General features: G+C 54.8%; 5 protein-coding genes across 5 annotated transcripts; 3 read left to right on the top strand and 2 right to left on the bottom strand.

Moving 5' to 3' along the window:
• Window positions 1-8,322: 8,322 nt before the first annotated feature.
• Window positions 8,323-14,706, top strand: LOC309411234 (protein DGCR6; the record flags this gene model as incomplete). Its single annotated transcript, XM_082007795.1, has 5 exons — window positions 8,323-8,450; window positions 8,545-8,705; window positions 9,139-9,239; window positions 12,622-12,762; window positions 14,623-14,706. 5 exons carry the CDS (start codon window positions 8,323-8,325, stop codon window positions 14,704-14,706), a joined length of 615 nt encoding a protein of 204 aa, XP_081863921.1.
• A 5,857-nt stretch (window positions 14,707-20,563) lies between these two features.
• SLC7A4 (solute carrier family 7 member 4) lies at window positions 20,564-24,116 on the top strand. Its single transcript, XM_082007511.1, has 4 exons — window positions 20,564-21,635; window positions 21,745-22,421; window positions 23,232-23,340; window positions 23,858-24,116. Exons 1-4 carry the CDS (start codon window positions 20,654-20,656, stop codon window positions 24,049-24,051), a joined length of 1,962 nt encoding a protein of 653 aa, XP_081863637.1. The 5' UTR covers window positions 20,564-20,653; the 3' UTR covers window positions 24,052-24,116.
• An 8,125-nt stretch (window positions 24,117-32,241) lies between these two features.
• On the bottom strand, window positions 32,242-40,476 carry LRRC74B (leucine rich repeat containing 74B; the record flags this gene model as incomplete). Its single annotated transcript, XM_082007763.1, has 9 exons — window positions 32,242-32,415; window positions 33,394-33,489; window positions 33,974-34,052; window positions 34,736-34,851; window positions 35,457-35,566; window positions 36,700-36,906; window positions 38,566-38,698; window positions 40,028-40,170; window positions 40,419-40,476. 9 exons carry the CDS (start codon window positions 40,474-40,476, stop codon window positions 32,242-32,244), a joined length of 1,116 nt encoding a protein of 371 aa, XP_081863889.1.
• A 387-nt stretch (window positions 40,477-40,863) lies between these two features.
• Window positions 40,864-51,209, top strand: P2RX6 (purinergic receptor P2X 6; the record flags this gene model as incomplete). The annotated part of the gene is given in 14 exon segments (XM_082007476.1): window positions 40,864-41,135; window positions 41,258-41,408; window positions 41,620-41,691; window positions 45,818-45,893; window positions 46,610-46,703; window positions 46,991-47,071; window positions 47,863-48,004; window positions 48,196-48,305; window positions 48,822-48,915; window positions 49,912-49,939; window positions 49,942-49,983; window positions 49,986-50,059; window positions 50,846-50,923; window positions 51,171-51,209. Coding segments are annotated over 14 exon segments (1,218 nt in total). The 5' UTR covers window positions 40,864-40,998.
• Window positions 51,210-51,500: 291 nt separating this feature from the next.
• LOC309411208 (transmembrane protein 17B-like) lies at window positions 51,501-53,737 on the bottom strand (the record flags this gene model as incomplete). The annotated part of the gene is made up of 5 exons (XM_082007764.1): window positions 51,501-51,554; window positions 52,082-52,336; window positions 52,738-52,905; window positions 53,191-53,294; window positions 53,620-53,737. The coding sequence occupies 5 exons, from the start codon at window positions 53,735-53,737 to the stop codon at window positions 51,501-51,503; spliced, it is 699 nt and encodes a 232-aa protein (XP_081863890.1).
• Between the last annotated feature and the right edge of the window lie 3,965 nt (window positions 53,738-57,702).

Genomic DNA, 57,702 nt, shown 5'->3' on the forward strand with positions numbered 1-57,702 from the left:
CTAAGCATGTCGCATGGCCTCCCATGACCAAGAAGAAGCAGTGGATGAGGCTGGCAGGAGATGCTATGATGGAGCAGGACCAGCCCAGCGGCCACCAGCCCTCCTCTCTACCAGGACCTTGGCCAGGGGAAGCAGAGGAGCACGGTGGCACTTGTGGCCCATCCTCTCCTCCACCAACACTAACACTGGTCATCTTCACAGTTTCCCAGCCTGAAGAAGGAGCCATTGCATTGGACAACGGCGCATTTCTTTTGGCTTGGCCAGCGAGCAGTGATAAAAGCGAACCCATTGCCAGCAGTTGATTTCCTATTTCAGGCCCTACCAAAAATAAACTCGGAAGGGAAACTCCAATGAGAATGAAACACGTGTGAGACAACGGGCTCCTGAAATTATATAGGAAATTTCTCTCTCAGCACTCACTGAGCGGGGGGACGACGGTGCCAGGCGTATTTCATGCTGGAGGGGGAGCTTGGGGAGCCCCATCAGCTCCACCAGTGGTAGAGTACAAGCCAGGGCAAACTGGTAGGGGTATAAATATATATTCAGCCTACACTGCAGGTAGTGACTTCGTGTGGGTACATGCTACGCAGGGGGAAATTCCTCCTTTACCCCCAGAAGTGGATGTAATGGTCCCTGGTTGCCTTCCCGAGGACCCTCGGCTCCAGGGATGGCCGGGCTGGGGGCACTGGAATGTACCCCAGCCTCACACAGCCAGCATCCGGCTGGCACTGAGCTCCCCGCAGCTGGGCTGAGCGGATCGTGCCACAGACCGGGACCCCGAAGAGAAGCAGCCACTGCAATGCCACCAAAACCATTTCACATTCCCCACCGCAGCCATCGGCGACCTCGTCAGCGTCCCTGGAGGACTCCGGTACATGGCAGCCTCTTCGCAGGCAGTGTCTCCTGCTTGTGTGTCCACCCTCTGCCCGCCGGCTCTGCCCCCGCGGGGGCTTAGCTGCTGCTAGCCCCAGGCACGAAGGAGCCCGCGGGGCCGTGGGCACGGGCGCTGCGGTCCTGCAGGATGCCCAGCCCTGGCAGGGAAGGGGGAAGCTGTGCCCAGTGCTCTGGGGTCCCCATGAGCGTGGGCTGTGGCTCCAGGACCCTGTGCCACCAGCCCTGGTGTGGCACGAACACCTTGAACCAGCAGCTGCAGTTTTCCCTTGGGATGACGGAGCCTTTTGGTGGTCATTTGCAGCCTTCTCCCCCATGGGGGGCTGCCGGGGGGCGGCTTTGTCGTCGCAGCCTTTCCCTGTGCCCGAGGTGCCACAAGACACAGGACATTAATACAAATATATAGTCCAGGAGTATATATTTTAATATATATACATATATACACACACAGAGATACATATATATATATATAAAAATATATATTTACACTCCAGGAGTAAATTTTTTTTATACGTGTATATATACTTATTTTCATATATAGACACACACACTCCTATATACTGCTGGAGTATATTATATATATACTTATAAATATATAAGTATATAAGTATAGCTATATACACCTATATATTTTTATACATACACAGGCGAACACGGCTACGCTGGCTGAGCCACCTCCAGCCCACAGCACCCAGGTGTGGCTCTGCCACCGCTGGCCACGTGGCACTGCCACCCAGGCACCTCCGGGGCTTTGTGACGTTGAATCCAAGAAGCGCCACGCCGGGCATCTCGCTGAGGACCTGGGGTATGGGGAGCCACAGGTGCGGGGGTCCCCCGGCACGGACCCGCTGGGGGAGCAGGGCAGCGGGGTGTCTGGCAGGGACTTTACCTCCCTGCGCCATCCCGAGCCCAGCAGCAGCTCCCAGCTCTGCGAGCAGGACCTGGTGCCTGCCTAAAGCCATTTTGTCCCTGCTGACAAGCACCCAGGGCCGGGCACAAGGCCACGGTCACGCTCCTCTGCCCACCCCCTGCTGCAGCATATCGCGTGGGCCGAGCTGAAGGGTGGGCTTCAAACCGGAGACGTGCCCTCGGCTCGTCGGTGTCTCCAGGGGATGCTCCACAGCCCCCCGAAAGGATGGGATGCACATGAATGTGCAGCTCCGGGGGGACGGTGCTGTGCCCTGAGCATGCTGGAGCGGCTCGGGGGGCTGCAGCTGGAGCCCCCCGCTCGGCAGGCATCGGGCATGCGTGCAACACCTCCCCGGGCAGCCTGCCCAGCAAACCCACTTTGGCTCCATTTTAAGACTCTCCCTCACCCAATGGAGTAGTTGGAAGCGTCTGCATGTGATCCAGGGCACCAATTAATCCCTGGCCGAAATGAGCCGCACCGAGTAGGGGGGCGAAGCTCAGCAGCTGCAGCGCTTTGGGCTGCAAGCGCGTTTTTAGCACACAGAGCCATCCCCGAGCGGATCCAAGAGCCTGAGCCTTTACTCCAGCCTCTGGAAGCTCTGTCTGGCATCATTTTGGAAAAATCCCTATTTTTGCATTACGGAAAGCACAAGAGCGCTTGAATCCAAGTGCTTCGAGTAGGAGAGGAAGAATAATTAGGCAGAAGAAAGGCAGAGGCATCTGCACCGCCGCTAGCTGATTTATCCCTGTGCCTGTGCTGGCCCGGCCGCACACCGTAACGCGCCCGGCCTTGTTTAGTCTGTATGGGAGCACAAATCACGGCGCAATGTCATCGCTCTGCCAGGGTCTGGATTTCATTAGGAGCCACATGATCGGCCCCGGCTGCTGCTGGGGGTTGGCCACGCTCCCCCCGCCCGGCTGCGCAGGACACAGGGGCGACGGGTCGGGGCGCGGGGCTGAACATGCGCCTTGTCTGCAGGTGAGGAGCAGCACCCGCCCCGGTGGGACGGGGGCTCGGTCCCCCTGGGGTGTTTGAAGGCCCTGAAAATATCCTTAGGGGCAGGGAGTGTGGCCTGAAGCTGTCTCCTGCTAGTGTGGGGACTGCTGGGGCACAGCAAGGTGGACCCCCTTGGAGCTCCCTAAGCCCAGAAGACAGGCCCCACCAGTTTGTGTCACGGCCCCTTCCCAAAAATCAGGCTGCTGAAATAGAGGGGCACAGCCGGGAAACGGGCAGCCCCAGGCCAAGGGAGGGAAGGGGCTGACTGCAGCGTCTGCTGCATCCCTTGCAGCCCCCTGCAACCCCGGCATCTGCTGCGTCTCTTGCAGCCCGCTGTGCCCCTTGGGCCTGTGGCCCCTGTGCAAAACGCCCAGCCAAGGCCACACGCTGCTCTCTCACACCCCGTCTCCCTCCCAAGTATGAAGCACCGTGCAGTGACCCAAGAGCACCCGTGCCAGCCAGCTGGGAGCCCCAGCTGGGAGCCCCAGCTCCTGTCCCTTGCCCAGAGCGAGACAGGCTTGCCAGGCAGGACCGTATTATCCACAGGGTCGTATAGACCTGTCGCCCCGTGTCAAACAGACCTTCCGACCTCTGCTCGGCAGGGACCAGAGACACGAGGAGCTCCTGGGCTGCTGAGCCACAACTGACACGAATTCGTCCTGGCTGAGCATCTGCGTCTCCTCTTGGTGAAGGATGTGCAGTCAGGACGCACATGTGCAGCATCTCCTCTGAGTCCCCATGGATACTCAGCCAAGACAACCGAAGCCTGGCCGTGTTTTCCAGCATGTTTCCGACTGTGCATGCTCCTCCCGGCAGGTCAAGCCCAGCTTTCCCAGCTCGGTAGCCCTTGCTCTGTCAGTTACAGCAGCAGCCGGGCGGGAAGGGAGCGTGGAGGTTTTGCCCAGCACCACCAAGAGCCAGCGACCACCTCAATCCAGATCTTATTTTAGCTGCAGCTCAGGGGTGAAATTCCCGTTCAGATATTCAGCTCCAGAGGCCAGAGTGGGGGAAACACATTTACTCCGCTGTGTTTAAATTGGAATAAATCTGGTGAGCCTGAAGCCGTGAGGCTCTGGCGCTCCCGGCCACAAGCTCCCCTCGCCCAGAGGACAAGCGTGCACAAGGCTGAGGTCAGACAAGGTTAAAGTGGCCCCAGAAAGGAGGGGAGGGGGCTGGGGAGAGGCAGCAAAGCCACCGTGGTGCGTAACCGCGCACCCAGTGCAGTATGGTGATGGGGGGGCTGGTGCTGCAGCTCCTTCCCCAGGGGTGCAGGGAGCTGGTGCAGCTCATGGAGGGTCCAAGGAGGAGCTGGAGGAGACTCAGGGAAACCATCCAAACCAAGCCAGGTAAGGAGGGAAGGATCTGGCCCCAAGGAGAGGAGCCACACTGAGACCCAGCCCTGTGGGGGGTTTGCTGCTCCAGGAGCGCCCTGGCTCCAGCCCCAGCTTGGGTACCAGCCGAGGACTAACAGCACACCATGGCTCGGGCAGAGCTGCTGCCGCATCACTGGCTTCGGCACCGCCAACCCAACCTGTAGCCGTGCCGCAGAGAGCAGAACCACGGGTGGGATGCTCACCAGCTCCCGGCCCGAGTCCCAGACAATGCTGCTTTGTCCCCTGCCGCACGGTAAAAGCAGTAAAGCCACATTCGGTGCAAAAGCCGCGGTACGTCGGCCTCTTTTGGTGATATCTGGCTGCCTGGTGAAACCATGCTGGCCGAAGGCTGAGCGGCTGCGGGGGGAGCTCCTGGCTCCGGAGCAGTGACTCAGAGCCCTGGTGACGTGGCGGCTCTCCCACGGGACACCAGGCTCGGGCAGCTGTCTCCTGTGGACGGGTTTGCACTCAGGCTTCTCTGGAGGATTATTCCTAACTGCAATGTGCTCCGGTTGCAAAAATGAGCCGTCCTGCTCCATGCACGTGGGCACCCCACTCCTGCTGCCACCTCTGCTTGACTCCAGGTCCAGCAAGGCCATAAAAGTGCTATTTTCCAGCATTTCTGAGCATGAGAACCTGCCCTTTGGGGGAAGGTAACACCCAGGCATCCCTTCCCTAAACAGGCAGCGGACACCTTTGGAAATCTCTCCATCCTGGGAGATGTTTTTCTGGCGGGCGCATGCAAGAAGCCTGAACCCCACAGGGGACCCTTTACTCGGGGGAGAGGTGAACGGCTCCAGTGGGAAACAGTGCTCTGGATGTCCCTGCATGTCCCATGCTGGGGCATGGGCTCCATCCCGCGACGTGTGCTTGTCCCCCTGCTTCTCTTCACCCACCTCTTCACCAGCAGCGTGAGGGAAGCCCCACGGTTGGTTTGGGGGCTCAAGGAGGAGCAACAGGCCAGGATCAGCCCCTCGATCCCGCTGTGCCGAGGCAAGGAGCATCTCACTCTCCCGGTGCAGAGACCCACAGCCGTGAGCACCCAAATGTGGCCCCGTTCTGCCCAGGCAGGTGCATCGCTCCGTGCACACGGGCCAGCGGCAGCCGGAGCGGGATGAGGTGGTGGGACCACCTGCAGGTCCCACTGGGCTCTCCCCTAGCCCCTCTCACCTGGGCAAGCTCCACAATAGAGTGGCAGGGTGGGGAAGGACAGAAGGAGTTTTCTCACTCCTTTTTTCCCTCCATATCTCAATCCAGACCAGGTTAAGGCTCTTCCTGGACATCACAAGCCAACTGCAGGGCTGGTTTTGCTCTCAGAAGGGTCCAGCCCCTGGGATCTCCTCCTGGGTGCTCGCAGGGCCTGGGGAGCATGGGAAGGGCCCATGCTTTCTCCTCCCGTGCCATGCCACCTGCGATGCTTGTGGTACCACTGCTGACACTGTCACCTGGTCGGAGAACCCAAGTTCAGCTCACTGAGCTTCTTCCCTCGACTCAAAGCACCGTCATGCCCCTTGTCCCTCAGTCCCCATGGCACTCGTGCAGGTCCTGGCGGACAGCCCCGTCCCCCATCTCTAGCTCCATCCGCCACGGCAAGCTCGCCCCGAATTGCTGCCGGCATCCCACCGCATTGCAGCCCGGCAGGAAGGCAGCGCAGCCCTGGGCAAACCAGGCCCAGCCACCCTGCGGTGTGCACAGCGGCTCAGCCCTCGGCACCCGGCCCCCCAAAGCCCGGCCTCCGCAGGGCCCAGCCCGCCAGCCCACAGAAGGCAGCGCCTGGAGCCTGCCGGGCTAATGAGAAGCGCATGGGACCCACATCTGGTAGCGATTGAGCGGGGAGCAGCGCTGGGGAGGGAGGAAGCGCAGATTTCCTGCCGCACAAAGGAAGGGAGAGGAATGTCCGCGGTGGAGCGCAGGCCGCGGCGTCCCCCCACCTCCGCCGGCCCAGCCACGATGCCTTCGCTAGGGGTGTAAAGGCACCAGATCGCACCTTGCCCCTTTGCCGGCACTGCTGGAGCTTGTCCCTGGGAACTTGCTCCCCCCTTCCCCAGGCTGAGCCCCACCTCTCGCCGGCTTCCCCCCTTTCCGCTCGCAGGGCTGCACAGGCTCCCCACAGACGCTGTGCACAGCTCTCGCAGCCGTGATGGTTCTCCGAGCCTCATGCATGGTCTCTCCCCTCCAGTCTGGTGCTGCTTCAGGGTCAAGGTCAAGACCCTGCTGCTCAGAGGCTGGGGTCAAGACAGCCCTCCTGATGCCCAGACACCACTGGGCTTCAACCCTCGCTCGAAAAGGCCTTGGGAAGACAGCAGAAGCCCCAGCGAGGTGGTGAAGGTGGCAAGATCAAGGCAGGGTCTGCTCCGTGCCGTGACGATGGGGATGTGGACGGGGACAAGGCAGGCTGCATTTAGGTCCTCACCAGTGCAGGCGGCCATGTTGGGGGCAAGCAGCTTGCCGGGTCCTGTGCTGGTACCAGGTGAACTCTTGACCCCTCCATCCCCAAGCATCCACAGTTGCCCAAGGGATTTTGGGTTGTATTGCCAGGGGAACACACTGAGGCAGCAAAACCTTGGGTTCAGGCAAAGGACATTAGCAAATGCTGCCACGAGTCTTCATGGTGGAGGATGGCAAAGTGTCAGGTATGTTTTTATCCTGGTCTTTCATATCACCCCAGCCAGAGCTGACCCTCTTTTCCCTTCCCCAGCAGCTCAGCAAGCTGCAGCCACCCAGGCTCTGCACCACGGCTCTGCCTCTGGCAGCTCCGGCGCAGCAAAAACCTTTTGGCAGCCCCTGAGGATGGGGTTGGGGTGATTCGCCTGTTCAAAATATGGGGCAGCCATTTCATGGGGACATTGCTGCCAAGCTGGGGGAAGAGCAGGCAGGGGATGAGCAGGACAGACGGATATGGCAGGGTTAACTGTACAAGGCAGTGGTTTGAGCAGCCCAGAGGGATCTGTGATCAGCACACCCAAAGCCTCTCCAGGACTTGGGATTTGGGGATCCTTGAATGGATATCCGAGGCAACCAACTGGGGGCAGGGGGAAAAGGAGCAATTTATATTCAGGGAGATTTTAGGAATGCCCTGTTTCCCTGGGAATGCTCTGTGTTCTTCTCTAACATGGACATTTCTACTCCCCTCGAGCAGACAGCACAGCTTTTGTAAGCTTTGAAGCCATGTTAAAACCTATACTTTTTAAGCATTTTTAATACATTTCAGTGGATCTTTCATTTTGCTAATTCAAGCCAGGACCTTTTTCATGCGTGCCGCTGAAACAAATTTGCAGCTCAGCCTGCACTAAACATTGATCTCATTACCTGCACTCGAGCGCTCACAAAAAGAAACCATTGCCATCCCAGCGGTGTGTTTGAAGCCGAAACGCACTTAATAAACTCCGTGTGTTTTAAGGGACTAGAAGGGATCCTTGCAGCCGATCGGTCTCGCCCTTCCCAGGGCTCCCCAGTGAACACACAAGCGCTGCCCGGCTTTGCTCTGGCGTGGGGTCAGTAGGGAACGGTCCCCAGGTCACGGGCTGAAAAGAAACCGTGAAGCCAGGTACCCGGAGAGTGAAATTCCTCCGATGCCGGGGGTGACCGCATTTTCGGCCGCGGCAGCGTCACCCCGTAAGGTAACTCAAAAGCTGCCACACTCCATCTGAAACGCTTTTGATAAAGTAATTTAAAACAATTTCAACTGCGTTCAAGCCCGAGCAGCGTGACACGCTGCAGATGCTCCCCCTGTGCATCCCACGGGACGGCTGGAGGGAAACCTGCAGGAAAGCTCTACCGCCGGCGCCCCGTGTGTGCAGCGGTGCCTCACTGAGCCCACGGGTCCCAGGGGGAGCCGGGAGTGCCGGCTGCTGCTACTGCTGCTGCTGCTGCCGTCCCTCCGGGCGCGGCCCCGTGGGAGGGTGCTGCGGCCGCGCACCGGGCGGCAGCGCCGACCCGCACCGGTACCCGGGGCGGGAAGGGGCGGGGCAATGGGGCGGGGCGTAGAGGGCGGGAGCGGGGTGACGGAGCGAGGGAGGCGCATGCGCGGCAGGGCGTGGCGGGGGCGCAGGCGCACGCGCGCAGTGCGGCAGGGCGTGGCGGGGCTGCGCAAGCGCATGCGCACGGCCGGCAGCAGTGTGGCGGGGGCGCGCACGGGTGCACGGCGGGGTGATGGAGCGGTTCGGCGGCGGCGGGATGGGGGGGTATGAAGCGGCGGCGGAGCAGCAGCTGTCCCGGCAGCAGGAGCGGCACTACCGGCTGCTGTCGGAGCTGCAGGCGCTGGTGAAGGCGCTGCCCAGGTGAGCGGAGGGCGGCGGGGTGGCCGCGGCGGCGCCGGGACCGGGACCGAGGCCGAGACTGGAGCTGACCCGGTGCCGTCCCTGGTGCCGGCAGCCCCTGCCAGCAGCGCCTCTCCTACACGACGCTGAGCGACCTGGCGCTGGCCCTGCTGGACGGGACCGTCTTCGAGATCGTGCAGGGCCTGCTGGAGATCCAGCACCTCACCGAGAAGAACCTCTACAGCCAGCGCCTGCAGCTGCACAGCGAGCACCGCGGTCCGCCGGCGGGCATCGCTGCGGGGAGCGGGGGGGCCAGGCCCGCGGCACCGGGGGGCTGGGGACAGCTCAGGAGCAGCGGGTGCAGGCGGGGAGGCCCGGGGCTTGCGGGGCGCACGAGGGCGCGTAGGCCCGGGGCACCGAGGGGCGCAGGGCGGGGGCGCTGGGGACGCGGGGGGTAGGCCCGGGACACTGAGGGGGAGGCGGGGGGGACACTGCGGGGAGGTGATGGGGACACTGCGGAGGGGAGGCGTGGGGCCTCGGGCATCCAGGAGGCAGGGGCGTGATGGGGGGGGGCCAGGCAGTGGGTGCACTGGGGGGAAGGCCTGGGGCACCAGGTGGAGGTGGTGGGGACACTGGGGGATGCTGGCATAGTGGGTTGGGGGGGGACGTGGCGGCAGCGTGCCCTGACCCGCAGCCCATCCGGCCGCAGGGCTGAAGCAGGAGCTCTTCCACCGGCACAAGGAGGCCCAGCAGTGCTGCAGACCCCACAACCTGCCGCTCCTCCGAGCCGCCCAGCAGCGGGAGATGGAGGTAAGGGGTTCTGCCCCTTCCCTGGGGGGCTCACAGCGCCTTTGCTGTAGGACCCCTCCTGCATTGCAAGAGCTTCACAGCATCTCCAAAGAGTTTTAAGTAGTTGTCATGTGTGTCCCCTGCCACAACCTTGGGAGCCGCTAACCATCCTGTCTGGTCTTGCTAGCACAGCCTGCTTCCCACCCTGACTTGAGGGTCCCCTCCTCTTGCTCTGCCCTTTGTCCTCCCAAGAATGGGGGGCCCAGGCTCTTGCCGTCTAGGATAGCTGCGGGCCAGGTGTACTCTGGGAATCGGGGAAGTTCAGGAGCCCACTCCAAAAGAGTAATGCTCTCTACAATGCTTTAACAAGTCTTCGTTGTAAGACAGGCTGAAGCCTGTATACAGATAGAGAGAAAGTTGATAGAAAACATAGAGAAGATATACGAAATCTGCTATTACGTTATAGCAGGTGGAATGCTCAAATACTCAAAAAATCACATTTTACTTAGTAGCACTGATAAGGAGGAACTGTCTTGAGATACGTAAGCACAGAAATAGTTTCTTCAAGCATCCCAAGGCATTTGGAGAAAGGCACTTCAGCACGAGCGGCCTGCTCAGTCCTGAAGGACCTGTATATTAGTGATAAGACAGCGGTAGTTTTATAAGGTAAAGGAAATTGCAAGTTGCTAGTTATCTTAATCAATGGAATCTAAATGTAGAGAGGAAGTTTACTCTGTGTAAGGCAAACAGATAACTTTAAACACTTTCCTGACCTTTGCCTATGACAAGTACTGCATCAGCACTTGCTGTTGGAACTTTGGTTTTGGTATTTCCATGTTCCTCATTTCCTATCGAGGTGACTAAAGCCAGGCTGGACCTCTGTTAGCTGTCCCTGTTACTTCTGTCTCGAAGTAACTCACACTTCCATCAAGTAATAACCTGTTTTAAAGTGTTTCCAATATTGTCTTCACTCATTAAGTAGACCATATGTGTCATTTCTCCTTGTCGTACATGATGTGCAACTTCTTCCTACTTTCTTCCACCTTCCTCCTGCCTTTCTCTTGTTTTTCTCTGACAGGTGTTTATTAGAGTTACTTCATCCCTTTTTTATGCTCTGATATTTCTGCTGTAGAGCATTTCAGCAACAGGTCAATCATCATCACAGTAACAATTGCTATGTGTCTAATTGGAGTTGCCCTCTGTGGTTAAAGGTTTTGAAGACCAGCTCATGTGAGATAGCTTGGGATTGGGCTCCCAGGAGGGGTAATACAAGATGTAGTTTTCAGATGTCTGGCTTCCTAGTGGAACACATAGCATTTAAAAAAGCTTTGCCCATCATACAGGGTCACCAGCCACCAAAGCTGAAGCAAAAGCTCGTGTTTAAGCCTTATTTTTCTCCAAGATTTTGGCACATTTCTGTAGCCCAGAATTGGGTGCCAACTCTGAACACTATATAGGCATTTAGATCTGTTTTTTCCAAACGCAAGGAAAGTCACTCCTCCAGCATGGAGGAGATAGTGTAGTGCCTCTTCCTTTCCCCAAGGCAGCTGGGAGGAAGGAAGGTCTTTGCAGAGCAAGGGATCTGAATTCTTAGTATCTTTCACAAAGAATGTGAACCCCTAGACTGAAGAAACGTAAGGACAGAGTTTTCTTAGGTTCATTAGCATCCCAGACTGAAGAAGGCAGTTAGCCCCTCTACCTTGCCTTTTATTGAGGCTTAAGTTATCTTGAATTTCTTCACATTTATTCTAATAAGGTCCTGCCCCAAATGTGTTCTGTGGAGCATGTATGGTAATCTTTTGTGGATCACAGTTCTGTGTCCTCCTTAATAGCATGTAGTTCTGTGAAGCTTTCCCAAACGTGATTAAAAATGTAAGACACTAATTGACTGCCATATATCCAAGAAGGGTTACATTAGGTAGCTCCTGCTCCATGTAAGTAATAGTTCCTCTTTGTTTAGGTCAAGCGTTTTGCAGATAGCCACTGATGATGTCTGTGCTGTAGACAAACCTCAACTTGTTACCAGACAGTTCAGGACCGAGACCTCTGTCATTCAATTCTGGATTTTCCCTGGGACTTGTAGGAACACACAGGCTTTCGGCTCCCTTCTTGGATGGATCTGCCCAGGTCTCTTAACCCACCAGCCACTGTTGTAGGAAATCCCAGACTTCCTGACTTCCCCTTTTCTGTGCAGTGAGGATAATTTACCCCCATGAATATTTCCAGCTAAACACTTGCCTCCATTTACTGTGTTACAAAGAGGCAGCGTTGCACAAGTAAAATGTTGAAACTTGTGCCATTTATTTCTTGCAAGAGAAGGAGCCTTCCTTTCTATTTAGAAGGGATTTGATGCTTCCTGAGTTTCCCTGTGGCTTGCAAAAGAAGTCTGCTGCTCAGTGCAGCCCAGTGAGGTTGTATTGGCTCGCCTCCGCACACACCTGGCTTTTTATTTGAGCTGGGCTCTGGTCCCCTGCAGTCCTTCTGCTCTCTTCTCCGCTCTCTGGCGGAGTTTCTGGTAGGTTGAGGTTTCCTCCAGAACTGACTAGCAGTGCCCCTTTCTGCAGCTAGCAGAGTATGCAAGCACTCCTAGAGCATGCCCCCCAGTCCTGATTTCCCACATGCCTTTGATGTAGCACAGGGCTCCTGTGCTCCATTTCTTCTTCAGAGGCTCAGGAGGTTTCCCTGCTGAGGTTTAGGCAGATGTCAGTGAGGCAGGAGGAGCTCTGTTCTCCTGGTTGGGGCTATTTTGCAAAGTCCTTGTTTGATGATTTTCTCAATCTGACAAAAATAGACCCCCAGCACACTGTAGTCCCGAGCGAAGCTTCAGCTTGCTGTTGTCAATACAAAATAAAATGTCTTTCAGGTTGCAAAATCAGGTTTTTGAGCTCCTTTAGTGGATAAATGGGATTTGGGTGTGATTTACAGCTCCAGCTCTGTGTGTTAGTGTCCAGGGAACATGGAGGCTCAGGGAGGCATCTGAGCTGGCACCTTGATGAGCTTCAGTGGCCTGTTACTCCTCCAAGTCTTTCTTCAGCATCACCAGTCCTGTGCAGTTCTTGGGCTGCTGACTTTTGACCCCGTGCTGCTGGAGTCTCAGCCACAGCCTCCTGCTCAGATGTTGGCTCATTGGGAAGAGTCATTCAGATGCCAATCTGTTGCTAGTGGTCTTTCCTGGCCTGCAAACACACAGAAAGCAGGCTGGTCCCAGTGACTTCCCTGCATTTTCTTGAGTGGTAGCTGTGCTATAAGACATGGCAAGTGGAGGAGGTAAGGTCGGGGGCTGTGCTTGCTGCCCTCTGCTGTCCTTGGGACTCATCAGAGCAGGATTGCTTCAGTATCTAGTCACTCTAGATAGGAAGTGCAGATATTCCACTTTTTTCCCATCAAGTGTTATCTTTTTCAGGCTGTAGAGCAACGAATTCGAGAGGAACAGCGAATGATGGATGAGAAGATAGTCTTGGAACTGGACCAAAAAGTGATAGACCAACAGAGCACTCTGGAGAAGGCTGGGGTGTCTGGCTTCTACATCACCACCAACCCACAGGTTGGTGTTTAAGCAGAGTGTATAAGATCTGACAGCATTCTTATGTTAGTATCTTTTTTTTTTTTTAATCTTGCTCTTAATGAATTCTGAATCACTGAGTCAGAAAGAATGATCTGTCCATTGCCTCATCAGCTGATGGGCAACATGCCCTGGGAAGACCTAATACCAGGTTCGTAACGAAGGAGCAGAAACCCATTAGTCAGGGCAACACTCCCAGCTTTCTGCAATATCTTTCCCAGTGTGGAGGGAAAAAAAGCTGTGCCAACAGCCTGCAGTCCTGTGACTCTCAAATAGGTCTGAATAATACTAAAATAAGTGGCTGCGTAGGTTTATCACTTTTGTACCTAGCTTAGCTGTACAAATTGCCTTCAAGAAGTCTTTTTATTAGGCATCTTGTTAATCCTTGCATGTGACTTGCTGGAGACGATGATCTCAGACTGTGATTAGAAAATTGTTCTCAGTTTTCCCTGTGTATCTGCTCTTAAAACTTGTGAGCAGTCGCCTGGGTTTCTCACTGTTGTCTTAACGCCACCGCAGGAATGAAAAAATAAAACTTCCAGAGTCTCATTGTAATGCTACAGAAGTTTGCAGGGAATGCAGAAACAGGCTGTTCTTAACTCTTGTTTTTTCAGCTGATTAAATTTCACTTTGATAAAGACCTACTAGTGAGAAAAGATGGCTTAAACTAAGTTTAGTTAAACAGGCATTTTCTAAAACCCATGTGATTCCTGGTTGTGTAGCCTTGAACAAGCCTCTTATTTTTCCTGTGCTGCTATTCCTCATCTGTATAATGAAAGCAGCTCTTTCTCTCCCCTCCAGCCCCTGCCTTTTATGTTATTTTTGTAAGTAATAACTCTTAACCAGGGTTCCTGTTTGCTGGGGTTTGTTTATGTTTGCCTTTATGATAGCTGGCAAACCAGACCCAGACGTTGGTTTGTACCTGTGAATGCCACCATCGTATGAGAAATCACTGCTGGAATCTGTTCGCCACGCATTTCCCATCAGCTGGCGTGTTTCCTCCCAGTCTGTTGTATAAAGTGCCTGCTTATATAGTTGATCTATTTTTACAAAAATAGTTTTTTATTTCCATAATGTAATGTCTGCAAGCCTGAGTCACAGAACAGGGTTCACTGAATTAGCTACTCCACCATGTAGTCTCTGTGCTAAATGGCTTGTGAGCTAAATGTAACTAACGAACAAGCAGATGGTAAGGAAACCATAAGGTGATGTTGGTGACTACAGGAGACTGTGGTCTCCACTTGATTACAGTCACAGGAAAGGGGGTTTTTGAAGGGGAAGGAAATACCTAGAGGGAATTTGATGCACCAGCAGAGCGGTGTGTTGCATGTGGCTTAGACTCCACTTAGAGTACCCAAAGTGATCCCTCCTGCTTCCTGCCCTTCTGTGCTGGAAAAGGATCTGGGCGTTGAAGGTGCTGCTGAAGGACGAGGGGAGGGAGCTGTGCCAACCCGGAGAACTGCCTCTGGGCTGAGCGGCCCCCTGCCCCGCTCCTGGGGGCTGCTGCAGAAGGGGAACCTGCAGAGCTGGCTGGCCCTCACTGCAGTTACCACTAAATCACGGTCAAGAAGAACGAACCTTTCTGAATCCTTATGAATCATAAAGCCCTGGGATTGCTAAGACAGCTGCAGTTTGCAGCAGATCTCTTAAGCTATTACTGCCATGTATTTTATAGAAATGCTTAAGCAAGACGAAGGCTTTGTTTTGTATTTGTGTGTTTTTTCTTTTGTTCCCTCAAGATTAGTAGCTCTTGGGTGTGTGGTACAAACCAGTCCTTTCTGCTTCCTGCAGCAGGGAACGGGATCATCTTACGCTTGCAAATATACTTCTCTTCCTTTGCAGGAGCTGACTTTACAGATGAATTTACTGGAGCTGATTCGAAAATTACAACAGAAGGAATCAGAGTCTGAGAAGGCTTTTTCCTGAACGAGTGAATCTGCTGTTTACTTTTCAGAGTTTTCTTCTGACTTCCCTCTAAAGAATAGACTGCTAATGCATTTGCTTTCTGTTGTGTCAGGAAGAGGCTGCTGGCTGTAGAAGAAATAGCTGAGGCCCTTAGGTAACCTTAGAGCTGGGGGAAGCAGACTCCCAGGGCAGGGGGGTGGTTGGGGAGCATCAGACTGCCTCTCTGGTCCTCAGAGCAAGATGCGTGCTGCACGTCTTGCTAAGACGAGAGATGATGGAGAGCGTTAATCTGCCACACATAGCCTGCAGCATCAGTCGGGCTGTTTACTAAGCCAAGGAAGACTGGGCCAGGCACCGAGGCAGCTGTATACAGGTGACCCCTGGGCTTAGGTGAATCAAGCTGAACGGGTGAGCAGTGTGATCTCCAAATTGCAATCTCCTATTCCAATTCGCGGAGGAGGAGCAATTGTCTCTGGTAGGGAATGGGAGAGGTGAGTAGCCGCCATATTGGACAGGGAAGCAAAGTGGACTCGCCATCCGGTGCTGCCTTGCCATGGCAGGTGGTTGGCAGCTGGGGAAAAAAAGTCCAAGGTTTATCTACAAGAAGATGTTGCTTCTCTGTTGAGGTAGAAATGGCCTCTTAAACTGGCAGACCCTTCCCAGAGAGACCTCCAGGCAGTTGTCAGCATCAGCTTTAATAAAGGAGGATTTCAGGCCTCTGCCCAGCGTTACTGGACTGTGACGGTCAGTGTTCCCACCCGAGTTGGATAGCGGAGAAGGCTTGAAAGCTTTTGCTTTGTTACTTGTAAACCAGTTTCCAAATGGAGAGAAATAAAATATTCTGTCCTGCCTTCAGGGGCTGCAACTTTCTAAATGTCAATGATTGCAATTATGTTTGTCCTATCCCTGCTTGATGAGTGTGGGGTTTGGGGTGTGCTAGATGAAAGCTGGGGGGGAACCTTGTGTGTTTCTGAGACCTTTCAGGGCTGAGCTGATGACCCTGAGAGCCTGAGTCGCATCCCCAAGACCCTGTGCACAGAAGGAGTTGGGGCACTTGCTGAAAACTTGGTAAAAGATGATTTCAAGTTTTAAGAAATGTCTTGGTGCCAGGCAGCGTGCAATGTTGGCTGCCTGTAGGAAATGGGATGGTGCAAGGGAGAGTCTGTGAGCAGGTCTGTTCTTCACAGGTGAAGCTCAACCCTGAATTGACAAGCTGTTGGGGATGGCTCAAGGACTTGGGCCATCGCGTGTTGAAGGGCTTCGATTACACCCGGGTCACTGTTTAAGACATTCTTTCTGGCATTCCCAGAGCAAGGCTTGTATTCAGAATACATCTTTGCGTTACTGTTTGCTCTTGCCTGTGTCCTCTGCTGTTACTGCAGCAACCTCTCTTCACAGCAGAAGGCAGTGTGAGAAGATTCAGTGTGCTGATAATTACTGCAGCTGGGAAACGGCTTGGTACCCCTTGCCCAAGGTACCGAGCCCTTATTTTCACATGAAAGCAGATCAGTGATGCTAGAGCAAGGTAGCTGTGGAGTTGGAGAACCAGTTCAAGTAAGGAAACCTGCAAAGGTGTTAGAAGAGCTTGTGTGTGGCCGTTGGGTTGGGGGAGGTGGTATTGGTGGAGTTGCCCGCTACTGTGTGTGTATATATATATGTATATATATACTGTACTGTACAAATACACTGAGGATCAGCAGGTACAAGGACCAACGAGGCTTTTGCAAATTCAGGGATGAGACCCCCTCCTGTTTCCATCACGGGTGGGTGTTTCCTCCGCACAGGAACATGATACTGCAGTTCAGTAGCTGGAGACAAGAGGTAGTGCTCTTCTGGGGTCTCCACCTCCAGGATGAAAATCCCCAGCTGAAAGTGGGCTGATGTGGGACCTGCACCAGAATCACCTTGAACTGTTGCCACTTGAGCGCAGGGCTCCCAGCTGAGGGTCAAGTGCTGAAATGGCGAGGAGCAGAGTGGGCAACGTTCCCCTCTGGAGACACCTTCATGCTACCTGTGAGGACACGCGCAGAGTAGTCTCTGGTGCTGGCTGGGTGAAGGCGGCATCCGCGTTCCTCTGCATGTGGCCAGAGCTATTGGCAAGGAAATTGCTTCCCAAGGTGATGATGAGGAAGGCAGGGATGAACGATGGGTCCTATTGCAGGAAAGGAGACTCGCTGCCTCCCAGGACGCCCCTTCTTTGACACAAGCACTCCTGCATTGCTGGAGCAGCAGCAGGGCTGATGCTGTGGCTGGAGAAGCTTGGGGGCAGCTAATCCAGCAGGCCAGGGTTGCTGCTGGTGGGTTCAGCCCCGCTTCCCTGCCCTGTGCTGTGAAGAGGGGAGCCCACCTTGGTCCAGAGCTCCCCCCAGGCCAGGAGAGCTGGTCACTGCCAATCTCCACTGCCGTCTCTCCCGAGGGCAGCTGGTGCCGGGGATCGCGGCGGGCTGCTCCGGCACTGCCATGACAACGGCAGCTCTCAGGCTTCCTGCTCCCGCCATCTGGTTGCAGACGGCTCTGCCAGGCAGCCGATCCAAGCTGAAATTTTCCATGCCTGTGGTCAGGTTGTGTTTCAGAAAGGCTTTCTGCACAAGGTGGAGAGCAGCAGGGTGGTCAGACATTATTAATTGGTGGAAAAGGTTGTCTTAAGGAAATAAAGTGGGATAGCTCATGATCAGGGAGTATTCGGTCAGCACGATTTCAGGGGAGGAAAACTTGCTCAGCCTGGCCACGAAGCACTGCTGGGCGGTACGAGGCCAAGCATACACATATTTTTCCAAGCAAGTGCCTTTGTGTCACTAGAGGGTGATGCCTTCCTACAGCACCGGCTGTGCCCATGCTACCGCAGTTGTGTTATTGCTGGTGATGGCTGGGCTGGGGTTGGACCTGGTGATACAGAGGAGCTGGAAGCATGGTTGCAGGATTACTGGATTTCGGCTAGCTCAGCTCCTTCGTTCAACTGCCTGTGCAACCCCCGACCAGTGCCCCAGGAACATGTGGGGGGACCCCTGTGGTGGCAGCTCATGTGGCTTCAGCCACCCATGGAGCTGGAGCTTAAGTTCCTGCCCACGTCTCCTTGTGTGCCAGAAGCAACATGGAGATACCCATTCCGGTGCGAGGTGCCTGACTGGAGAGCTACAGCTCAGTGCCGCCAGCCCTGTGTTTGCCCTTGAACTGGAGGAATGTGAATGATGGGTGGTAGAAAGGGACAAGTCCTGTTTCCTGCCTCCTTTTTCTAGACTTTGGGCTGATGAGAAAGATAGCAAGGTCCCCATGTAAGGAGGACGATTCAGGTGGGTGAGGGTGAACTGGTGCACATGGGAGCCCTTCGTGTTGCACGGTGGGCTCCGAGTTCACCATTACCACTCAGGAGTAACGTGGGGTGATGACTGGTGGGTCCATGGACACATCAGCTTTGGTGCTCAGTAGCCATCAGAAAATCAAATGAGACAGTGGGAAGGGAGCAGAAAAGAAAATGAAAAGCATTCTGCTGCTGTGAAGTTGTTGGTGCAGCAGCACCCAAACACAGGTCCCTTCATCCCAAGAAGGGTGCAGGAGAGCTGGAACAGGCTCTGCAAAGGCCCTGGGCACACCAGTGATCTGCACCACCTTCCAGCCAAGCTGGACTCCTCTTTCTGATAAGTCCCCAAAAGGGGACGGGCTAGAGATAAAACTACAGGTGACATGGAGAGGGACTTCACTCTCTTCAGATACACAAGCTGGGGTGTTACATGAAGACTGTACAAGGCAGGTTCTGGTGGAGCAGGTGACTGCTGGGGAAACTCCTTGCCACGGCAGGCTGGAGAAGCAGAAGGTTTCTGTTGCTTCAAGAGGAGGTGAGGCACTTCTACAAAAGAAATGCTTTTCAACTCAGAGATGGAGAGAGGCGAGTTCTGCTTCACCGAGCTGCAGATCCTGGGAGCCAGGTGGAAGCACTACAGACTTTTGCTCAGCTTTCATGCTCTTGCCCTGGCACTGGCTTTTTTCACTCCTGAAGGCAGAACCAGAGCTGAACGGGCTCACCTCCCACTGCTGCCCCTCCAGCCGCGTTCCCTGACACCTCTGCCTCTTCGTGGCAAATAAATACCTGAGCACGGCGGAGGTCCCTGTCCTCCAGGCAGCAGCTCCAGAGCACAGGGGGTCGAGGCAGATCCCTCCTTGGCAGCCCCAAGGAGGAGAGGAGCCGGGTCTCAGCCCTCGGCTCTGTCCGGCGCTGGGGCCGAGATTTAGGATACCTGCTGCACCCTCCGCGGCTCAGGCCGCAGTGCTCGAGCCCAGCACAGGCACCCCACGGGACCGGTGTCTGGCCCGCAGCGATGGGGTCGCGGGGCCCCACCGCGACGCTCTCGGTGCACCGCCAGCCCCTCTGCGGGGCTCGGGGCTGCTCCCCCGTTACCCCGAACCTCCGCTCCCGGGGCGGCCCGCGGGGCCCTTCGCCGTCCCCGCCGCCGGGTCTCGGAGCAGCGCGGCGGCCCCTGCGGGGCTCCCGCCGCCGCGCCGGGAGCAGCGCCGGGCCCCCGCCCTTCCGCTGGGCCGCGGAGGCGGGGCCGGGGCGGTGGCGGCGGCGCGGAGCAGGTGGGGCCGGCGCCGCTTCGGAGCCGCGCGGTGCCCCCGGCCGCGCCCGCGCAGGTGAGCGGGGTTCTCCCGGGGCCCTCCCGGGGTCCTCCCGGGGCCGGACCGGGCGGGGGGCGCGTCCCGCGGGCGGGGCGGGGGGCGCGGGGCCGGGGCCGGGGCTCGGCGCCGCCCGGGGACCAGCATTGCGGTGGGGCTGAGCGGGGACGAAATTCTCCCCTCTCCCTGCCCGGGGATGAATCCGGAGGTCGCATCCCCCCTCCCCTGGCCCGGGGGTCCCCGCCCGCCGCCAGCCCGCAGCCCGGCAGCGGTGCTCGCTCCCTCGCCCGGCGGGCGTCGAGCTCCGCGTCCTGCCCGGCTGCGGCTGCTGGGGGCGTTAGGGTCGAGCGCCCCAATGCTGCCGGACCCTCCGTTCGCGGGGACTCGGATGCAGGAGGCGAGCGGGGCTGGGGGGGTCTCGGCCAACACGGTTGGTGCCAACAGGCCTGTTGTCCCCACGGGCCAGCATCGTGCCATCGGCCCGCAGTGGCCTTTCCGGGACCTTTCCGTCTCAGACAGGTGAATCCAGGGAGCACGGCTGCACCGAGTGGCACGAGCTCTCTGAGCAGGACCCCTGGTTTGGGGATGCGGGGAGACACATATCCTGGCACAGGAAGGAGGGCGGCTGGAAGGGGAGAGCATCTGCGAAATCACGGGCTGCCCCACAGAGCAGCCATGAAGCAGCACCTGAAGTACCCCAGAGCTGCGTCCTCCTGCTCTCCCAGCAGCAGCTGCCAGCCGGGACTGGTCCCCGGGCGCTGGATGTGTTTCCTGGTCTGGCCAGGGACGCCCACATCCTCGCTGGAGCTGCTCTGGACTTCCTGCTGCATGCCTCAGCGCTGTGCCAGGGCTTTCCCTGGGCAAGCGGCGAGATGCTGGGAGCGGGGAGATGCTGCATGCCTCCTTGATGGGCTTCTGGCACGCCAGGGAGAAGGTCAGGTAGATGTTGAATGAGCTGGAGGGGAAGCAGCAAAGAAACCTTCAGCAAGGCCAGAGCAGCCTGGTTTGTGCTTTAATGCAGCTCCATTTCAAAAAGAAAAGCCTGGGAGATGCTCCCGTGGGGGGCTGTCATTTCCTTCCCACCTGGCACACAAGCGCGGGTTCCTCTGTGGGGTGGCTTGGCTCTCCTGTGCCCCGACCCTGGAGGAGGACGTGCTCTGGTGCTGAGCTCCACGCTGGCTGAGGAGCGAGGGACACCTTGAATGTGCCCCAGTGGCTTTTCCACCCTGTCCCCACCACCTGGTACCTCCCTGCAGGAAGGGATGCTCACAACTTCCTGCTCCTCTGCCAGGTCTCTGGGCAGGGTCTCGCCGCTGTGGACCCCTCACCCTGCCAGAGGGCAGTGCCCACTGCCTCCGGGATGGCGAGATGGCTACCTCGCTCTGCCGACCTGACCCGCTTCTGCCAGAAACTCAACCGGGTAAAGACCTTGGAGGATGACATGATGGAGACATCCTTCAACAGATGCCTTTCCACCATTGACTTGACGCTGCTGGGCATTGGGGGCATGGTGGGCTCCGGGCTGTACGTCCTCACAGGCACCGTAGCCAAGGAGATTGCCGGCCCCGCCGTCATCGTCTCCTTCATCATTGCTGGCTTTGCCTCGCTCCTGGCTGCTCTCTGCTATGCTGAGTTTGGAGCCCGGGTACCCAAGACAGGCTCTGCCTACATGTTCACCTATGTGTCCGTGGGTGAGATCTGGGCCTTCCTCATCGGCTGGAACGTGCTGCTGGAGTATATGATTGGGGGAGCTGCAGTGGCCAGGGCCTGGAGTGGCTATTTGGACTCCATCTTCAACCACAAGATAAAGAACTTCACCGAGACCCATGTGGGCACCTGGCAGGTGCCGTTCCTGGCCCACTACCCCGACTTTCTGGCAGCCGCCATCCTGCTGGTAGCCACTGCCTTCATCTCCTTTGGGGCCAAAGTGTCCTCCTGGCTCAACCATGTCTTCTCGGCCATCAGCATGGGTGTCATCCTCTTCATTCTTGTCATGGGCTTCATCCTTGCGCAGCCTAAGAACTGGAGTGCCCAGGAGGGCGGCTTCGCCCCATATGGGCTGTCGGGCATCATGGCCGGCACGGCCACCTGCTTCTATGCCTTCGTGGGCTTTGACGTCATCGCAGCCTCCAGCGAAGAGGCCAGGAACCCACAGAGGGCTGTCCCCAGGGCCATCGCTTTCTCCTTGGGGCTGGCCACAGGGGCCTATGTCCTGGTGTCGGTGGTGCTGACGCTGATGGTGCCCTGGCACACGCTGGACCCCGACTCTGCCCTGGCGGATGCATTTTACAGGAGGGGCTACGCCTGGGCAGGGTTCCTGGTGGCTGCTGGCTCCATTTGCGGTGAGTACAGGCAGCGGTGGTGGGAGCTGCCCATCCCACTCGCGATGGGGGCTGGGAACTAGGGCGGTTTGGGTCTGACATGGTCCTCCTTCTTGTGCCTGTCCCTCAGCGATGAACACGGTCCTGTTGAGCAACCTCTTCTCCCTGCCACGCATCGTCTATGCCATGGCTGAGGATGGGCTCTTCTTTCGGGTCTTCTCCAGAGTGCATCCCCGCACGCAGGTGCCTGTCGTTGGCATTGTGGTCTTCGGACTGCTCATGGCCCTGCTGGCCCTTGTCTTTGACCTGGAGGCCCTGGTGCAGTTCCTGTCCATCGGCACACTGCTGGCCTACACCTTTGTGGCAGCTAGCATCATTGTCCTGCGCTTCCAGCAACGGAAAGTGGATGTCCCCACGCCGGTGGCCGGTGGCCGGCGTAGCCCCGAGCCCCACGAGGGTCCGTCCACTGGTGAGCTGAAGGAGTATGAGTCCTTCTCTGACAAGCTCCAGCTGGTGGACAGGGACAAGAGCAAAGAGCACCGGGAACCAGGGCAGCTGAAGGCAGCTTTTGAGCCCTACCTGGAGTTCCTCAGTGACTTCTATCCAGGCGAGGTGGTCACGGTGGCCGTGGTGACCCTGATGGTGTCTGCCATCTGCCTCTGCTCCATCTTGGTGTTCGGCAACACCCACCTCCACCTGCCCACCTGGAGCTACTCCCTGCTGCTGGTCCTTTTCAGCCTGGGCTTCCTGCTCAGCCTCCTCCTCATCTGGGCACATGAGCAGCAGCGTGGCACACAGACCTTCCAGGTACCTGCGGCCGGGGACCCAGGCAGGATTAGTCCCTCTGCTGGGGTTGGCAGGGTGGGAGCAGCTCTGATAGACCCACTGGAGGCCTTGGTCACACTGGTCTGGTGAAAGAACCGCAACTGCTGAAGGAGGAGGAGGAGAGTGTTGGAGAGCACTGGGTGTGGGGAGGTGTTGGTGCCTGTGGTGTCACTCTGCATGGTCATTGGTCCCCAGCAGAGGACATCCCAAGCAGCTCTGGGTCCATCCCGTGGGATTGTTCCTGCCCGCCTGGGCTCTCTCCTCCGCATCCCCATACCCTCCCCTCCTGCCCATCACAACTCCTTCTGCCTTTGGCCTGCCCTTGAGCTTTGCGGTAGAACTCTTTTCTTCAGCCGCCAAACCACTTTTGTGCCTCTTGTGCTCCCCCCTCTCCATTTTCCAGCCCATCTGGGCTCCGGTATGGTGCAGCCATGTGGACGGTAACACCAGCGGTAACACCACCTCCCTGCTGTGGCCCTGCCCCGGCTTCTCCAGCCAGGACCACGTTGGCTCTGGATTGCGCTGGGAGCTTGTCTGGTCCTTGTGACAGTGCCTCTGTTTCCAGAGCCCATGCCCACGCTGCCAGCCTGGCTCCCTGCTCCTGGCTTCCTAACTGTCTGTTGTTCCTTTTGGCTGCCCTTTTCCCAGAAAAAAAGTCACTTCCAGACAGCCCAGGGTGACAGTCACTTTGTCCCCCATGTTTACCAGTGCTGGCTTTTGTCTCTATGGTTTTAAGGATGGAGAACATGGCCCTGCAGGTCTCACTCCCCGCCGGCTCCTTTTCTCCCACAGATCCCCCTGGTACCCCTCTCCCCGGCGCTGAGCATCGTCCTCAATATCTATCTGATGCTGAAGCTCAGCTACATGACGTGGCTCCGCTTCGCCGTCTGGCTGCTCTTAGGTGAGTGCTCCCGCGGCCGCGTGAGCCCCGGGAGTGGCAGCTGCTTCACGGCCGAGGGGGGCCGGGCTTGTCCCAGCACCGGCTGGCTGCTCCGGCAGCTCTTCTCCCCCGGCGATGGGTTCATAAAGCGCACCGTGCCCCTTCCTGCCTCCGGTTCCCCTTTGGAGACACGAGCCGAGGTCTCCCAGCATCTCCTTGACCCTCTCTGGTTCCCAGAGTGTTACAGCTTGTTCTTGTTAAGGCTTGGATCCTCCTTCAAGCTCCAGACCAGAACCACTCCCTGCTCCCAAGGCAGCTCCCTGGGGCTTGGGAAGTCCTTCCCAGCAAGGGGCTTCCCCTCCCCAGGGACTGGGTGTGCCGCCTTGCTCTTATGCTGCAGGATCCTTTCCCTCCTGCAAGCAGCTCGTTCAAGCCCCACCGGTGCCGTGGCTTGTGCTGTTCCACCGGGATGCCGGCTGCACCCACGCCAGCCGCCGGCCTGTGCTCGAGCCGCTGCTCTCCCTGTCCCCCGCCGCAGGCCTGCTCGTGTACTTCGGCTACGGCATCTGGCACAGCAAGGAGAACCTGCGGGAGCCCAGGCCGCAGCGCGTCAGTGCCCGCTACGTCGTGTTCCCCAGAGGCAGCCTGGAGGAGAGGGTGCAGGCGGTCCAGCCCAGCTCCCAGCCCGCCACCGGGCTGCCAGACAGCGACACCGACGACTGCAAGAGATGACACCCTGGGGCACGGGGGCACCTGGCTATGGGAGCATCTGACCCTCTGCCCATGGCGAGGCCAGAGACCCCCCCCTCCCCTCCTGGTCCCTTTGACAGCAGAGCCACGGGGGCTGCCCTGGGCCTGTGGCTCCATCCAGAGATGAGGAGGATGCTCGCCCACACCCCGCAGAGCATGGGGAGGGGCTGGCACCCTCTCTCCCCATCCCCAGCGCTCAGGATCTGGGTCTCAGCCCCCACAGCCCAGTGCCTGCCCTGCTCACAAGGAGCCGCGTCCTCGCCACCTTCCCCCAAGTGCACCCAGGCGTCGTGCAGCAAAACTCCTTTCCGCTGGCCCGTCTGCGCAGCTGGGGATGCAGAGGGGTGCAGAGGGTCCCCGGGGACCGGGGCAGGCAGCCCAATGTTGCCCACCCTGGGTCTCATCCTGGCTGCAGCATGGGCTCTTGCTTCAGCCCTGCGGAGCGCCCTTGCCTCCCGCTGCGCCTGCGGAAGGAGGCAGGGGCCAAACGCGCTTCCCCGCCAGCATCCCTGCCGTCCCCTCCCCGGGGCCACTCTCCTAAAAGGCTGGGGCTGAGGGGGCCAAGAAGCAGCTGGGGACATGAGGTGGAGAAGGGACATGGCCAGAATGAATGGCTGAGCAGGGAACCCTCGAAAAGCCAGAGTGGGCTGGCATGGCAGAAGCCCAGATGCATCTTCTCAGCTGCTGGCATCGGCTGTTCCAGACTGGGCTGGGGGCCGTGTCCGGCTGGAAGCCCATCTGTAAGGTCATGCCAGGGCCAGGCTCTTGCCCTGGCCCTGAGCTGGGTGTGGGTGCTCAGGACCCCAGATTTGTTGCCTTGTCCCCAGAGGTCCTCAGCAGCATCCATGGGCTAGGCTGCCTGGAGCCAGCTCCCCCCTCCCCTGCACCCCCAGCACTGCCACCCGCCCCAGCATGGGGGGCTCAGCCCCCTCTGATGCCTCTCCCGGGCTCTCTGTGGCTCAGGATGGGCTCTGCGGGTGCTTTTCAGTATTGTCCCCTCCCCGGCGAGCATCCCCGTGCTCTGTGGCTCACGCCGGCTGCCGTGGTGTCATTGGGGGGGTCCCTAGCCAGGACTGCTGTGGCCACCCCTGGCTGGTTTGCCCATGGGCAGCCTAAAGTGGAAGGGAAGGGAGTTTTAGCACGTTATGGAAGAAATACATGGAGGAAACAATCAGTCAAGCACGAGGTTGCCGAACTGCCAAGCCTTGCAGCGTGGACACCCTGCTCCCTGCAGCCATGCTGGACATGCAACGTCATCCGCATCCTGCGAGGAGCCAGGGTCCATGGGCAAGCTGGCCCCATTGCTTCTTGCTGGCCAGTCCCTGGGCGGCCCAGAGGGGCTACGGGGGGGGTCTCTGTACAATACGCTGGCTCCCTTGTGAGCCCCTCTGTCCGCCAGCACTGCTCCGCGTCCCGCCTTGCCCCCACGCTGCCGCTGCTGCCGGTGAAGCAGCGTGTCCCTGCCATGCTGTGGCCTTGCTTGGCACCTCTGTGTAGTGGCTTGTGAGCTACGGGCTGTCTCGGTCACCCTCATAAACACTGGTTCTGTGATGGCTCTGGTTGGTTGTGCTGTGTGTTCCTCACCAAGTGTCCACGCGGGGAAGCTGCTCGACCAGCTGATGCTCAGGAAAGCCCCCCCAAAATCCTGGGGAAAGGGAGGGTCTTGCTACCCACCGCCACCCTGCAGCCGTGTTCCTCCTGAGCCCTGCAAGTGCAGCAGTGGGCTGAGCCCGGCACACGCAGACCCTGCCCGGGGCTGCTCCCTGGCGTGGCGGGGCAGGGGCTGGGCACAGCCGGTGCTGTGCTGGGCACGTGCTCCCGGCGCCGGGCTGGCACGCGTGTGCGGCGCAGCGCCTGGCTGGCTCCACTGGCCACTGCCGAGAGCAGCTTTGCTCTCTGACACGGGCGTTTCGTTCATGAGGATGGGCTCCGGCCAGACCCACGGGCGCCCAGGGGGCTGGGGCAGCCGCGCAAAGGTAGCCTGGAGCTTGAGCTTTGCAGATACACAAATATAACTGTATTCACCCAGATGGGCCTGAACCTCTTTGTCAACAGCGAGGACGATGTTGAGCAACACCAGGGCAGGTTTGCTAAAGCTGCCAGCGGTTACGATCTGAATGGATGGGAGAACTTGTGAACCAGCACAAATAACGGGAGTTAAAGTGTGAGTCACTTGAGATAACCCATCGATACCCCTGTCCGCACTGCTGTTGTTCACTAGGGAAGTTTCCCTCCCGTGATAACAAAAAGTCATTCTTTATTAAAAAAATAAAGTATTTGACAGGTACCAGAGAGGGAGATGATAGACTTAACTCTCTTTATCAATTGTCAGTTTTTAATCTCTGCTATAAATCCATTGTCAGCAGGATGAAGGCATGTAGAAAGAACTGTGATCTACCAGGAGCAAGGGAGCCCAGTGCAGGGTTGGGGAAGAGCGGTTAGAAGTCCTAACAGAGCAGGACAGGCTGAGGTTCAAAACACTTTTCTTTTCCCTTTTGGAGGAAAGTTGATTGATTGATGTCACATCGCAAAACACTCTCGGCTGTTGGTGGAGCGTGGGCTCTTCCGTCAGCCTTGGACACTGGCAAAGACCTGAGCTGTCAAATGAGCCTTGTAACCATCGATATTTAATCTATTTCAAAATGTTAATTTTTAAAAATGCAGAGAAATTAGTTGGGCTGCGCCATAAAAATGAAGTATGGGTACAGGGTACCCCCCAGCACAGGCGGGGAGAGGCAAGGAGTAACGGGGATGCGGGTGGCAGGGAATTAAAGGATTGAAACGTAATTAATGGCAGCCTGGGAGGCGAGCGTGCCCCCTCGAGCATGCTTGCGGGTTTTTTTTTTTAATAGGATTACAAAATTGGTTGGTTCATCTGTGTTATACACCATCCTGTTGCAGTAACATGCCCTGCGCTGGAACAGAACATGTATTAATTGATTTAAAATTGTCTAGCCATTAATGCACACACAAAAAAAGATAGTTGTCAGCAGCCACGGCCACCAAGGGAGCCCTCCTACAATGATTTGTTCCTGAAAATTGTATCAGCAGGAAAAAAAAAGAAACAAACAAAACCATCAGCCGTGCTTTAAGATGGCAGCCCGTAACTGTAGGGAGAAAAGCCATCAGTTCCCCCATCTGTACCCCTGTACGTGTGATCCAGTCAGATTTAAAAACAAACCACCCCCGTGTGCAGCTCACAAAACCCCGTTTCATATAGCATGGGGAGACAGGCGCTTGGTGTTTTACTGCGGCTGGTATTACACCTATTTTCCATAGGAGTATCTTTCTCCAAATCAGCTTAAAAAAAAATAAAAATCTTATTTGCTGGGACTCGTGGAAATGGCCTAATCAGCCTAGCTGGACGGCACGGAAATCAATCTAATTACAATGCATCAGTGAAATACGTAGGTCAGCGGTGTAACGGCCGGTGCTGGGGCTCCGGGAACCTGGAAGGGCTTTAGGGGCCACGGGGCAGGAGCAGCCCCAGCACACGTGCTCCCGGGCTGGGCTAAGAGGGTTAATGTGGTCCTTGGATGATAATCCCCCACGCACAGCATGGGAGTGGGCAGGCAGGGATGGCCGAGCCTCACCAGCGACGCTGCTGGACTGGGAGGATCGGTAGAGGAGCTACCAGGGCAGCGCTGCGGTTTGCTGTGTCCTGGCAGGAGAGTTGCCACAAAGCAGGTGCAAGAGGACGAGAAACGCAAATTCCGAGGGGAAATAACACGGGATTTGTACTAGAGAGAAAATCGGTGCTAGGGACGCTACCCACCATCGTTTAAATGGTAGAGCCACTGAATCAGCCCGTGTCCCTCCTCCCCCCCCCGAGATGCAGCTCAGCGGGGGGGTACCCAGCCCCGCTCCAGAGGTGGCCGAATGGGACTGAGCTGATGATGATCTCAGAGGCTTCAGAGACAGGCTGGCTGCCCACGCAGCTCCGGCGCCATGACCGTGGGAGCCCCTGCAGGGATCGCCGCGCTGCGGCACGGCGAAGCGCAGGGGGCTGCGCGTCGCAGGTGCCTCCCAACACTGTTTCAGAGACAGTTTAACCACAGACGTTATGCTGAAATAAGTGGGCACTGACCCCCTGGCTCACCTGAGCCGTGTCCATGCTCGAGGGAGGAAAAAGGGTGACCTGAGCACTGGGAGAGGGTGGTGGGCTGGTGCTCAGGAGAGAGCAGCTCAATGTCCTAATTAAATCACTTCCCAGCCTCTAAATTAACTCCCCTTCCCGCTCCACCCCAGCTCTGAAAGCAGCACAGACAAGCTGCAGGGCTCGTTTAAGGCTGCCTGTAAGTAATCCTCTCATTATCCCCTGCGATCCTCCCCTCCTCCTCCTGCGGATCCAGCCAGAGGATGAGGTAAGCACCGTGCTTCATCCCTGAGACGCCGGCAGCGGTGTATCTGCTCCTTCCGCCGGCCAGAGAATGGCAGGGCATTAAAAGATGGCACAAACCCTGGGTCCTATTGTCCCATCGTCCCTCCACAGAGCGCTGGCGGTCGGGCCAGCAGCTGGCACGCTGAGCACAGGGGTGCCCAAAGCGTTACAGAGGTGCTTGCGCCCGTGTTTCAGCAGCCTGTGTCGCAGCAGCCCCTGCAGCCAGGCTGCTGTGGGGCCACAGCTCTTCCCCGTCTCGCCACGCAGTGCAGACATTTTCTAACGAGTTGTATAAGCGTATGCACGAACGATGCGGTCCCAATCCCAGCAGCAGAGGCTCCTTTCTGACAGCAGAAGGGCCAGTCTCCAACCATGCAGCCACAAAAGCAAGGAGAATAAATCTTCATCACATGCACAGGAGACAAGGCAAGAAGCAATGGACTTAAACTGTCATGAGGGAGAATTAAGCAAGAGATTAGAAACGCTTCCTCATGGTGATGACAGCTTTTCTGAGAGGTTATGAAATGTCCATCAGATGCTGTCAGGAATGGGCTGCAGTGAGCTGCTCCCCCTCTGGGGTGAGGATAGCTGCTTTCTCATGATTCTGCCTGCCCGGGCTTCGCTCTCTAGACTGGAAGCACTTCAGAGCAGCACCAAACACCGTGAGCCCCGATCCTCGCTGGGACAAGAGCCAAGGCACCTTTGTGCACAGCAGCACACTCAGCGTTGTAAAAGGAGATGAAAGTGTTCACAAAAAACTTCTCTTCTGCACTTGGGGAGAAGCTAGGAGTCACGTTGCAGGCTCCTCTGCCCCAGCCCTGCCTCCAAATGATGCTTATTAGTAGCATCTAATACCTAAAACTTTTGTGATCATCTGTGTAATTTTCACCAGAAGAGCTTCACATGGAATTAGGCAAAGAGCTTCCCTGAAGCATTAATGCTCATTTTCCAGAAACAATCAGGCAGCTGGAGAAGTCCCAGAGCACTGCAGGAAAACAAGCTGGCTGATCCTTCAAAAAAGTGAAGGGGTGCAGGGAAATTCAAGGCCTCAAAAGGACACTGATCAAAATGCTCAAGAATTAAGGAAAAAACATCATTAGTGGCAATTAATATGGATTTGTGTAACGTCTGTGATTTGATGGGGACAGGAGCTTGGAAAGAGGCAGCAGTGCTCTTGTACTATGGTACCTTCCACAAGGCATCCAACTGCAGCTTTGTAAAGAAACAAAAAAGGAACAATATTGAAATAACACTCGGACAAAAAAATGCCTTAGTACTGGAAATGACATCGTGAACAGGGACTCAGCAAATCTTCTGGTGAGTTATTCCAAGATTAGTTCCCAATTTGAAAGAGAACACAACTGAGTTTGGAGGAAAGAGGAATAGTGATACCAGCTGCGGAGATTGCCAGGTAAATTGGGAATAACTGATAGTTCAGTGTAATGGAAATACAGCTCTCAGAATAACTCTCCACATGGTAATTCCTCATAACCTTTGGTAGCAGCTGCAAATCCCTACAACTTCACACACAAAACCTCCTGCAGGCCAGCTCCAGCTGCCTGCTCCCCCTTCTCCCCGCAGCCCTGCCTGCACAATCCTGCCTGCACACGGAGCAGGCAAATGCTCTTTTCCCCGTCAAACCTGCGGGACAGCTGAACATTCAACACATATATCCCAGTTACATTACCATGCAACACGCTGCTGGCTCACCTGGTATTTCTGGGAACCCGGTAGGTTCCCAAATGCTATGTTGATAGATTTATTGAGCTTAAAAACACCCAACTCTAACTGCAGTGACTAAAGAATCGATATTCTTAGGGATATCGGCAGGGCAAGTGGATCTTCTCTAGTTACACCAGCTGGTGAATAAGGATGGACTTGGTGTGTAAGAATTTTTACCCACCTTATTTTTTAATATGATTTTAATTTGCATCTCTTCTTTGGAGAGCACAGGAAGGGCTAGGGGCAAAGGATGTAACAGAAACAATAAATGGTGAGTAAATATTTTTAAATGTAAGTACTTAAACTGATTTAAATGAAGCCGCATACAGCTGCTGTGTTTGGGACACAAATTTTTCATCTAGAGATCAGAGGGGGTGACAGGATGGTTCTGAAATTTCTAGAAACAACCCAGACTTACAGACCTTACAACATGCAAGAGACCTCTCCAAATGCTGTGAACAGACAGGTGTGAGTCCAAGGCACAGACATTTATTAGATACATAGCTGTAAAATAATTTGCACATTTATAGGACAGACTGCATTTGGTAAATCATAACTAATATAACGTAGACTTATTTTCAAATAAAGAGGCTAAACCTCATCTTCTGCTGAGAACAAACGCTAAGTGCAATTTCACTGGTAGGCACACTTATTAGGTAAATTAAATACAAAAGTGAGCAAGGGGATTATAATGCTTCCGTTCTAGGGGAAAAAGCGTAAGGCAAAACACAGGGCACCAGCCAGCTACTCTGGAAGGAGACTGGCAGAAGCTGTCTTGAATTTGGCCCCTGCTTTCGCAAGCTGCCTTCTCAGAGAGGTGTCATCACTGCCTTACAGGAGAGCACTGCCTGGATGTCCCAAGATCTCGTCAGCTGGTGTGTCAATGAAAGAGGAAAGCAAAACCAGTGCACGCTGACATGCCTGGGGACAGACTGGGCTTGCCTAGCTGGAGCCGTGGATAAAGCCAATATTGTTGCACGCACTTTACAGACGATGTCTGACAACCTTCAGGGAATGAAAAGCAATTATTTGTGTATAGCCACAACCCCAACACTGCTGGGGTTTGCTGCCCTCTGACTGTGGAGCAAAGCTGCCTGTGCGTCCAGCCCAAGCCAGACATCAGAGCTGTTTGTGTGACCATCCTCAGCCCCTCTCCCAAGCTCTAAAATGCTGCAAGAAACCACTTCTTCACAGAGACCAGGAGGGGGAGAGTTAAGCCGGGCTGCTTAGAGTACGTACATTATTCCTGCCCAATGCGCTTCAAGGAGCTCACAGTCTTCCCCCCCATCCCTGAATCACAGTGCCCAGGTGTCCCAGAGTATAGCGAGGTTCCACTGGGTTATACCGGCATCACAGAAAGCATCCTAGGGAGGGGGAGTTACAGCCCACGTGCTGTTGTCATTGCTGAGCTACCACTTGACTGCCTGTCCTATTCCCAGGCAACCTGTAGCATCCATCCTATGTAACACTGACAAAAGCAGGAGCATGCATCCAGGAAATAACACAAGTCGTGATCCAGGACAGGGGCTCCATGAAAGGCTAAGGAACTCTGGTAGGAAGCAGCTGAAAATGAGTCACCAGTGCATCTGATGGCCAATTCAGCAAAGGCAACCCCAGCTGTGTAACAGGAGAACTAGCCTAAGGCAGAAAGCGTTTGTTCACAGCACGTGTCTGGATAGGACTTTGCTTCCTACCTCATAAGTGCACTGCCAGGCTGCACGGACCCCACTACAGCAGGCTATGGAACCAAGCACCAGCAGCAGCTACAGCACATGATGTTCCACCAGACAAATGCCCCTACACACAAAGATAATTAAAAAGGAGCCCCTGGACTCTCATCCATGAGGATGCTCTTGCATATGCTAGAAGAGACTCAGAACTGGTCATAGCAGAAATCTTAAAGTGGAAAAAACAGAAAAACTCCCAAGTGTCAGCAATGATGAAGTAGCCAATATTTGCACAGATCCTGCCTTAGAACTGCCCTGGCACATCCTTGTGTCACAGGGTTGGTGAGTGGTACTGTGGTGTTAGGCAGAGCTGCTGAAGAAGCAGCCCCAAAAAGACTTGTGTTAAACCACTGCATTCTGGGAATTACCTGCCACTTTGGGCTGAGTCCAAACCTCAGCCTTTGACTGACTCTTCCTCTGCAACTTCGTGTTTCCACCATATCTGAGAAGAAGACTTGGGAAAAGTATTTTCACAGCATCACACAGTTCTGCAAGCTCTTTGTTCAGAGGGATGTCCTACAGGGAAAAATCACTACAGGTAAGCAAGCATGTGATATGATTTACCCTCCCTCAGAAAATAGATATTGCAATATATTCTGTGCTCTCTTAACCCAAGCACAGAATTCTGACACAAGGTTGTGAGACCCAGGGCTGTTAGCCACCACCACCACATTACAGGTAAGTCTGAGATTCAACAGCAGCATCCTGCTCCCAGGGCAAGAAGCAGAAGAGCGAGAGTGACGAAGATTAAACCTCCATTTATGAACACATCTTGTGAAATCACCTCAGATGTAGTCACCTACATTGTATATGAATTAGGCAAGACAAATCCCTTCTCAATAAGCAACTGACTCACTTCTCAGAATTAAAAATAATTGCTAATTGATCCTAAAGGCATTAAGTGGCTATTGGCCTGAGACAGAGCCTCTGTTCCAGAAGTGATGCCCTTTGGTAGGCTGTATGAGATGCCTTGTGCTGAGACCTACCTGGTGACAGAGGGCTGCCTTCTCAGATCTGGCACTGTTCACAAACAGGGTAGATGTTCAAGTGGAAGTTCTTGTGCCATAGAAATGCCATTTAGCTTCATTAGAAATGGGACAGAAATCCTTTCAAAATTATTTGCATTGTCAGAGCAGAGAGCTCAAGATTCCCAAGGAATTTCTGAATTCACAGGCAACCACATTCCTCCCAGTGCCCAGCACCTTTGCACCGAGGGCTGAGCTCTGCTTCTTTCATACCCTGCTGCTGCTCAAAGCCTTAGCAATGCCCAGTTCGATGCATTCATGCACCTTGGTGCTGCTGCAAACACACAAAGTGGGGCCTGGGCATGTACAGATGTGTCCATGTTTTCAAGTAGGGGGCCATTCCATATACTGCCCTCACTAAGCAGCAACAATGCTAGAGCCAGAATCCCTCTGGCAGTCCTTTGTTATTCATACACCACACATTGAACCTCTGCTGTCCCTTCCCTCTTCTTTCTGGTGTAACACTTACTGGCAAGTCCAGGATCTCTATGCTGGTAAAAGAATTTGCTCGTAGAGCTTTGAGGACCCCACAGCAGCCTTCACTCTGCATGGGATTTCTGGTCATCTGCCATCAGAAAAGAAAGAAACAGCAGGAGGGTATGTGACATGGGTTTTTTTGGTCCTTGATGGTACCAGTGGTCCCCAGTGGGTGAGATACCAGCGGGGTTTACTTAAAGTGCCAGTAACAGAGAGCCAAGGGATCTCAAGCGGCTGTCCCAGCGACACCTGCCATGCCAAGCTGGACACTAGCGCTGCAGAAATATCTTGTAGCTATCCATGCTGCAAGACATGGCAGGACAGGCTGCAGTTCACACAGTGGCAGGCTCACAGAAATGGCTGTTCACAGAGGAAAGTGCGGGACACAAGCCCTCTCTCTTAATGAGAGCATACTGCAACCAGAGAAGCATGGGAGGAGACAGGCTGGGGCAAGCAGCTCCCTGATTTTGCTGTGGATTTGTTCTAAGGGGTTCCAATCCAGGACATACATGCATCAGTGATATTTAAATCTACAAAAGAGGCTTCAATGCCTTCCTGGAAATGTTACTCACGTTAAGTCTTTTCAGAGCTTTGTTTTCTTTCAGGCCAGCTGCAATGTGCAGAGCTCCTTCCACTGAAATACGGTTGTTGCTAAAAACAGATAAAAGATATGCTTCACATGCTGAGCTGCAGGTTTTCCATATCCACATTGCTCAGGCAAAGGATATGCAACCTCCTGCTTCATCCAGCACTGAAAACATGTTATATCCAGAGGGATTTAGGGCAGCTCCTTCCAACTAAACAATTGTACTTGGGAGGTTGGTAGTGGTGAAAACCCACAGGTTGATAGAGGCAAGGCTGACATGGCTCCATGGCCCCAGTAGTGAGGCTGACCCTGTATTTCCAACACACACAGACACAAATGTATGCAAGATATGTACACAGCCAGCCACATAGATCAACACAGACGGAAACACTCAACATTCACACCTCATCCCCCTCTTTTCCCATGTTTGTTCCACCCCAGACCACCTGGTTTCCTTCCCTCACCCTTGGTTCCTCCCCTAAACATTCCCCAACAGCCCTTGTGCAGTCCCCAGATGCTCTTCCCCCACATCCTGTAATGCATTCCACAGCCCCTTGGCAGTGACCCCAAGTTTAAGGAAAGGAATAGGGATTTGGGATAAGACCAGCAACACTAGTATTTTGTAACGCTCCCTCTGCCTTAGGCACCTACCGCACTCTGCAGGTAGGAGATCCAAGTGGCTGCTGCAGGCTTTCCCCACCACTGCAAAATGGGAGAAAATGTGCAGCAGGACCAGAGTCTGACTCACCCAACGTTGAGCTCTTCCAGCACATTGTTGGCTTTAAGAGCCTCCCCCAAAGCAGCTGCTCCATTGTTGCCAAAGCCATTGTAGGAAACATCCAGCACCTTGAGGAATATGTTTGCCTGTGGTGTGACATAAATGCACAACTGAACATCTCCCTGTCACTTGATTCAACCTTGGAGAAATATCCTGCCTATGCACTACCATCCCTTCTACTGTCCAAAAAGCAGCTGGGGCCTTGTTCCACTAGTCCTTGGATGGCACATGTGATTTGGATTATACAAGAGGTGAAATTAAATTACTTTAGTGGCCTCTTCCAGCCTAAGAGAGGCTGGAAGAACAGTTCTTGTATTTTAATGAGAGACTACTTTCTTTTAGTAGCCTCTACTAAAAAAAACCCCTGTATGTAGACTACAAAACAATTTCTGTATTGATGTATGAATCAGAAGTGAAATGTAACAATTCAAAACATTCATTATAGTAATTCTGACTCTAAAAAGGGAAAGAACTAGAAATAGAGAAATTAAAACATATGCAATATGTCAATGGACAATGGATGATTTTACTCTCTTAGTTCCAAGGTTTATATGATCCCAGATCACAGATGGCTGTTAGACAGGCAAGGGCACAAGGCAAACAGCACATCATGGCATTCACGCTCGTTTAAACAGATAAAGCTTCATGTAAGTTTTCAGAATTTAAAAAGAGGAGTGAAAACATCTCCTACCCCCAAGCCTTTAGCCAAGGCAGCTGCCCCTTGGCTATGGAAATGATTCCAGCTGATTTTAAGTTCCTTTAATCCAATGTTTTCTGCTATTGCCATTCCAAGAATTTCACCTAGGAAGAAAATACATGAAGCCAAACAGTTTCAGAGTTAAAAGGATTAAGTTTAAAAGGAAGCTTGGGTTAGTTTAGGTATTTCTGTGCAACTGTCTGCATTACCTCTAGGCAGGCAATTAAAACCACAACATACTATTTTCTTTTATACTTCATTTACCATAAACACAATGCAGAAACTGATGGACAATAAAGCATATGTGTTCTCTGACCACAGGTTGCAAATGTATCAAAGAGGGAGAGAAAATCCAATCACCATATCGCAAAGCCAGGGTCTGCTACTCATGCTTGGAGTTCTGACTACACAAGCTCATTCTCCAGCCTGATGCGAGTCTGAAAGCTGACACCAAGCAACCAGGTAGCTTCCCACAGTCTCCCACCCTTCCCCAGCTCTGGCCTCCAGCCAGCTGAAGCCTGCTGGTGTGTTGGGCTGGCAGAGAAGCCAGCTCTGCTTTTTCTCTAACCCCTCCCAGAGCTCCTGTGCCAGTGTAAAATCTGAATAGGTTTCCTCAGCAGGGCGAGTTTCCAATTGGGCTGGAAAGAAATGAGGTTGTCAACCAGCACAGAAGAAAAGTCATTGCCATGCTTGAAGACCTCTGGAAGTCACTAGCAAGGACGTCCCCAAACCACAACCTGTCGAGGGTGGCAGAGTGTCAGGGAAGCACAATTGCCTGCTTGTTCCACTCTCACACCCTCCCCTCAGCACCTGCAATCACCTCTCAGTGACAGGGAGCTAGACAGAAGGACTGTTGGCAAACTCCATTCTCCTGGTTTTTTTCTGCTCTTATTAAGCATTTTACACACCTGTGAAAGCTGAAATAATGATCGAGAAAAACCACAAATGATAGTTCAGTGAAAGGAAGACCATCAGACCCTGGGAAGTAGGAAGAACGGGGAAAGAAACAGAAAAGGTAAAGCTTGCAGTGCTATAAGAAAAGGCAGAGAAAGAAGATGAATGAATGATCACAGCCTGACACCAGTTTTGCCTTCAAAGAGCCAAAAATACTTTTCAGGAAACTGAAAATATTAACCAACCCTGCTCCCCAAAAGTCTGAGGCAGGCAAGCTCATTAAGCTCCACTGCTGAATGGCACAGCACCCCTCTCTGTACAAGCTGCACAGACAACACTTTACCTGCTTTGTCACCAAACATGTTGTAACTCAGATCCAGAATTTCCACTTTGCTGTTTGCTGTGATGGCATCTGCTAAATACTTTGCTGCATGATCATCAAATTCATTTCCTGAGAGCTGGAGGGACACAACTGTAGTATTTTCTAGAAGCATAGTGGAAAAGGCCTTAGCTCCTTCAACACCTAATTTGTTGTCAGATAAATCAACAGCTAGAGAAAGAAAAAACATTGTCAGATCATCAAAACATATCCCCACAGATGCCAGGGAGACACCTGACCTCTATGCTGCAATGGCAGAAGCAGTGCCAAACTTGGAAAATAAGAATGCTGAACCTGGTCTAACGCCGTATTTTAGTAGGAACAATAGAACTTAATTTCTGAATTCACAGCATGTCCCTAGGATAGGCTCATTCAAGTTTTGCCACATGAATATGGGACATGAGACAAAATTGCTCCTTCGTACAACCGTGCTTCCCACTCCAGGCACAACCTACAAACAGTCAGCAAAGTCCTAGCAGGTTTTTGGTTCCTCCTCATGGCTTGAAAAAAAGAGCGTACGCTGGGAGAGACAGTGAAGCTAAATGTAACAACACAAATGGATGTGAAGACAGACACCAAGACCCAAATACGAAAGCATGAGCTTCTCTGCCCACCTACATACAGAATGAATTTTCCTATCACAGAAGTAACAGAACCCTAAACCTCTAATACTGAATCCAATCACTAGAAAACAAAAACAAGGAAATTGCCTATTAACGAGGGTTTCACAGCTTAGATCCTGTCCCATTCATCCATGACGACTTCCTGACAAAGCAGATTAGGGTTGCCTTAGTTAAAAGAGAGTTGTGTTCCCAGCTGTCTAAACTGACCATTGCTCTTTGTGAACAAAAAAAATGCTTCAGTGCAGTAGCCAGTATGACTTACAGTGAAGTTCTGCCTGCATCGTAGCAGGGGCCTGGAGATTCAGACACTGAAATGAGGTTAATGCAAGTGCTGGAAAATGTGACACAGAGACAGGACAGGGGCTCCACCTGTGCTGGGTCTCTGCTCTGTGCTCTTCACACAGAAGCACAGCACAGGGACGCCTAGACTGCCTCCGCAAGTAACAACCTCAGGTTTGGCAGGGCTATTTAGTGCTTCTGGGTACATGCTGCCACAACCAGCTGTATCCCACCGAACAGCCTTCACTGCACCTCAGCTCTGCGGAGCCAGCGCAGGACCCTGCCCCATGTAACCCAGATAACACAGATAACCTGTCCACGTATAACTGGGTGTTGTCACTTAAATTATGAAAGGCAGGAATATCAACCCTGGAAAAGCAGGGACTAAAACCATGATCTCTGGATACAACACTGCCTGACTGAGACTTAAATTCAGGAAGCGCTGCTCTGCTTCTGCTCTCTCTATCTGTAGTATCTGAAGTCTAATACTACAGAGGTATTAGACACGTGAAATGTCCCTGGGAAGAGCAGACGTGTGCTGCTGCTAGAACACAGGCTTGCCAATTCACTCTAGATGGGCTTCTCTTCCACCTGTCCCTACTTAGAAGGCCCATTTTCTTAGATGCCAATCGTGCAAATTCAAAGCTTTAACCATTACTAACCACATCCTCTAAATAGTGTAAGTTTCAGGTGGATGTTTCTGATCCACAAAGCAGAAACTTGCTGTTTCTCCTGGCTTTCCAGCAGCTTCACAGGAATAACAGCACAGTTTTAAACACTCACTGTTCAAGCAGTCCCCCAGTTCTGGTAGCCTTTTCACACCAGTCACTATGACAGCAGGACTGGTTAAATCTACAAAGAAGCCAGCACAATTTCTTCCTCTACAGCAGAAAGTTTACCAGAAAACGGCAGACGGGAGAACACAAACCTGAAATGTAGCAGTTTTCTTTCAGCATCTCCGCAATTGCAGCTGCCCCTTCGCCCTGCAGCCAGTTGTCACTCAGGTCTAAGGTGAGGATAGAAGTATCGACCATCAAGGAAAGAGCTAGAGCCTTGGCACCCTGCAACAAAAAAACCAAAAGGGTCATTTACAGTTTCACTGGGTTCACAGAGCTCTTGTGAATGTTTCTGTTTCAGCTCCTCTTAGTCTGGCAGGGCGCAGGGGGATTTCACAAAGCCATCATCAGAATTGTGCAAAAACCCTTCCAAAACCATTTAAAGCTAGGCTGGAAAAGCAAATACTGAATACGGTTTAATACATTTAATTTCATTTTTATTATTAAAGAATTATTTTTTCCTTCCATAAAAATGATGAAAAATACATCTGCTGTCAATATTCATGATGCAAAGGAAAAGGTTCAGACCCGCTATGCCTGATGATGTACCACTCTGGACATCGCTTCTACCTGGCAGTCTGTGAGTACAGCCATAGTAAGCACCCCTTTAGTTCGCTTGTGGCTGCTCTGAATCCTGATCTCATCATTTAAGAAGACTGTGTTGTGCCAGTATCCTGATCTCTGTCAGTGGGAATTCTTGATTTCAAAAATATTTACAATTAAATAGAAGTACGGCAATGACCTTGTGATACTGCAAAATCAAATTATTTCTTCCGGCCTTGAATATCAGACACAGGACAATGAACTGTAAGAGACGTCAGAGAACTATTCCAGATAAAATAAACTTAACAAAAAGGTTTATCACCAAAAATTAGTATGAAAAGCTGCACCCTTTTCACGATCCAAACTACATATTTTTAAAATGCCATGCCCACTGAAAGCAGCTTTCATGGGTGGGACGACTAATGCATCAATGTATGAAAGGTTTATAATTTCTTCCTAACAATATTAATTTAAAAAATGTGGAGTATCCCAGGGGAGACAACACAAACCCAGGAAACCTTCACAACCCAGAGGGAAGAGGGGTAATAAGACACCTGCACAACCCATCCTCCCGCCTCCCCTCCCATGTCCAGGGAAGGAGAAGACTCCTGTTCCTGAGCCCAGCAAAACAATCTGCTGAGAAATCCCCACCGCTCGCCAAACACCAGACCTTGTGTGGCGTAACACTGGCCCCTGACTGGTATCTGAACTGCCAAGCAAGGCAGGCAGAAAAGGGTCCTTGATGTGTTCTTGACATAAAACTTGTGTTGCTCTGATACCCAGAGGAGTTAGAACTGTGTCTTCGTCAGTGGGAAAGACAACACCAACAGTCCCTAAGTTGGGGCGTTTGTACACATTTCTGGTTCTGGCAAGGGACCACAGCTAAGGGTGATGGCAGGGTGACGGAAGTGTCTGCCACGGCTGGCTGAAGGGGTTCGCAAGCCCCTCTGACACCCTAGACCCCTGCAGCGGGTGGCCCTCATGCAGGGTGATGGTGCTGCCATCCCTCACCCGCGGGCCCAGGCCACGGTGCCGCAGGCTGAGCATGGGGCCTGGTGTGCGCCGCAGGACGCTAGAGGCCGGAGTCACACCGCAGGCCCGGCATGCAGCCAGGTACCGGCTCTCTCCCGCCGGGCCGCCGGCGTCCTCCTCGCCTGCGGGGAAAGAGCGTTGGGGAGAGTTTCACCGAGTGCTCCGGCGAAGACCAGCGCCCGCCGCGTCGTTGCTGTTCCTACACCGCCACAGGAGGGGCGCGGCCTAGGCCCGGGCCCAGCCCAAGCCGCTGGCTCCCAGGACCGGCGGCGGGACGAGCCCGGCGTCCTCCTGGACCCACGCCGTGGTCACCGCCCGCGGCGGCCGGGCCGGAGCCAACCCCGGCCGGCGGAGCCCCCTCACGCCGCACCCGAGCTACCCTCGTCCGCGCCGCTCCCGCCGCCCCCCGCCGCTGCTGCCGCCGCCATCTCCGACCCGGGCCCGCAGCGCTGCTGCCATGGCGACGGAGCGGTGCTGCGAGGGGGCGGTGCTGCGAGGGGGCGGTGCTGCGAGGGGGCGGTGCTGCGAGGGGGCGGTGCTGCGAGGGGGCGGTGCTGCGAGGGGGCGGTGCTGCGAGGGGGCGGTGCTGCGAGGGGGCGGTGCTGCGAGGGGGCGGTGCTGCGAGGGGGCGGTGCTGCGAGGGGGCGGTGCTGCGAGGGGGCGGTGCTGCGAGGGGGCGGTGCTGCGAGGGGGCGGTGCTGCGAGGGGGCGAGGCTGCGAGGGGGCGAGGCTGCGAGGGGGCGGTGCTGCGAGGGGGCGGTGCTGCGAGGGGGCGGTGCTGCGAGGGGGCGGTGCTGCGAGGGGGCGAGGCTGCGAGGGGGCGAGGCTGCGAGGGGGCGAGGCTGCGAGGGGGCGAGGCTGCGAGGGGGCGAGGCTGCGAGGGGGCGGGGCGTTGGCTGCGGCGGGAAGCGCGGGCCCGGCCGGGGGCCCGCAGTCCCTCGCCAGCCGCCATGACGGGCGCGGCGCCGGGCGGGCCGTGCGGCGGCCTGCTCGACTACAAGACGGCGAAGTTCGCGCTGACGCGGAACCGGCGGGTCGGGCTGCTCCACCGCCTGCTCCAGCTCGGCGTACTGGGCTACCTGCTGGGGTAGGGCCATCCCCTCCCGCCGCGGCGAGCCGGCGGCTCCGCGGGGCCCGGCCCTCCCGGAGGCGGTGGGGCGGCCGGGGATCCCCTCAGCACGCCTCGCCTCCCCCCCCGCCCCTCCGCAGGTGGGTGCTGCTGGTGCGGAAGGGCTACCAGGACACCGACCTTGCCCCCCGCGCCGCCGTCGTCACCAAGCTGAAGGGGGTGGCGGTGACCGCGGCGGGGGGCGGGGGCCGGCAGCTGTGGGACGCGGCGGACTACGGCCGGCCCCGGCAGGTACGGGCGGGCCCCCGCGCTGCCGGAGCGGCAGCCACCCCGGGGGAGGGAACTGGTGGGCAAAACCTGCGGTAGAACGCTGCGGGAAAGGGAAGGCGGCGTTAGCGTTGTAAATCACAAAGCCAGAAAAAAAAAAACCTCGTTGCTTGCTCTGCTGCTGCTGCGTGTGGCGGTGTGAGTCCCCTGCTGAAGCTGCCTCCTTGCTTCCTAGGGAGAAAACGTGCTTTTCCTGGTGACCAACTTCATCGCTACAGCAAAGCAAGCCCAGGGCACCTGTCCCGAGGTACGTGAGCTGCGCTGCTCTTCGCCCAGCGCTGCAGCGGGGTTAGGTTTATAAAGCCAGTGGGTGCTGCTGCTCTGTAGCTGTACGGGAGCTCAGCAGAACCCAGTGCAAGACCAGATAGAACGGAAAAACGGATTTTTATTCCAAACTGATTCCTTTCGTTCTCGTTGCTTTATAGATCTTACTTGCTCATTTGTATTTGTCCTGTCATACCTGCATGAACCAAGATGTGTATGCAAAGCAGTCTTGCCAGAATCACTTCTGGTGACCAGGGTGAGGGACAAGGTCTGTTGGGGCCTCACCAGCTCTCTGCGCTTCTTGAGGTGTGGTGTCACAGTGTGACCTTCCCAGGCTTTCTGCTGCCTTTGGACAAGGGCCGCTCTGGGGAGGCTGAGATGTGTTGCCCCATTCCTATTCCATCTCTGCAGCACAGCTGGCATCAGCACTGCCATCCCCAGCTAATACCTCTGTTACTTGTGTTCCTTCTTGAATCTGACATATATTCTTGGTTTCTTGACTTGCTGCTCCATTCTTTTACCTCTGTTCTGCCATTTTTCCTGATGCTTTTACACATACTCAGTGGATACCTGTGTCATGTTTCCTTTATAACTCTGCTGCAGGACTAGTATCCTCTCCATCTTAGTGTCCTATTTTTAGGAGGAAGAGAGCACAAGGTCTAGGCGGTTTCCCAGTCAACCAACACTTAATGGTATATGTTCTCTGGGGGAAATCTTTGCTTTAAGGCTGGATTCAGGCCAGCTCCTCAACTGAACTCTCCCAAGCTGGACCCTGCTTGGCAGACAGGAGCAAATGTCTTTTAAGCTAAGTCACTGCTGGCACCTTGTGCCAGAGCCAAGCACTGTTTGTCCTAATGGTCCCTTCGGCTTTTGCTGTGGCCTGCTGTGCCGTGCCCAGCCTGATCCTGCTTCCCAGCTTGCCCTGTGCTGCAGGCTGCTGGGCTGGGCTGCTCTCCAAATGCAGCCCACAGGCTGCGGGAGAGGAGGAGCATCCCCAGTTTTGGGTTGGGGAAAACAGTACTAACGATCCCTCTTTAAAATGTTGAGAACTCCTAAAGTACTGGTAGCTGCAGGAATATCTCCAGGAGAAGACATGTGCCATAGAGCATTTCAGGGCTTGCTCTCAGGCTGTCATGGGCATCTCTGGATGCTTATTTTTGCAGCATGCAAGTCAAGGACACGTGCCATTACAGTGCCGCGGTGTGTGTGGGTGCCGTCGCAGCCTTAGCCCTGTGCTGCTCTCCAGTAGTTTCTCAGTTCCTGGCTTTAGGGCTGTAGTTGACTTTCGCGTTTAGAAAGCTTTGAGGATTTAGCAATGACAGCTTTTGACTTTGCAGGAAGTCCTGAATATTCTCGATTACCAAAGCCTTCTGTGCTGGCAAGATAGACAAAAGTCTGGCTGGGGCCAGAGGCAGCACCTGAACACAGGACAGATGGATCTAGCAGCTGATGCCTGTGTTGAGCTCAAATCTGTGGCTGAGCTGTGACTTATCTCTTAGGGAGACCTTTCAATGTTGATCTCCAATACTTTGAGTGGTTGGAAACCCTCTGCCTCTATTTGTGAGGCACTCTGAAGGTTAGTGAAGATGATCAAAATAGACTTAGAGCCAGAAGGCATTAGTCAGTGCATCCACTCTGTCAAGATGCAAGCTCTGGGACTAAGGGACCATTTCACTTAAATCAGGGCCTCTAGCACATCCAGCTGTGCTGCAGCTCTTACAGGTTCAGATGCTGCTGATGGATGTGCATGTGAGGAGCTCTGGTCCCAGCCCCAAGCAACACAGGACCGTGTCATAAGGGGTTGAGGGGGTGTTAGGTTTTGGGAGAAGCCTCACCCTTCTTTGCTCACATGTGATGCTGCTAGTGGTTTGCTCTCCAAAAAGGTTCATTTTGCTTCCTGGCCACTGGCACGTGGCTGCATAGCTGTTGAGGGCTGGAAATCGGCAATTGTTTCCAATAAGATTAAGAATAAAGTAATTCTCTACCCACATATTTGCGACTACAAAAAGTAAATATAAACCTTTTAGCCTGGAAGTTCCTAGTGCTTATGCACAGATCTCTGCTGTCAAGACAAGCATCTCTTTGCTGCCCCTGTCTGAAATCACCCCTGTCCCAGGAACACAAATGCTACAAACTCCGAGCAGCATTTGAGCTCTGCTGGGAGCACCTTGGGGGATGTCGTCTAAAAACATGTAGTAGTTCACCTGCTTGTCAAGAAACCTGTTCTAAAGGCTGGTGTGCTCATATTCCTGTCCTGCCCTAAACCTGCAGTTCTTGGATAGGTTCCTAGAAAATTTGTTACTCCTAATTTTCCCAAGCTTTTAGACCCTTACACAACCAAGATGCAGCAATGGTTTAGAGAGCTTTAGGAACACAGATCCAGGGCCCCATGAGGGCTTTTAACTGAGTCTATATCTCTTTGGTTCTTTCACAATGCACTTGTGACACATGTTACCTGGTTTGGATCATGCCTGTGGGGAATGCCAGCACCGCCAGATTTTTTTCTTCAAGGCTTATTTCCACTAAAAGGTGGTAGGGGAGGTTGAAACCTTCTTGGACTGGTTTTAGGTTTTCTGCAACACCACCACAGACCTCAATACCTGAATTTCTCCCAAGCTTTGCAGTTTGCATGCCCTGAACACCCAGAAGTGTCTGTGTCCCAGGTGACACTTGTCATGGGTCTTGTTATCTGGACTTGGGAATCTGATACACGAATCTGCAAATATCTGTTGTCTGGGTCCTTCTGGAGGCTAAATCCTTGACATCTGATTTGGATCCAGGATGACGAAGTGCTCTCATAAGGGCTTATTACAGCATTGCAGGTGAGTGCTGCATACTATGAGTGTACCATCAGTGGGGGTGAGGGGCATGAATCCGGAAGCCACCCGTCTCCAGCAGGACTCCCTGGTCCCTCTGGTAGTCCCGCAGGCTTGCCCTTAGGTACCCTTTGCTTTGCTCCCAGGCCACCTCCCTGGCTTGTCCGGCCCAGCATTTGCTGTGAATCACACGTTCTTGCTGCACCCCTGCCCTCGCAGTAGCTGGCGCATGGGCCCCTGTGATGACCAGTGGTCCCACTCCAGCTGCTAGCACTCAGACCCCCATACACACAACCTGCGTACAGGATAGAGCCCCTTGCCCAGGAAAATAGTTAGAAATGGAGTTTAGTCCGAAGACAGGACAGACTGTGCTGATGGGATGCAGGGCATGGACAGACCAGCATAGTGACCAGACAGCTCTGTAGGTGCAACCAGTCCTTTGCATCCCTTTATCCCTCTATTTTTCCAATGTTTGTTCCTTCTCAGATCACCTAGATGCCTCCTTTTCCGTGCCTTTTCCTCCCCTAAACATCCCATCCCCTAGGTGTCCTGTGCAATCCCTAAATCTTCTTTTCCTGCCTCCCATAATGATTACCATACCCCTAGGCAGTGATCCCTCCACCCAGCCAAAAGCTGCTTCAGAGCTGCTCCTCTTGGCTTATTATGGTGGGTTTCATACCCAAAACAAGGGGCTGAGGCTGTGCTGGGACAGACCTGGGAGGGCCTGGACAGACCACCCCCTCTTCAGACTCCAGGCAGGGGTTTCCCCACCTGCCCAGGGACCTCTGTGCCCCTCTGGGCTTGTGGAGGTGGGTTTCTGATGGGCTGGTGACTCCTCCTACTGTGAGTAGCTGGAGGAGAGTATTACTCATATTCACCCAGCTGCTGACGTCTCTGTTTGAATAGGAGCTTTTTGCTGCTCCTGGCCATCAGGTGGGTCCAGAGTGAGGGTGAAGCTTTCCGTGTCTCTTGTAAAACTTGTGTTATGCTGTATTTAGGGTTTCTTCGGCTCTTCCTCAGGGGAACTGTGGTGGTGCTTTACAAGGTGCTTAGTGGACTCTGCCATTAAGGCCCTCCTGAACCCAACTGTGCTTGTTCCCACTCCTAGCCGAAATGTCTGAGCTAGCTCCTGAGGCTTCCTCTGCCTCAGGTTCTAGACTTGGTGGATGTCTTCTGTAAATGTTTGGGACGTGCTTGGAGAAACAGGAGCAGCCATGCAGAAATGTGGGTGAGTGACCACGTGGCCTCAGGTGGCTGCGCAATGCAGGAACGGCGCTTCTCTCTCTCTCTCAGAGCCCCTCTGTTCTTGATGTGACGTGCACAGAAGATGCAGACTGTCCTGTGGGAAACCCAGTGGTTCGTGGCAACGGTACTGGGTGTTTTGCTAAAATAACCCATAAAATCATTTAATCCTCATGTTTGGTAGCAAACAGATCCACAAAGGTGCCTGATAGCCCAAGTCCAGTGCTTTTTTGTAACTGGGCACAGAAGTACACTCCAGTCATTTATTCTTGGCAAAACCTTACAGTGACCTGCTACGGCCGGACGGGCAGGTGCTGGGGGCACTGGGCGCTGTCACAGCAAATACAGGCATGCTTTGTTTCTGGTGTTGGCTGCTGGAAATGAAACCACTGTGCTGTGTGATTGGCAGGTTTTCCTTTGTAATAAAACCTGGCCTTTATTTCTTACTGATTAATATTAGCAGCTCATGTGAGTTCAGCTGGAAAAGGATATTGCAGATCTAGGAGGCTGGTTGCCAAAGCAATTGTTTTCCCACCCGGGGAGCGGGTGGCTTCAGCAGCCACAGGCCAGGAGAGGCTGTGCTGGACAGACGGGTGCTGACAGCAGCAAGCAGCTTCTTGTCTTTGTAAAACTGTCCCTGTCATTCGGCCTCGAGGGGAGGTTTCACAGGGAAGTTTTTGAGTGGGGAAAACACTGAAGATGATCCCAGGGTCGTCTTTGTGGCTCAGGTTTTGAGGAGGCCAGAACAAGCCAGTGGCCAGGGTGTTATCCCAGGCGGGGAGCTGCAGAGAAGACGTTTCAACAAAAAGCAATAGTAAACGATATACATTGTCTCATTTCCAGGGATAAAAACTGGGAAATGTGTGATGTTCAACACCACCCATTCCACCTGTGAGATCTATGGCTGGTGTCCTGTGGAGAATAACACCCTGCCCAGGTAAAGCACAGGGTGAGGAGACAGCAGGTGTTGAGAGCTTCGGTTGTTTCCCTCTGTGCTCTCTCTAACTGGGGGCCTGATCATACTTGCCTGGGGTGCAGCCAGGTTCAGGGAGATCTTTGATCTACTGGTCACTTAAGCCCAGAGAACTTCACACAAGAGCGTTTCTTGCAACAGTCTGTTGTAGCCAAAGTCCTATGATTGTGGAATAGACCACAGAGCGAGGGGAGTGGGGATGTGCCTTGGCTGCTGTGCAAAATTTGAGTTTGTTGGTCATTGTTTTCTAGGAAACCTCTTCTGGCTGAGGCAGAGAATTTCACTCTTTTTATAAAAAATACCATCCACTTCACCAAATTTAACTTCTCCAAGTAAGTATGACTCTCCTTCAGCCAGGGCTGTGCATGCAACTTAGTCCAGGCTCTGCGCTGAGCTTGTCTGCCTAGGGCCTCAGCAGCCGAGGCATCCAAGAAGCCATGTGCCATCCAGGGCAGGCAGTGGCTCAGGCAGTTACGGTTCAGGATGGCGTCTTCAGGAGAGCGCCAGTCGCTTTGGCGGCACATGTGTTTGCAGATATAAGAATAACGGGATGGGGACTGCCCAGATAGAGGGGCTGGTGTGCTCCAGCCTGTCTACAGTACTGCAAATGGAGCATGACAAGGCCATTCATTCCCAAGGTCTCATTTTACCCTGTATACTTTTGCATTTTAGCCCCTGCAAAAGGGCTGCACTGGCCCCACAGCCCCAGGCACGCTGACTGTGCTGCCTTATTCTGGCAGGAGGCATGGCTTGGGGCAGCTGAACTGCCCCCGCTATCAACCCTGGAGCGGTAACTCAAGCTGGGTCATTACATCTCACAGTGGTGGGAGCTAGGTGCTGGGGAAGAAAGGAGAAGCACGAAGGCAGAGGTGGAGGAGAGGAGGGGAAGGACCATGGCAGGTGTTGTAAAGGGTGGTAACTCCACATGTGATTCCTCTGGGCTGGTTTTCCTCCACCCTCTCTCTGAATGTGGCTTTAGGAGAGGCAATGACTATCTCCCACTGAAGCAGGAACATTAGTGGTCCCACTCCAGCAGGAGGGTCTCCTTTCCAGCACTGCAGCAGGGCTCCCTGACCTCCCGCACCCCACTCCACCCGTGACAGCTCCCTTTCTCCTGTCTCAGGTGCAATACTTTGCAAACCAATGACCCTGCCTATTTCAAGAGCTGCACGTACGATCCGTTCTTCAGCCCCTCCTGCCCCATCTTCCGTGTCCGTGACATGGTGGAGGCAGCTGGAGAGACCTTTGGGGACCTCGCACTGCTGGTATTTTCTTTTCCTTTTAAAGTATGGAAGATGACTCCAAATTCCCCAAGGGTGTGGGCAGGGGACAGGAGTGACCCCCAAAATGCTAAGGGAATGGTGTGATCTCTCTGTGTGATTTGTGAACATCTGAAGAGTAAACTCAGCAAATCTCTGATCCCGTGCTTCTCCTGGAATAAAAATGTGTTTTGCAGGGGGGGAGCATCGGAGTTCGCATTGAGTGGGACTGCGACCTGGATCACCCTGCTGCCCAGTGCCAGCCACAGTACTCCTTCAGCCTGCAGGACCGGAGGTACAATTTCAGGTGAGGATGCTGGGACAGTGGCTGCAGGGGTCTGTGGGATGAGCACACGGCAATCATTTGAGGTCTCAGTTTTCCTTACTGATGCTCTGAAAGGAGCAGCGGGGGTAATGGGACGTGGTAACCCAGTGGCAGGGTCTGTCAGTATTGGGGTGCCGTGGTAGTTCCTGCACCTTGTAGCTCTGTTCTGTTTGGAGCTGTACAAGGCATTTACCTGCCTGAGGGCAGGGACATGTGGCTGTCCATGCCCCTGCTGACCCTGAACTGGATGGACTGGGAGCTGCATGCTCCCAGTGACCCTGGGCTGGGTGCTGAGCTGACACTGATGCCCTGCTGCTGATGCCAAGCTAGTGAGTCATGACACCATGTGCATCGCCCATGTCCCTGCCTGCTGGAGGACACAGGGTCTGCAGAGGCATGTGGTAGCCCCAGCAATTGTACGGCACTGGCAGCCCTCTTCCCTCACTACCTGTGCAGAGCTGCTGTGGCTTTCTGAGCCACGTCCAATGTCTCCCGCAGAACTGCCTCCTACTACTGGGACTCCCAGCGGCGGCTGTACCGGAACCTGCTGAAGCTCTATGGCATCCGCTTTGACATCTCTGTGCATGGCCAGGTACAGTCTCCTCTGCAGACCCCACGTGCATGATCCTGGCAGCCTTGTCACTGGGGCTGCCTGCATGCACCACTGCCTGCTGCTCTGTCCTGCAGCAAGCCCCATGGCTTCCTGCTGGCATTGCTTCTCCCCACCCTGGTGAGCTCTTCACCTCTTTCCAGAGTTTTCCAAGCAAATCAAGAAAAAATGGTCTCTCCCATTTGAAGAGAAACTTCTTGGTAATGCACTAAGCAGGGAGATTTCCCTTGCTGAGGATCTGACCTGGGTGTTGTGAAGAGCTGGGCTCTGTAGGCAAGGTGGGCTTGTTGGGGCAGAGGGCCTGTGGGCATCTCTGAATGTCTCATGGTGGGAGCACCCTGGCAAAGATCAACCTGAACTTTTCTGAACCTGGACAATTAATCCCTTCTTAATTAATTGTACCCTCAGGGAGAAAAGGCATGGGAATGATTGTGGCTGACGCTACTCTGTGCAGCATCACCAACAAACTCAATATTCAGCTGCAAGATGGTGCCTATGCTGAGAGGACTTGCCATCCTGAGAGATGTCCACAGCTGGTCTGTTGTGCTTAGCAGTGGCCTTTTTGCCTGAAGAGGGTGAAGCATGCTGTGCAGGACAGGGTGCACCACTTCTGGGTGCAGTGAGACCAGGTCGGGAGGTGTGGAGCAGGAGAGAGTAGCCGGGAGAGAGACAGGAACCCAAAAATCTCTTTCCTCAGAGATACTAGGTTGATTTGAGCAGAGGGGGACACATCACATCAGGGCCATGTTTGCTGTTTGCCAGAATGTAGTTCTGTGGGTGGCAGCTGCTGGGGTCCTGCAGCAAGAGAGAGGCTCCTGCCGTGCCTGCAGGAGTAGGTGGGTCACAGTAACCACTGCTGCCACTGAGTCACAAGCTGCCTCAATCCCTTCTTTTGACAGCCAAAGGGGTTTTGAGTCAAGGCAATAGCAGTCAGGTTCCTACAGCTGGGCATGGAGAAATGACCCTGGTTTCCTCCAGCACCTCCCTGGCTTTAAGCACGCTGCCCAGCGGGTCTTGTCCCACAGCCCTCTCACCATTCTCCACCTGCTGTTCTCACCAGGCTGGGAAGTTCAGCATAATTCCTGCTGCTGTGAGCTTCGCCACTGGCATCGCGTTCTTTGGTGCTGTGAGTACTCCAGATGCACTCTTTTCCTCCAATCCACGGGTTGGGATTTGCCACTCATCCGTTGTTTCCCTTGCCAGCCCAGGAGAGGGGGTTGTCTGTCAGAGTGTTAGCTCCCATTTTCCCGTTTGTGATCTTTAGTAGTAATGACACTGCTGGATCAAGGATCCTGAGCACTGTCAGGGGCACATCTCGTGGAGGCTGGGTGTTTGTGTTGACCCTGGGAAGGTGCATCACTGAGGTGTTGCTGGCTGGTCTGTTCCAGCTGTCTTGGCCAGCAGGAGAGAGCACCTCCTCTCTGCATTTCTCCCCTGGCTCTAAAGGGAGCCAATGTCTGGCTCCAGCATGGACATATGGCGTTGTGGTCATTGAGATGGGGCAGCCCCTTGTGGAGCACTTCTGTGGCTCTTCCCTTTCAGCAGAGTAACGGGGAGCTGGGACTCCCACACCTGCCCCCTCTCCTCCCAGACGTGCTCATCCCAGTCCCTTATGTGGCTGGACGGCGGCTCTCTGCTGGACCAGCCCTCACCCTGTGTCCATGCAGCCCAGATGATCATTTCTAACCTCCTGTGCAGCTAATGGGAGCAGGTTAGGTCAAAGAGGACCTGGTGTAGCTGCCTGGGTGGCCTGGGCTGGAGGCAGGTCAGGCTCGCTGCCCTCAGCACTGGTCAGGTGCTGGAGTTTGGCCTGCAGCCAGCTGCAGGGCTTGGTGGGAGCCAGGGCAGAGGGCCTGGCACTCCTGCAGGAAGTTTCAGCGCTGACCACCCTGCTGCATTTGTCTGTCTCCAGGCCACGGTGGTCTGTGACCTGGTTCTGCTCTACCTGGATGCGAAAGCTGACTTCTATTGGAAGGAGAAGTTCGAGGAGGTAAGGATGGGGACATCTTCCTCTGAAGATGGAAATCCTCCAGCTCCTGGTGAACTGCCCCAGGGCTGCACCATCCTACTGGGTGGATAAAAAAGTTGTTCCTAATGCCTGCTGTCAAATCACAACTGGAGCAGGGGTTTCAAACAGTGAATCTGATGTCATGGGAGTGAGCACATCAGCAGAGGACCACCTGCCTGCGCTGTCCCCTTGTCTCTAGTATACTAAGAGGCCTCTGTTCATTTTGCAGGCAAAACCCCCTAAAGGTAAGACCGAGGCTGCAGCTTAGGAATATTGTGAATGCTCCTCCACAAGGACCCTTTGCTCTGGAGCAACCTCCAGGTAGACGCCACGGCTGTGGCCCAGGTGGAGGTGGCCCAGTTCTCCTGGCCCAAGTGTGTGCTGCTGGGGTTAGGGTCTGCCTTTCCTGGAGAAACCTTTGCATCAGCAGAAGTTCTTTGCTCCTGGAGCACAAAACCCTCCCATGTGCAGCTCGCAGCACTGACCGGCCCGTGACTGAGCAGAGCTGTGCTGCGGAGCTGCTGTGGGAACTAGAGCTTGCTTACTCAGCATAACAGGCTTAAAGCACTTTGCACTCCTTCACGCTTCGGATGGCTGTGGGCCTTGATTTCCTCTGAAAAACAGGGGTGCAATGAAATAAAGCTATTCAGAAAGCGGGAGGTGGCTCTGCTCTGTCTGTTGGCTGTGAAGATTTTGTGGTGCCACTCTTGTACCTCGTGTCACTCTGCATGCTTCCAGCTGGGATGGCTTCACAGGAGCCACCTCGATCCTTGGGAGCCCCCCTGGGAATAGCAGAGCTGACCCCTCTGCCCCACTTTGGCTGCACTTGGGGAGGGTTTAAGGGTGCAGCCCTGGGCTGGTAGTTGCTTGCTGGGAGGTGCAGGGGCTTCTGCCAGGGCTCAGTGAGGATAGGTGCAGCCCTAGGGTGAGCCGGAACATTTTGGAGATGCTGAACCCTGTGCTCCCACCTCCCCGGAACGTGGGCCCGTGCCTATGGGGTGCTCTGGGAACCCCACAAGCTGCACAAAAACTGTGGAGGCACAGTTGGGGTCTGAGCACTGTTTAATGCTCCCTGCTGCTACCGACTGTGTGGGATGGAAGGGTCCTGCAGCACCACCCCTCCCCAGCTGCCTGCCCCACCGTGTCCCCCTGCCCTGGCTGTCCCCTGCTGCCCTCCTTGAACTGCTGCAGGTAGAACTGTGCCGCTAGCTGCTTGGTCATGGTCTTCAGCGCAAGGAAGGCAGCCACAATCTCGGCGATGAGGAAGGCCAGGAAAAGGCTGTGCACGGCCATCTCCAGTGGCAGGCGGATGATGTGGCTGTCCGTCAGCAGGAAGAGCAGGAGGGGGAGCTGGATCAGGAAGGAGAGGAGGAGGAACCCGGCCAGCTCGGGCACCTGTGGGAGCAGAGGGCCATCGGTGGGGTGGGTCACTCTCTCTGCCCCAGGAGCTCCCTGCATCGGCCACACTGCTGGCCTTGGCACCCAGGTACCGGTGACGTCCCAGCTGTGTGGAGCTGTGCCTAGATGTAGTTAGATGCTGCCAAGCCCAGCACCCACAGCACAGGGAGAGAGGCAGCAGGAGAGTGAGTGGGTGCCCTTCGTCCACTGCCTCCAGGTCCTGCCTGCACCTGCAACTCCATCGCAGGGCAGCTGCAGGCAGGACTCTGGGAGGAACGGGTAGCGACAGGCACTCGGCGGCTGAGTGATGGGACATCCAGCATAGCCACCGCTTCCCTGGCAGGGCTGTCCCTCACTGGGAACATGGGACTTACAGTCAGGGCAGAGACAGCGCTTACCTTCTCCTGCAGGTTCCCCACGTAGCCCAGGTAGAGGCGGGTGCCCTCAGCCAGCGAGAGGATGAGGAAGGCAGCGACCAGCAGGAACTGGTAGTACTGAGGCAGCAGGTGGTACTGTAACGGGGGGCAGAGCTTCATCCCAGCCAGCCCCAGGCCCAGCTCTTCACGCTGTGCCAGCTCCCAGCTGTGCTGGTGCCCAGCCCTGCCCACTCTGCCCTCCCAGTTTAACCTTCCCTGCCTGGAAAGTTCCGTGGTTGTTCTCCCAATTCCCATTGTGGGAGCCAGAGGCAAGTAATCTTGTCAGGTGGAGGACAGGGCATTTTGCTCATGTGGGTGGGGACCCATTAATTTTGAAGAGGCTCCTCTCTCCCCGGCTCAGTGTGGCCCCTGCCTGCCCAGGGAGGTTGGGCAGGAGCAGGCTCACCCCCCACCACGTGCCCCACGGGACGGTACCTTCAGCTGCAGCATCATCCCCTCAGCCAGGCACCAGACTGGGAAGTAGTAGACGTTGAAGTAGAGCATCATCTGGAGAGGCAGGCTGGCCAGCAGCTCGTGGGCTAGGCAGGGTGGGCAGGCAGGGGTGGGCAGGCCTGCTCAGCACCCCCAGGGTCTCGCCACCCAGAGGAAGCCCCTGCCTTGCAGCTCGCAGAGGGGAGCTACGGCCCCGGCCACGCCCGGGGGCGGCTGCGTAGCAGGAAGGGCTGTTTGCAGCAAATGCACTGATTTTTGCTCTCCCTCATGGGTGGGTGGGTGCAGGGACCCTTTGGGTGCCCCTGGCTCAGAGCCACCCAGGTGCTTTGGTGATGTGCTGAGCAGGCTCGCAGTGATGAAGCAACAGCAACCCCCAAAAAACCTTTTGCCCCCCAGCCCTGCTGCCCGTACCTGGGTGGTAGGTGTGGGCAGCACCGCTGTCCCGCGTCTTGTTGTTGGTGAAGAGGGAGCTGCTGAAGGCCACCAAGCTCCAGCGGAGGTTGCGGGGCAGAGGGGTGTGCGCAGCCATGGTTGGCAGCTGAGCCCTGCTCGCCCCAGCCCGGCTCAGGCGGGATTAGCCAGAAGGTAATTAACGGGATGACAGGTCAGGCTAATGCGCGGGGCCACCCGGCCATTGGCTCCCCAGGGACAGGGCTGCTGAGCCGGGAGGAGGATGTGGGGAAGGAAATTCCCTCCTGGGAATGCCTCCAGCCACTCCCCTGTCCTTACATTATGATTTAAAAAAAAATAAACCTATGCAAAGGGGATTTGACAGAAAATCTAACCAAGTGTGGAAAAAAGACACCCTGATATAAGCATTGGCCTGTTATAAGGACAGTGAGCTAAGGGAGGACAATGGATGAGCCTCCAGTTGCAGCCTGCCAGGACCGAAAGGGGCTGATAAGAAAGACGGGGACAGACTTTTTAGCAGGGCCTGTAGCGATAGGACAAGGGGTGATGGTTTTAAACTAAAAGAGGGTAGATTTAGATTAGATATAAGGAAGACATTTTTCACCATGAGGGTTGTGAAACACTGACTCCATCCCTGGGAACATCCCAGGTCAGGTTGGACGGGGCTCTGAGCAACCTGATCTAGTTGAAGATGTCCCTACTCACTGCAGAGTGTTTGGAGTTTAAACATTTAGAGGTCCCTTCCAACTCGAAGAGTCTATGATTCTATGAGCAGAAAGGCCCACAAGGTCCTTCTGGTCTATTTGGCCATGCCTGGACAAGACATCTGAAGATGCCGTTGGTGAGAAGATAGTCTCCATTGCATTGGGGAAGGTGTTTAACCACAGTCTCTAACACCAAACACCTCCCAACCTCAGAAGTGACACTGGGAAGACTTGCCTGGAGATGATTTGCCACCACCATTCAGCTCAGACCAGCTCTAGCTGAGACAAGGGCAGCCAGCCCATGGGACAGGGGGACAAGTGTGCCACTGCAGGAAAGGAAGAAGGCAAAGTTATTTGTGTTGCCACAACCTCCATGGGGGCTCTAAGAAGGAGCAAAGCAAGGAGTAAATGCCAGTCCACGAAGAGGCATTGTTCACCCAAGCAATGTGCAAGGGCAGAGATGGACAGATAAAGGGTGAAGCCATACTTTATGTCTGGGAAACTACCTTGTGAGGAGCAGTGATTTTTTAAAATGAAGCTTAGGGCCTGAGGGAACTAAAACCAAACCTGTCACCTGGTGCAATGCCGCAATGAGATGTCCAGAGGGGTTCTCAGATGTGTGGAAAGTGAAGGTGTACTGTGCCCAACACATGGCTCCCTGGGTTCTGCCAGCACACAGGGTGAGATGTGGGTAGGGTGACAGGCAAAGCCCAGCATTTGAGGAGCAGGAGCTGGTGGAGAGCTCAGGGTCTGGGGACATCATGTCTGTGTGGGCAATCCAGGTGAGCAACCTAGAAGATACTTGGACAATCTGGTGAAGTTAAATGTGATGAAGCAATCCAGGTGGGGATCACTAACAAGCTGCATGTGCCCCAGCTGGGTTTAGCTAATGGTGCTCATTCCTGTTGGGAACAGGCGGTTTCTTAAGAAGAGCTGGAAACTTTCTATCCTGGCATGGGAGGTTGCAAGATTTGCCTGGAGAGGTGACAGAGGAGACAACCCAGCCTTGCCCAGCTCCAGGACATGCTCACCCCTGGTTAAGCATTTGCCGAGGCACTGGATGAGGGGCCCTGGGTCCAACACCATCCCACAGTGGTGCAGAGGAACAATGCCCACAGGTCAGTGTCAGGATGCCCAGCTATGCCCCTGACCTGGCACATGTCCTAAGGAAATCCATGGTGGTGACTGGGGTTTCTCATGTCATCAGGTGACGTTCCCAACCCCGGCTAAAACAGCTCCTCTGCAAAAAGGGGGAATGGGACTTACTTGTTCCCCATGCTGCAGCTGTAGGCTGGGGCAGAAGGTTCCTCCTCAGCCCCGGCATGGTCTTCAGCCCCATGAACATGGGGGTGATGCCCACTGGGCATGGCTCATGCCTGATGCTGGATGAGGCCCCAGCAGAAGCGAAGGAGTCAAAAGGCATCTTCCTGAAAAACAAAGCGCCCTGCCGACATGCCCAGGAGGACTCAGAGGGTGCCAAGCCTTTGGGCAAGCAGGAAGATGGAGGCCTTGGAAAAGCTCAGCCAAGCTGTTCTGGGGGAGCACGTGGGCCACAGGAGCTGCTAGTCTCATCCAGCATGGAAGATGTGCCGGAGACTCCAGGGGGAAAGCCACAGAGCTCTGGGGGGTGCTACCATGTGGTGCCCTGGCACCCCAGGCACCCCCAGCCAGGTCTCCTGGGGAGCTGCCGAAGCAGAGTCCAATCATCCCATCAGCAAGACACGGGATGCAAAGTCACATCTCTCCGACAAGTGAGCAGAGCAGGGGCAGCATGCTGGGCAGCTGCCTCCACCCGGGCAGTGTGCATGGCCACGGCCCCTCTGCAAGACCCCTGCCCAGGGCACCAGGAGCTTGGCCGCCCCGGCCACCTCTGCCCTCGGAGAAAGCCCTTATCCACGCTGCTCGGGGGTCGGGGACATTGACATTTGCCTTTTGGGACCTAAGATGAGACTTGAAAGTTCACATCCCTTTGTGAGTCCAGCAGATAGGTAACGGTTCAAGAAGAGGGCCCTGTTCATCGCTGTGTGCTGGAGCATGCATGTCCCTGCCTACTGTCCCCTCTGGTCATGCCACCTGGGAAAAACCTTGCAGTGAAACCAGAAGAGACCAGCCGGAGTCGTGACAGATGACTGGTGACATTTCTACCCAGCAAAGATCAGGAAGTCTGGAAATAAATACGGGTGAGCTGTACACAAGTAGGAAGCCTCCATGTTAGAGGTGTTTGCACCACCTGGCTAACCTGCAGAGGTGACCCAAGGCCTCGGAAGGAATCAGAAGTGATCCAGATCCCAATAGTACTGCTTTAATTCATAGGGCGTGAATCAAATTAAAAATATAAATCTTCTTGCTTTGCGTTCAGGGTAAAACCCTGACTGCTGGGGGAGAAACCTCCCCCAAGTCAAAGGACTGGAGGCTCTCCAAGGGGGGTTCTTGGCCCCCTGGCTCTGCTGGGCTGATGGACATGGGGCTGCGGGCTGACCAGGTCCACTCCTGAGCTGGAGATAAGGCTCTTCTTCCAGCAAGGGGCAGAAAACATGACAGCAGAGCACCGACACAGAAAACCAAGATGAGGAATGCAGCCTTGTCACTAGGCGACAGGAGGAATGAGTGATGAAGGCCAGAAGACAACAGAAATACTCCTCCGGTTACTTTTGCTTGAGTAACATCTCAGCAGCAGCACTAATCCTATGATACTTGTTAAGGAGAGAGACATCACAAGGCTGGCTGGAAGGACAGCCACCAAGCCCGGGGGCTGCAGTCCTGCCATCACACCTCTCCAGGGAGACCCTGCTCCACGCCCTGGGGACTGACTGAGAGCTGCCGGTGCCCAAGCCCAAACCGAGCCCTGAGAGACAGGGAGCAGCGCTCCAGCCCCTTGTCTGCTCCGGGACCAGGAGATGCTGTGGGTGCTGGGACAGGGACCAATGAGCTCCAGAGCCCTCAGCTTGAGGAGGGACCCACCTCTGCTGGGGGGGCTGGATGGGGCAACCAGCCTGGAGAAGGGAGAATGCGACACACAACAGGCTGTACAGAGACCACCTGGTGTGACCCCATCTCCTTGGCCCCCGCAGTGATCCCCGGGGTGGGTGGGCGTGGGGAGAGCTGTGGCAAGCGCTGCAGCCATGCGGAGAGGGAGCAGATGTCAGGCGCCGTGGGGATACGCACTGGAGATCTGATGGGAGCTAAGAGGGTTTGGGAAGGGACAACGTGCTTCAAAGCACAGGGAGCAATGAAAGGCACTCGCGCTGTTTACAGGGGTGAGGGACGTGCTCGGGGCAGACCCGCCTGGGGACCCCCACAGCCCATCGGCAGCGTCCACAGCTGCGCAGCGCCTGTGCCCGCTGCCAGTGCCAAACCCCGCTCTCCCTGGGGGCTGCTT

This window comes from Phaethon aethereus (assembly GCF_964289735.1).
Source record: "Phaethon aethereus genome assembly, chromosome: 17".
In the NCBI taxonomy this organism is placed as follows: Eukaryota; Metazoa; Chordata; class Aves; order Phaethontiformes; family Phaethontidae; genus Phaethon; species Phaethon aethereus.

Excerpts from the sequence above, each read along its gene's own strand:
- SLC7A4 (XM_082007511.1), top strand. The coding sequence starts at position 20,654 with ATGGCGAGATGGCTACCTCGCTCTGCCGACCTGACCCGCTTCTGCCAG. Across the intron at positions 21,636-21,744 it reads GGCTGCTGGCTCCATTTGCG|CGATGAACACGGTCCTGTTG; the intron begins GTGAGTACAGGC and ends CCTGTCCCTCAG. Across the intron at positions 23,341-23,857 it reads CGCCGTCTGGCTGCTCTTAG|GCCTGCTCGTGTACTTCGGC; the intron begins GTGAGTGCTCCC and ends CCCCCGCCGCAG.